At 35.2% G+C, this 72089-nt stretch overlaps 1 protein-coding gene and 1 non-coding gene across 2 annotated transcripts; both read left to right on the top strand.

The window, feature by feature from the left end:
• Positions 1–42405: 42405 nt before the first annotated feature.
• On the top strand, positions 42406–42512 carry LOC145626073 (small nucleolar RNA R71). The gene has a single exon (XR_014110942.1). It is a non-coding gene; the product is annotated as a small nucleolar RNA R71 (small nucleolar RNA).
• A 5816-nt stretch (positions 42513–48328) lies between these two features.
• On the top strand, positions 48329–56437 carry LOC145613651 (dnaJ protein P58IPK homolog). Its single transcript, XM_081668742.1, has 9 exons — positions 48329–48604; positions 49694–49859; positions 51308–51509; positions 51639–51799; positions 51885–51978; positions 52134–52346; positions 52488–52565; positions 53183–53401; positions 55711–56437. The coding sequence occupies exons 1-9, from the start codon at positions 48469–48471 to the stop codon at positions 55897–55899; spliced, it is 1458 nt and encodes a 485-aa protein (XP_081524868.1). The 5' UTR covers positions 48329–48468; the 3' UTR covers positions 55900–56437.
• The last annotated feature ends 15652 nt before the right edge of the window (positions 56438–72089 follow it).

The following is a 72089-nucleotide window of genomic DNA, read 5'->3' as shown; positions in this document are numbered from 1 at the left end:
AGCAACAGCAGCAGAAATATTACCATCCCAATGCTGGCCAGAAAAACCAACCACAACAATCCTCCTCATCTTCCGACCCCTCTTTGGTAGAAATTAGAGCGATGCTAGTTAATATGCAGAAGCATATGGAGAGTAGAGATGCGCAAATTGATTCAATTCTAGCACATAATAAAATTGTAGATAATCAAATTGCGCAATTTTCCGCTACTCTACAAGCCGGCCAACAGGGAGCTCTGCCGGCACAGCCGACCAGGCCTACGGATCAAGCCTATGCAATTACTCTAAGGAGTGGTTCAAACTATTAAGGGCCCCCTATGCCCAGACTTGATGAACCTGTTTTATTAAATAATGCTAATCTTGATTCCGTTAAACTAGAGAATGTAGTTAATAGCCCCGTAGGGCTAAAGCATAGTACTAATATATCTAATTCTACATTGCAGGGTACGACTCCAGAGAAGGTGGCCACTCCAGATAAGAACAATAATGCTCCAAAGCCAATTATCAAACTTCCATTCCCCAATCGTCAATTGAAGACAAACTTGGATAAGCAGTTTGGTAAGTTCTCGGAGATGGTAAAAGATTTGAAGGTAACAGTTCCCTTCACTGAATTAATCACACAAATTCCTTCATATGTAAAATTTATGAAAGAAATATTGACAAGGAAAAGGTCTATTAGTGAGGTAGAGACAGTAGGTTTCACTGCAGAGTGTAGTGACGTACTTCAGAATAAATCTTCACCTAAATTAAAAGATCTGGGTAATTTTTCTATCCCTTGTCATATAGGCAATCTAATGATTGATAATGCATTGTGTGATTTGGGTGCTAGCGTTAGTGTTATGCCATTATCTGTGTGTTCCAAGTTGAAAATGGGTAAATTAAAATCTACTAATATTACTCTACAAATGGCCGATCGTTCTTTCAAATACCCTTAGGTGTTTTAGAGGATGTCCCCGTTAGAGTAGGTAAATTTTATATACTTGTTGATTTTGTTGTTCTTGATATGGCTGAGGATATGCAAACCCCGATTATTTTGGGTAGACCATTCCTCAACACTGCAGGAGCAATTATAGATGTAAGAAGTGGTAAATTAACACTATCAGTAGGGGACGATAAAATTGTTTTTAATCTTAATAATACCCCTAAAAGCCCCATGACAGAGGAGAAGTGCTTTAGTGTTAATGTGGTTCATAATTATTCTAACAAGCCCCAAGCTCTTGAAAAAGATCCCTTGGAGGCGGTATCTTGTGTTGCATCCCTTTCAGATGAGATAGACAAGTGGCAGAAGGAAGTTGATGCAATAGAAAGAGCCCTCTACACTTTTGGTTTTGGTTTTGAGGACGAAAAGGTGGAATCAATCAAGCAAGTTGTGCAATTTGAGCCTACGATAAGTTTTCCGCCAGATCGAGTTACAAGTGTTAAATGCAATGACAATTTGAAGCAACCCTCGATCAAAGAAGGATCTTTAGTGCGTAGCATTGAAGACCTCCCAATCCAAGTTAAGGAGGATCCAACAGACAAAGTGAATTGGCGTCCCAAAGGGCATGTCAGGAAGCCGCGTCGCAGCCAAAACACCGCTAGAACGGGTGAGGAACCGCCCGATCAAGCGTTAGGCCAAGGGTCCTAGTTGTTGTACTTGGTAAGAAGATCGTGCGGGACCTAGATAAACCAGCACTTTGCGGGAGGCAACCCGTATTTTTAATGCTTTTTAGACTAGTTTTTCTTTCTTTTTCTTATAAGAGGAGAGATGAGGGAATTTAATGAGTTTTATGAGTGTTTATACAGGTTTGAAGGAAAAGAGTTAGCCAAAATTTGAAGTAAATAAGAAAATAAGAAATTCGTCAATTAGTCTCGGGCCCGACCGGGCGAAGCTCAACCGACCGGGCGCGAGAGCTGTGTAAAAAATCGAGTGTATTTCGCCCGATCGGGCGAATGTCGCCCGCGAGAATTGACGTTTACGAACATCTTCGATCGCCCGATCGGGCGAATGCCGCCCGACCGGGCGCGAGAAGAGAAGAAAATTCTTTCATCAGATCGCCCGATCGGGCAAAGGGCGCCCGACCGGGCACGAGAGATATATGAAATCGGTTCGTTTAGATCGCCCGATCGGGCGATTGCTGCCCGACCGGGCGCGAGAGTATAGCGGAATTAAAAAATCAGATCGCTCGATCGGGCGCGACGCACCGACCCCCTTCTTCTTCTTCCCTTTTTTGGTATTTTCTCAATTCAATCTCTCTCCTCCATAACTTTCTCTCTCTACAACTCAAATTTCCTCTAACTTCTCTCTAAGTTTTCTCCTTCATTCCTCAACCAAATTCAAAACTTTTTACATATTATTAATCCTCTCTTCATCCTCTACATTTCTATATAAAAATTTTCGAATTTCTTTCAAATTAATTTTCATACCCATTTCTACCATGGCTTCAAAGAGGGCTCGATCTATTTTCGGTAGGAGTTCTAGCTCGAGGGAGGATTATGACCCGGATTTGCAACTCCCGTACTGGCCAACGATCCGCATTGCTAACCAAGAGCAAAAGGAGCGGCTAGAACACCTAGTCGGGCGCAAGGTAATTCCATCACGGTAGTTACACCGCCCTACTTTAGAATCCTATGGTTTGTATGATTTTGTGAAACGATTTTTGAATGACATAGGCATGAAAAAATTTGTTGATATGCACTATCCTACATACCGTGAATTGACTTGTGAATTCTTGTCTTCTTTAAAAGTTGTAAATAGTAGAAATGGGCCAAATTTAATTTTTAGGTTGAACAATAGAAATATTAGTTTAACATTTGTGGAATTTTGTAAATTGTTTGAATTGAATTCTGAATTACCATTCCAATGGCATGCCGATTACAAAATGGGTGACATCTATCATGCTCTGACTGGTTTGCCTACTCCCGACCCCCAACATGCTAGTACCAAACCTATTCATCACCCTGTCCCAAAAATCTGGCAAAGATTTGCGGGTTTGTGTTTTTTAGGCAGGAACGAGCCCCATAACGCCCAAACTAACGAGCTAGCTGTTATAGGTCACTATGTGTCTGGGTTTGGGAAATTAAACATAGGTAGGTACATTATTCACCATCTGAGTAGACATGCCACATCCAGTACCCAATCTTGCACCCCCATTCGTATAGGAGGCCTTATCACTAGAATAGCAGTGAAAAAGGCCGGTTTTGTTGAGGATGGACCCCACTAACTGACCAACTGTGGACCAGACACCTATATGACTGCTAGGTATTTTGAGGAGTTGGGGTGGGTACGACCGGATACTGAGTAGACACCCCACTGGTGTATTAGGATTGGGACCGAGCATCCCTTGCCCATCTTTCCCCTACCTAGTCCTGACTTGACCGCCTTTCCCCTAGGGCAGCCATCCTACACGTATGACCTTTTAGTTGCCAACGCTAGGGGGCAAGCACCACCAGTTCCACCACCCCACCCTCAGCTTCAGCCCGAGGTGGCGTTTTCTCCACCTCGCATGTCTCACTTCGTCCCTCATGTTGACTCTGACCTAGTTTGGGATCTTCAGAGTATAGGTCAGGCCTTATGACGTATCGAGCATTCCCACACTGACCTTAGGAGGATGGTAGGCTCTATAGACCAGAGGTTAGGGTACCTGGAGAGGAACTAGGGTAGAGCTCTCTACCCTATGTACGATGATTATGCTCGTCGGGGCAACATTCCCGATGATGCTATTTACCCTAACTGGTTCCAGCCTCCACCCCAGGGATACGATAGGCATCCCACTGCCCATGGTATTTACACTGACTATTCTTCTTTCCATGGGTACGGCCAGGACATTCCTTTCGGGGGACCGACGGGGGGGACTTTTCATGCTGATTATTTTGGTGGTAGCTCTTCTGGTGCAGGTGGTGCAGGTGGCAGTGGAGGTGCAGGGTTCGGCACTATGGATAAAAATGATCAGGACTAGCTATGCTGGGCTAGTTCCCGAGCCAATGAGGACATTGTCTGATTCTGGCTTGGGGGAGATTTTGGATTTGGTATCTTTCTTTTTCTCTTTTCTTTTATTTTTGGTGTGTTTTCTTAGGTCAGTTGATCATGATTTGATGTTTGATTGCCTTGAAACCTTAACATGCGTCAATTTTGTCCAACTACTTGTGAATATAGTGCTTAACTAGTTGATTTGGTTAGGAATGTGTGATAGTTCCTGGTATGTCAATGAATTTGAGTATTGATTTGCAACTATAAGTAATGTTTATATGATTCATTATTATGCACATTGAGGAGGACTAAGGCGTTCATTCTTTTTGGTGGCCTCCAGATGACTTTAGATACATTTGTTCCCTTCTTGCTACCCATGTTGTTGCCTTGACTTTTTGTTGTTAATTAGACACATTACAAGCCTATTTTTCCCTATTGGTCACTTGTCCCAAGCTTGGCTTGGGGGAGCTATTAGTGAGTGAGGTGAGGGAGTTTGTAGTGTGCTTATTATTTGCACAATTTGGGTGGGTTTTTGAGAAGTCGTTTTATTTTTTATCATGTTAATTTTCGATGAGTTTGAGAGTTATATTTTCTTGAAAAAATAAAGCATGAAGTTATGAAAAAAAAAAAGAGAAGTTCAAGAAAAAAAAAGTGAAAAAAAAAAAGTGAACTTCAAAAGAAAAAAAAGAACAAAGAGAAAAAAATGTTCAATGTTCAAATGTTCTAGTTGGAGGTTGATAAAAAGAAAAAAAAATAAGAGCTTTAATGAAAAATTCAAGTTTGGAAATAAAGTTTGTTTATTCACTCCACTTCTTCGTTATTATATCTTATGAGTGATATTGTAAGAGTTGGGATTATTTATATTGATTGGAGTATACTTGGAGGATTTCTGTTAGAGTTGGTTATGTAGGAGATGTTGATCATTATTTATTTTGATCATGGGTTTTACTAAGATTTGCTCCCTTTAAGCATAGCTTTTCTCTCACTTGTTCCCAAATGATTCCTACCCTTTACCCTAGCCTTACATTACAAGCTTTAAAGACCTTCCGACCTTTGTGCATAGAGTTGTATGAATGTGAAAGTGTTGTTTATCAATGCAAGTTATGATTTGACATATTCCGAGTCGACTAGTAGGTTGAGCGTTCATTGTTTTATACACACGAGAGTGTGAGTTGGGAGGGCATTGTTCACATAAAGGGGTTGGTTGGAGAGCGATCGAGTACATCTTTTACTCGCCACATAAATGAGAGTTGAGTGTGTGAGCACTAGTCTTGAATTCTATATGCTCTTGTGGTTTGCTCTATTTGACTATTGTTAGGGAGGAAAGGTAATTGGATGGATTTTATTGGTTGATTTCGAAGCATGTTTATTTGATCTACCTAGAATTGTTTATGCTTGATTTTTACTTTTTTGGGGTGAAGCATATTTGTTGATTCATTGATGAGATCTTTGCTTAGGGACAAGCAAAGGTTTGGCTTGAGGGAGTTTGATGTGTCTATTTTAGTGCCACTTTTATTACTAATTGGTGTTTTCTAGTGTTTTCGTAGATTTGGTTGACTTTTGCACGGATTTGCACTTTTAGAGCATTTTCCCAAGATATTATGGAGCAATTACGAGCACTAGAGAAGCACGACCAGTTTTTATAGCCCAGGGCCGGTTAGAGTCATCGAACTGGTGATTAAGGGCTCGGTATATGTGATACCGGGGCATTAGGACCGAGTATTCAAGACCCGAAGAGGAAACCTATATAGGCCCGAAGAATTGGATCCCAATCGTAGTCCAGATAGTGGCCCAAGAGAGCCGCCCGGCCAAAAAGGCTGGCGCCCGAAGGCGCGCCCGGCCGCGCGAGAGAAGCCAAGGTAGGCGCCTAGTGACGCGCCTGGCCGGGAGCGAGATTTGTACCTGAAGAGCAAAAAGGCGCGCCCGATCGGGCGCGTGTTATTGTTAGGAGACGTTTAGCGTCGTTTAAGTTTGTTTTAGTTTAGGATTCGTACGGAGTATAAATACTTCTTCGTAAAACGATTTTAGCATCTTCTTACTCCTTTCTTTACTCTCTTTATTATTTTCTTATATTTTCTCTCTCTACTTAGCTTTAAGATTAGTTTCTTTCTCTTATACTTTTGTTCTTAATCCATTCTTTATTCCAGATTTATTTTGGTAACAATTTCTCTTCTCTTAATCTTAGTTGTTTACTTTATTCTTTTCATCATGTCTTATTTTATTGCTTTGATTAGTTTAGTTTTTATTATGTGTGAGTAGTTTTATTTCTAGGGTTTATGGGGATCCATAAATTATATGAAGGGGTAATTTATTGTTATTGATTGTCAATGCTTAATTAATTTCCTATTGATTATAATGCTCTGTGGCTAGATTAGGCCTGATCTTTTATGCATGAGTTTGACAATATTGATTCGAGATTCGACAGATGAGAATTGATGTTTAGGTCTAGTTTCAATAGGCAGGTTAATTTATAAATGGTTAAGTCGAGATTCGAAAGATGAGATTTAATACCGATAAATTAATTGTGTGATTATAATACGTAGCGAAAGCCGTTTATAATCTGATTGATGTATGCATTGATGATTGATTATTATGTTTTACCCTGGAATATTATTTATTGGTGAACCTATGCCCTAGATCCTTTTATATATTATTTTCTCCTTATCCTTAATCTTCGTAGTTTAGTTTCATATTCAAATTCACATATTGGTTACTTTATAATTTAGATTACTTTAGTTGATTAGGAATAGAAAGACTCGTTTCTCTGTGGATTCGACCCTACTTCCCTATCTACATTAGTTAGAGGATTTAGGAAATTACTTTTGATTTAGGGATACGACTTTACCCTGTCACATACTAAAAGTTACCAAGAACAAATCCTTGAGTCCTTGAGAAGAACTAAAGGAATGTTTCTAGTTTATGGTATAAAGAATGAACAAGTTGTCAAAAGATTATATGGATGCAAGTTTTCCAAATAGGCAAGATGACTTTAGATGTTGATCTAGATACATTTTATGTCTTAATGGAGAATCATGGTAAACTTGAAGAGTTCAAAGCAGAATGTTGTCGCATACTCAATGTCAGAATATGTGTATTTAGCTACAGTAAGAGTAGCTAAGGAGGAAGTTTGGATCAAGTTGTCCTGTGATAAAAAGGACACCTTATGGGATATCATCTCACTTATGAGATCAATGACAAGCGGGAAGTCGTGATCTGCAAAGTTTTATTATGAGTGGGAAATCACTAAACCCCTTCCATAGACTAAGATATGAAAGTCTTATTAAAGACTTGGATTGAAGCAAGTTATGTAATTTAAGTTGTGTATGTTTTTAGAAAACATATTACATAAGGAATGCATATATTTGCAGAATTATGTTTAAAATAGAATTTTCATTTCTCTTATTTAATTATGGTTTTGGAAATTAGATAAAATGTCCAAAATAATTATGAATTGATGGGCTCATCAGGTTGATGACCTGGTGAATGAAACCCCACAGGTGAACAAAATTCATATATTATTTAAGTTCCTAGTTTGAAATCATTAAAGTGGATATAAATGATTTCAATAAATTAACTAGCATGTAAGATTGATTGCATAGCTTAGCTTCATGGGATATGGGGGCATAGTGATGCTCGGTCAATCACTTGGATATGCATGAATGATGCATGATCGAACTATTGTCCTACTTTGAAGTTCAAGTATAAAGATCCCAGATAAGTTAGTGGATTCCTTTGACATGAGTGGAACATTGATTTCATTCAATGGTTGTTATGACTTTGGTACACTCAAACGTCTACCCGTAACTAGAGATTATAAAGGTTGTTTCCTGGTTATTTCAAAAGTTGATTGGAAGCCTTGTTGCCACAAGATTGGATTGAGTCTACCTATTAAATTAGGTAATGTGTTATGGCCGCTTGAAGATGGAGAATTAAGAAAATATGTGTCAGTGTTCAAATGCATTACTCAGTAATCATTTAGTTTTGTAATTCTAACTCAGATTTCAAGAAACGATTTGTAGATTAATATGATCTCGACATGTGATGCAATCGTATTATCAAATCAACACATATTTACTTAAGGAATTTGAATATTACACACTTGTCTCAGACAAGTGGGAGATTGAAGGATTTATGTCTTTGTCGTGTGCAATTACTAGATATATGAATGGATCAGATTATGGAGATAATTAAGTTGGGACATTTGGGTCATCGTTTTATCATAGCTAGAGGTACTAACGATCTTTGGACTAGTAAAATAGGCCAAACCCCAATTGAACGGATCCTATAAGGTCACACAAAAGGCCTAGATCGAGAACGAGAGGACGAGACCCATGATGGGCCTCATCCTCTATAGTGGCCGGCCATATGGAGTAAGGTAAGAGGGTTTTAGGCTTCCTAACCCCTAGTATAATTATAATATATATGATTTTAAATAGACTAAGTGCCTAGGGTTTGCAGGCCAGGATACATGCAATTAAATGATTAGTGTGATCAAACCCTAATTAGCAAATACGAGACCAAGCCCTCTCAAACTCTCCTCTCTCTCACGGCTCTCTCCTCCTCCCTTGCAGCAGTGTGGTAGTTCGTGGTGGTTGGTTAGTGTAATCCCCCGTATTTTAAAAATATTTTATAAATGCAATTTTATTTTATTTATAATATTTATTTGTTATTTTCCGGAATTTAATTTCAAAAGTTTCAAATTATTAATCTGGGTCGAAAATTATTTGAACAAATTATTTTATGCACCTTTATTCTACAATTTATGTCCAATCAAACAAGTCTAACCCATTTGTTTACTTAATTGAACCATTATTTTTATGAGACCCAATCTTCCTTTTTACCCTACAATAATTCTATCCTATAAATACCCCATGAATCTCCAAAAATTTCCCACACAAAAAGGTTAGTCTTATTTTCATCCTCCTTTGTTTCATTATTTTGCTTAATGTTAATTTAATTGTTTTGGGTTTTGATTTTAGTATAAAGATTATATTTTTAGTATCAAATTATATTTTAATGGTATAAAGATTATAAATTTTAGATTATATTTATGTTATAAATTTTCATATTTTATGAATTATAAACCTAGGGTTTCAATTTATTTAAAATCATGATTTTAGGGTTTTATGAATAATTGATTTAGGGCTCTTATTGTAATGATGTTTTGAAATTTTGGTGATTATAACTAATGATTATTTTAACTTAATTCCATATTATTTTGAACACTTAAATTCGGGTTTTAATTTTTAGATTTCCGTTCGTTAATATTAATCCTGTTTTAATCCCGATCAGGTTCTGAACTCATCCAATTTTGATGAAAAAGTAGTGTTTTTCATGTGGAAACAACGTTTTAAGAAATATTCACTACCTTAAGTAGTGAGCACCACCCTCTCGTGGCCAAATTCAGCCACTAAATATGATTTTCGGGCACTTTTTTATTTTAACAAAGTTTTTTTATACTTAAAATATTATCCTTGAGTTTGATTGATAAAATTAATTATTTTTAAAGTTAATTAAGCATAAATATATGTTTTTATTGAAGTTTTAACTGCTGGAAATAGTTTCTAAGTACTACTTTTGATGTTTTATAAAGAGGGTTTAATCACCCATTAAAAAGAGAGATTATTAGGGGTTTTATATTAATTTCAGATTTTTATTAAACTTTAAACTTGCTGCAATTTCATGTATAAGAGTATATTTTAAGGTTTTTATGAAGGAAACTTAAAGAACTATATATAAGCTTTTGATTTCAATTAAAGAGAAGGTTTTAAAGTGTTGTTTAATTGGATTTTGAAAGTTTTAAAGTAAGTTAGTATTGCTGTAAATTTGATTGATTGGATATTGATTGAGATGGTATTGTTTGGTTTAGGAGAGGACTTTATTGAAGGTGATTTCTAGTTAGTAAGTGGCATACCAATTCGTTTGCTCAAGGTACGTACAAGTTACGAAACCTTGCTTGTAGGTGCATGTTTAAGGACGGATTGAGAACTTAGTATCATGTATAGGATTGACTGGATTATATTGTCTGGTTATACATTGTGAATTTCAAATGATTTTCACTAGTTTATAATGCAAGTATTATTAGTGCTCTAATTATGCAAGGTGCGCCTAAAGGCAAAGGTATGTGATTAGTGTAAAGATTAATTTATTACTCATTCATGATTATGCAAACAGGATGAGTAAAGGAAGAATTCAAGTCTTATAAGACGAGGTTAAGGTTTTGGGGTGCCTTATGCACTCAAGGTGTTTATACACCGAGGAAGTAAAGGAATAAATAATAATTGTTGTTTGTCACTAATAAATCAAGAATTGAATTTGAGAATTTGCCTTGTCTGATTGAATTGTGTTTAGAATGTTTGTATTGAAATGTATATGAGTCATCACCAAGTCTAAACCTGTAAATCACGTAAAGTGCAAGATGGATAAGCAATAAAACTCTGGATTGGTGCACATCTGGAGTAATGACAATCAGGGGTTGGGGTACATGGGGTATTAGCCGTGTACTTTTATCGAGGCCGTCTGATCTACGAGTCTCCTATTTCAAATATTATTTTTCTAAAACTAGGAGTTAGGTGAGATCTCATACTAAATACGGTCACGGAGTCGCACCCGTGGTCGTTGGATGTTTATTGATGTTTTCGAAAAGAGGCATGGGGTTTTTCTTTATTGATGTTCCAAATGGGACATGGGTTGGACAACCTTGTCTATTGCTAAATCCAATGAAATAAATAAATGAGTCAGTCAATATCAATTAGTGAGGTCTTAATAAATTTGATAATCGATTCATGAATTGAGTCTGTATTTAATGATGCTTGTGCTTAATTATTAGTAGCATGTTAGGTATTTTCTTAATTTATTTCGCAGCTTGTATGTACTCAGCTTTGCTGACTGCGTGCTTTTGTGTGTGTCTTTCTTTAGTCATGGCCTTCGCCTTTCAATGACCCTGTGACGATCCAATTTTTACACTTGTAATATTGGGGAGCAGATTAACCACATGTTCTTACATACGCAGCATTCGCATCAGGGTTGTGGGATTTTGAGTAGAGAGTTGGTTATTATTCGCAGTTTATTTCTTTTCATAAGTTTGAATTTATTTAAACTCTAGTTTTATTTATTTACTACTTTTTGTGGGGTTTTGAATAAGGGCCTTAATGGTTCCAAGTTGTATCACTTAATTTGATTTTGGTTATTGGTTTTAAAACTTATTTATAACTGATTTAGTTTTTCCGCTGCTAATTTCAGATATAGCCTTAACGTTTGAACACGTGGCGGTAGCACGCCAATAATTCTCTTTGATTTTGTTCAGGGTTTTTAAAGGTTTTTAAGAGAGAATTATTAGGGTGTTACAGTTAGTCCATTATCGCGGTTTTCCTCAATCACTCAATCAATCTAGTATTGGACAACGACTCGTTTGAAGCTCGTGGACTAAGTAGAGGAGTAATGCTTGGGCCTCTATTCTCTCCCTGATTTGCCAGTCAAATTTCTACGTGGAATTCACGCTTCAAAGGTATAATTATGTGTCTTGTGTGTTATGCATGCGATCTTGGGATTAGGTGCTTGATTCAATATGATTCATAATTTTTCAGCTTAATAGTACCTATAAACTCCTAGAGTTAAGGTCCATTTGTACACTAGTGGAACAATGGCCATCCATAACGGCCTATTTGTAACGGGCAAATAAATTCCCGTTAAAATCACATCATTTTTAATGGGCAAAGCAAATGTCCGTTACGAAAAACCAATGACTTGAGAAGGAAAAGAAGTATTCGTAACGGGCAATTATATGCTCGTTACAAAAAGCTCATTGTTCGTAACGGGCACTTTTTTGCCTGTTACAAATAAAGACTTATTCGTAACTGACAGCTTATGCCCGTTACAATTAGAAAAGTCAATTGAATTTTGACCTGTTATTTGTAGCCAACAAAAGTGACCGTTACGAATAAGCCTTCAAATTAAACCCTAACTTTTCGTTTCCCCTTTCTCACTCTCCCTCTCTCCTCAAACTCCCTCCTTTACCTTCACCTTTCGTTCTCACTTTTTCACTCCCAAACTCCCTCCTTCTTCGTCGAACTCCATTGAAGCTCCGCCGGATCGAAAATCCCTCACAATTCCCTTTCTTCTCCCTCGGCTACTGGAGCACTTCTCGGCTACCAGTCCTCCTCAATTCTTGCCTTCTCCCTCGCAATTCCCTTTTTCTCCCTTGCAACTCCCTTCTTCTCTGTCGACTCCAGTGGTGTTCCCTTGACGCCGGTTGTCATCCCCTTTCTTCTCTCTCGCAATTCCCTTCTTCTCCCTCGGCTGCTAGAGCATCTTCTCGCCTAATTCCGGCCACCAGTTCTCCACCTGCAGTCACCCTTACATTGCGGTATGCAGGGGCGGATCTATTAAGGTGCACAGTGAGTCACGTAACTCACCAGCACAAAAAAAAAAAAAAAAAAAAAGAAAAAGAAAAGAAAAGAAAAAGAAAAAAAATTATAAGAGACCGCCTATTAGAGTTAGGCGGTCTCTTTGTTTCTTCTATTTGAGATGACCACTGTCATATTTTTTAAATATCAAAGAGACCGCCTAGTAAAATATCAGATAAGTGGTCTCTTTGTTGCTGCTTTTACCACCACGTCATTAGAGACCTCTTTTCTAGATAACAGGTCTCTTTTTGTCAGCCAGAATATTTTTTTGCGCTGCTTTCATATTTCATTAAAGAGACCTGTTATATTTAATAACTGGTCTCTTAAGTAATCTCACTTTTTTTAATTAATTCTTGTTTCTAAGTAAAAAAAATCATAAAGTTAGTTTAATGTAATAGTTTTATAGTATGTATTTCTATGTCCTATTTTTTGATTGAAATCATTTTGGTGAAATATAAATTTTTTTATATAATTTCTAGATTGAAATATATAAGTGATCAATTATTGATGGTGACTCATAAGTTCGAAAATCCTAGATCCGCCACTGGCGGTATGCTAATCAATTTTTAAGTTTCAACTTTCACTCTACAACATAAATTTCTGCTTTATAATTTGACCTAGAGCACATTTGAATTAGTTTGATTTCTTTGAGTATTTTGTGTTATCTGTAATTTTAATTAGTTCACTAGTTCAGTACTTTTTTTTTTTTTTTGTAGTTCAGTACATAGGGTATGCTAGTAATGCTATTTTTATATGTTTGTCGATTGGTAATTATTTTGGAAGCTGTGAATTTTTCATTGCAATTGCAGAATTATCATGAAATGGGGTTTGTAATTGTTGTTTTCAGCACAACAAAGATAATTTGATCTTAAATTTTTGTAAAGCTTCATCATATTTCGACATTTGTTAGTGAATTTGATTTTGAGTGGTTCCAATCTGGTAACGATGATGGTAAATTGATGGGATTATTCAATTGGACACTCTTTTCATTTTTATATTAATCTATATTAGTACAAATATTATTTGCCAACAAGGGTATACTAGTAGTATTAGTAGTCACTTACAATAACAAACCGAATCTGAAGCTTGTTGTGCTAGAATTTTCACCCTAAATTCCTATGACCTATAGGTAGCCAGGTTGCAGGTTGCAGATTAGCAACGTACAGGTCGAAGGTAGCTGCCAAGTTAAGACCAAGCAACGAAGAATATTCCTAGGAATCTTCGAGTGGGAAAATGTACAAAATGCTATCCAAAGAAATCAAAACCACTACTTGCAGTCAAGCCGTTGAGAAAGACCAATTCAAACGTGGGAGTACCAGACCTGGAGATGTGGAGAGAAAGTAGGAACAGCTTGGGGTGTTAGCTCCGGATTCCTAGGGATTGAGGGAAAGAGCCGTTGAAGATCTTTTGAATGCTTTTCTAGTACAAATAGGCAAGCCTAATCATTGTACAAGGCATCAAAAAAATACATTACCCTTACCGCTAAGCGTCATCATAGAAAGCACCTACTATTACTACTCGTACGATAATCTATAATCCTTATTATAACCTATTTCACATAAACACCTAGTGGATTGGTGGACTCATAGCCGCCCGCAGTTTTTACCCTTATTCTTGGGGTTTTCTGCGTCATCATTCCTTGTGTCTTCTCCTCTCTTCCCTCTTTTTCTCTTCTATTAATTTTGATTTTTTGTAAGAACTCAGGAATATATGATGAATTTGAAATTTTTTAGGGGTATATCGTAAAAAAACAAAAAAAAAAAAAAAACTTAGGATATATGGTGAAAAACCCGTTTCTTTTTAAAAGGGGAAAAAATTTTGAGATATAGATGAAGGAGATGCAATTTTAATTGTTCCCATAGGTGAAGAATTACATTATCATCATTGAAACTGAGGTGTTTGAGTTTTTCCGTATATTAAAGTTTGAAAAAGTGAGTTTATATTTAGCAACACTCGATAGATAGACTACGGACCAATTGGGGCTAAAAAGTGATTGTTGCTTCATAAGGGGTTTGGAGAAAAAAAATAAAAATACCGATGTAGGGAATATTTAAAGCATTAATCCCCTAACTTGAATCCCACTGTGATCATACACTAAAGTACGGTGGCGTCCAAAGGGAAAGAAGATAGAGAAAAAGAGTCGCCAACAAGTTTTTTAGGAACTTGTAAACCGTTCACGAGGTGAAGGTTACACCCCTTAACGATCCAAGAGATCGTCAACTCCATAAGGTCTTGAACCAAATAGGGTTCGGGGATGAAGGTACAAATCCAACCTAAAAGAGATTGAACCTGCCCTAAATAATAGGCCTCTACTTTATTCTGATCGTATTCATGTGCGCTTTTTGACTAACATACAATCAACAGGATTAACCCTAAACCTGTTTATCTATGTTGGTTGAATATAATGCACAAATAAATCTATTATTGGCGTCACTTGAATTATAATCATATTAACCCTAAACAAGATTATTAATTATCTTATTAAGCGTGATTACAAGTATCAATTCCCTTTAAACATGCATAAAAAGGTGTGATCAAGCAATAACAATAAATAATAATATCAAGCAACATAATAATAATATTAAATAATAATAATAATCATGTTAAAGCATAATAATAGCAAGATCCTAGGAATGATACTAACAAGATTAATAACAAACCCTAGCATGTCACTAAACAATAAAAATCAAAGCTTTAGCTCTAGCATGATACTAACATGAATATTAGGAAAGACAATAAAAGGCATCACAGAAATCATAATTGACATTATATTCTTTACCCTAAACATGATACTAGGAACTTATTGTTGTCACCCTAAACATCAAATTAAGAAAAACATCCTAACATGATACTAGGAATCATAATAACAACCTAAGCATGATTTCTATATCATAATATCAATAAATCAATTAAAGCACTTACTTGGATGCCTCGTACCTCTTTCTAATAACAAAATACACACGTTAGTAACTTCAAGGAAAATAATAAACAATAATTAAATTAAATAATTGAAAAAGAGATTTGGGTCCAAACCCTCAGAAATTAAACCTTTCACGTCTAGGGCGAAGGCAACTTCGAACAATGCTAGGTGCTTCTAAATCTAATGAATGCGGAATTTTTATATTTGTGAAAAAGCTAGTTTAGAAAAGAGAGAGAGAGTAATCAAGAGAATCTTGATGAGAGTTGGTGAGAAGAATTGGTGAATGAAAACGGAGTTTTTAGAACGCTATTTATAGAGAAAATCAACCAAAAAGATAAAAAATCAAAACAGAGTTATGACGCGTAAAACCAAGATTAGCGTCAAACGCTCACATTAGCGCCAGACGCTAACGCTAGCGCCAGGCGCCAAGTTTAGCGTCAGGCGCTAATGCTGGCGTTTGGCTCTGACTAAGAAATTGACGCGTTTTCTTAAAATCAAATAGAAATTGACCGTACGGGAGGATAAAATCGTATTTTCCTCAAAAAATTCTTTTATTCTGATTAAAACTCTAAAAGTCAACAAAAGTCAATTTATCAATGCTAATTAGATTAGGAATGAAAAGAACCTTCTAGAAGAATCTAGAAGACTAAAACCATTCCTATTTGCATTAGGAATGATAAATCTATATTAGGCCCTCCTCTAGATCATTGGGCCGCATATAAGGCTCAAACCGGGCCCAGTTTGGTAAATTGGTCATAACTTCCTCAATATTCATCGAAATTGGGCTTATAACATATCGTCGGAAAGGTCTTTTCAAGCCCTATCCAACTACACTATTATTGGACCCGTATCATGTACCAACCAAACTGGATTGGATGTTTTCTTAAAATAGGTTTTTTCAAAAACAGAGAGAAGAGAAAAGAAATTAAAACTATCCGCAACACTAAACTTTCCACACTTTCACTTCATTCGATTATGATTCGACGTGAAAGGTACTCATCACCGGGTTTGGTTTTAGGGAGACACAAATAGGTGTCTACAACCGCCGATTGGCATCTCTTAGTATATGAAATACAGTCGGGAGCCAAAAAAAGTTGAGCAAAAGTTTGATTTGAGTTTAAGCTTTCCGAGAGACCGAGAAGGGAGCGCGAGTATGGTCACCATCATTTGTCGGTGATGAAAAATAGTTTTGAGGGTGTATCCATGGATATGATAAAAATGTAGTAGCGGAAGCAGGGGAAAAAATGGATCAATAGCTCATGCTACCATGATAAAGTTATGAGAAAGAGAATGTTGGAAAGCTTGAATTATACTGATAAGTATAAGAGTACATATAGTGCATGAGTAAGCAATAAAATATACAGAGTAATTAGGTACATTTTGGTATAAAAAGAAAAAAAAAAGTAATGGATGAGTTCCCTCTAGGATTTGGAGGGTTTTACTTGTTCCCTCAAGGGTTTCTTCCTTGCATTGAGAGGGTGTTTCTAGCTTCCATTGTTATAATATTTTTTTGTGTGTTTTTGTAGGTTTTCCTTCACTCTTCTCCCTTTATTTCTTTATCTTTCATCTAATTTCTACTAGTGTCAATTGTGAATATTTGTCGTGGATTCCACCAGTGATAAGCCGTAAAAAAATTTTAGTTGCTTTTAATAAATGGATTCCATCTTTAAGATGGTGGTTACTATGTTAGCTAGGCTTAATTTAATTTTTTTATTTGTTCATTTGTCGTGGATTGAAGATTTAGGGTTTCATTTTGGAAGTATCTAGAAGATACCATATAAGTATTTTCACTGAAAAAACTATTTATCAGTGAATCTCAAGCCGAATTAGTTCTAACTCATAAATTGTATTGCTTTAGATGAATTTTTTTTTCTATTGTATTTTTATTACGGAGAATGTTAATCGAATATGCGATCTAACTAATTAGTTCTAAGTTGAATTGTACTTAAGTTGAAATTTTAGATTTTCTAAGAATTGTTTGTAACTATCATTTTATTACATTTTATTACGGTGTTATGAAATTTTTTTCTTCTTATAATTTTTTTTAACAAGACTTTTTTTTTATTTATTTATTAAATTCAACTTAGAACTGCTAGTACCATTGGAGGTTCTATATGCTATTACCATTATGATTTCCCTCCATAGAATAATTTTTCACAAAATTATTTTCCAATTATTTTTTTATTCCAATGCAAATAAGAGAATAATTTACAATTTCGTATTATTCTAGAAAATTTGCTCAGGTCAATAAAATTACACATTCATCAAAGTGTATCACTTAATTTTTTTCTCTTAGCCGTTCAAAAAAAAAATCCCTTAGTTCTAGATCTATGTCGACGTGGCAGCTTCTTAGGGGCCAAACTTTTTTTTTCATAAAAGGTAATGAGGGATTCCAAAGGGAGGTTAGTTAGGTATATGCTCATACATAACAAGTGGTCCCCCTTTTTTTTGTTTTTTTTTACCCTACTGGGACCCGTTATAGTACTACTGATATTATTAATAATATGACTTTCACTGTATATTTTACCACTGATGATATTAATAGTACTATTAAAGAGAACACTATATAACAACGTTTTATAATTAAGAGTAATAATCACTTGTTTTTTAATTAAAGACTTTTAACGGTACTAATTATCACAACTCTACTACATATATATCTAAACGAATTAGCTTTTAGTTTAATAGCCCACCATGCTTCGTAATAATAATTATTTAACTAGAGAGTTTTGACCAATACATGAACTTAGTCGACAATGGAACCTCCGGCGTTCTGAGCTTCCGGATTTACCAAGGTAGCTAACCCCAACCTTGTCTTCCTTAGATCAGGCTCAACACAAATCTAATTCGTTTCCTACCTTAGACCGTAATCTCTAATTAAACAATCCTTAGTGTGTTTATGATGGAACTTTAAACAGAAAGATAACTCATTTGATATATAAGGTTCAAGGGGATAACGTTCCCTTCTTGAACGAAACTTTTATTTAATTTGAAAAGATTACAACACTCATATATTACAACTTACACACAAACTGAAAGCTTAAACAGACATAAGCTGAACTAGAGTTTCCTCTACTTTAAGAGAGATGGAGAACCAATCTTTCTCTTAATGTGAGTATTTTTCTTTAGAGGACTCTCTAAATCTTTCAGAGTAATTCTCTAGCTAACTCTTCCAACTCTGCCTTCACTTCTTGGCCTAAGTCCTTATATATAGGGAAGCAAAGTTACATAGGATCCTTATCCTGACTCATCAAGCAATTCTACACCATTGCTTTTTACAAAGATACAGAAACAATTAATAAAACGTGGCTACAGTGAATATTCCTTGCATTATTGCTGGTGTGGGTTTAAGCATTCATAATTTCATCCATCATCATTTCTTGTAGGCTCCTCTCACTATCTTTGTTGTCTACACACATAGGATTCTCTTTTTCTATGCCAAATTTTACAACACATTTGGCTGCATATTCTTCATCCCAACTCATGAATGCTTCAAACAGATACTCATGGCCTTCAAATGACAGGAACTCCCCACTGTCAATATCTTCTAAATATTTGTAGATTGACTCGTTGTTGTTTACGCCATCTATTAAATATTCTTTCATCTTGTTAGGAGCCACAATTGTTGTGTTACCAACATGAAACATGACAGGAGGAATTTCTTTCCTTTTTATAAAATCGTTAAGATATTGTGAAATGTAGAAAAATTTCAGTGCTCTTGCCTGAGTTGGATTTCTAACAATCTTCTGACGAATTAGTATGGGATCTTTGCAACACCTCACTTCCCCAAACATTATCAAGTAATGCGGTGGACTAAATTTTCCTTCTTCAACTTCGATATAAGCACATTGTACCTTTACTCCTAGCTGAAATTCGTCTTTTTTGTCATCACAATATTTTCGAACCTTGTTGAATGCGTACTGCTGGAACTTTGTAAGTCTGGGAAAGAAAGTGTCATTAGGAGTAGGGAATTCATAGAAATCATGTACCATTCCATAATCCCAAGCCTTGTAATGTATACTAATGAATGGAGCATTTTGATTAAGAGGAAATGGGTAGATTCGCAATGATGCAACTTTAGAGTTTTTGGGAAACTCTATTCTTTCTCCCCATAGATCTCGAAGATCAAAGAATATACTAGACCTTGTAACCACCAACTCGTACCATGTTCTAAAATCATTATCTCTTATTTTGTTTAATATTATATTTCGTACATCAGGAATGAGCTGAAACAACATAATTGTTACTTCGAACATCAATAACCTTTGGACTGCCCTATAGCAACCCTTAATTAAACCATCTCGAGAACGTTGTTTCCCTGATATGATCAAGCCTTGCAATAAGGCCCAACTAGAGGATGAAACCCGCTCCATTGCCTTTTTGGTCTCATCAATGAGAGTTTTCCTCTCTACATGCATCTTTTGAAGTTGGTATGCAAGAGGTTTTTGTGTAGTCTTGAGCTTCTTGGACGACATTAGCTAATTCTCTGGTCAAGTTGTCTGCCAAAGAATTCTTTGTTCCCTGTATATGTTCAACAATAAAAGAGAATTGGTTAACCCATTATTGCCAACGCAGGAGTCTCCCTTGCACTTGCCTATTAGACAAATTATTTTTAATAAAACCGAGTATGCCTTTGCAATCTGTTCTTATTAAGAAATTTTTAGGGGCTAAGAAGATTAAGAACTTCTCGATCCCTCTAATAACTGCAAGGATTTCCTTTTGCATTATAGGATAGTTTAACTCAGCTTTGTTAAAACTTCCACTGCTGTATCCGCAAAGTCTTTCTCCTTCTTTTATTTTTAACACAACACTCCAGTGCTCATTACTAGAATCTATTTCAAGGATTAAATCATCTTCACTAGTAGGTAGTGTTAGTACAGAAAGATCTTTACACATAGCTTTTAAATCTTGAACAATTTTGGAATCACTTTCCTTCCAGTTCCAAGTTATTTCTTTTTTGCGTTTTTGTTTTAATGGCTTTCTTAATAAAGCAAGATTTTCTATAAAGTCGGAAGCATAGGTTAAACATCCTAGAAACCTTTCTAGCTGTTTTCTATCTTCAATTTTATCGGGAAATTTTTCAATCTTTTCTAGAATATGTTTTTGCAGTATTATTTGTCCTACTTTAATTTCTAATCCTAGAAAATCAATTTCTTGTTTAGCATAAACACATTTATCTTTTCCAAGGATTATACCATGCTCTGCACATTTTGAGTTACTGCTTTAAGGTCATCCTTATGTTGTTCTAAATCTTTTGAGAATATTAAAATATCATCTATATAGACCAAACAACAATGATTAAGTTCTCTAAAAATATTATTCATTCTTCTCTGAAATATATGTGGAGCATTTTTTAATCCAAAAGGCATTACTAGCCATTCATAATGCCCTTGAGGGGCACTAAATGTAGTTAATGGAATGCTTTCTTCTTCCATTTTAATTTTCTAGTAGCCACTCTTACAATCCATTTTAGAAAACCATGTCGCTCCTTGTATTCTATTAAATAACACAGTTTTATTAGGAATGTAATAGCCATCAAAAACAGTATTATCATTTAGCTGTTTATAATTAATGACCATTCTAGCTTTACCTCTTTTTTCTTCTGCATGATTTCTTACCATGAATGCTGGACTATTATGAGGACTTTTGCTATTCCTAATTAGCTTTTTATTAAGCAATTCTTTTATTTGTTCATCAAACTCCTGATTATCTTGGTAGGTGTAAACCATTTGTCTTACTCTAATAATCTTATTAGGATTTGTTAGAGTTATCTTAGCAAATGCTTTATCCTTTTCCCAATGTTCTAAAAGATTTTTTTAATATAATTTTTCGTATAATTTTTCTTGTTTCTTATTTATCTGATCTATTAATGATGAATCACACTCAGAAATTCTAAGTGCAACGTCTCGTTGTGTAGGAGTAACCCTATCACCACGATGGCTGCGCGTAAATTCCATAGTCTGATGAGTATCCTTTGTGATTTTCTATATAAGAACAGAATGACCATTAATAGTGAAGATTATTTGATCAATAGTTTGAGTGCATGGAGAGTATAACCTTTGAAAATTATTTCCTATTATCATATCATGACTAGGCTAATCAGTTACCCATAAATAGGAATGACACATTGAACTCCTCCAATTTCTATTGTCAAAACTTCAATTATTTCGGTATGCATCATGACACTATTATTAGCAATTCTAACTTGCATAGGATATTTAGCCTTTTTCCACAAGAATTTTGGAAATAATGACCTCTTTCCAAAACATGTAGAACAATCACTATCAATACATGCGCATAATTTTTATTTATTATAATCCTCAATGCATATATCAATTGGAATATAGATGCTATTAGGATTAGTACTGGATATTTCATTACAAGCTTCCATTTGCATATTAACTTCATCCTCATATACTGGTTCACTCACAGTTTTGGTTTTATACCCAATTACCTTTCTTTTATCAATAGGATTATTTGGATCTTCATTTAACTCGAAATTAGAATATGATCCCATATCAATGTTATGCCTTGCTGGTTGTTTCAAGGCTTTTTTACTTTCATATTTTTCATTTAGTTTCATTAGTAGGACTAATATTTCTTCTTCATCCTCTTCTGGCTTTTCATCAACTTGTTTTTTCATTCTTATTATTGTTTAATTTTGTCTACTTAAACTTGGTGTTCTAAGACTCAGATTTCTCTGTATTTTAGGTTTTGTATTCATTCCAATATGAAGCAATCCTGATTCATCAATTAACATCTTACTTGATCTATTACTAACTGCAGGGTTCATAAAGAATTCCTCCCAAGTTTTTTTCAATTTCCATTTCATTAGGATTTACTTTTATAGGTGTAATTTTTTTCTTAGGACCTCCTCCTTGCTCATATTTCTGAGCATCGACTATTTGTTTCTTAAAAGATGAGTCTATAGAGTTTACCAACTTATAAACCACCTTCCATCTTAATTGTATGGGTCGTGTTCCTTTATGCATTTTCACTCCTTCTGTTAATAGCTTGATAGCTAAAAACTTTGACGCAAAGGAATCCTCTAAGCTCACATAATATCTAGGTTCACATATATAGCTTATCGTTCCTTGACTTAAGTTACATGTGACACCACTAATTATTTGATCATAAAACTCTTTATGTCTAATATCACAAATAAAACTCAAGCATTTAACATCTTTGCCAAAATCTTGCAAAGGAGTTATGTATACTTGTACTGCACCAATACAAATATAGCTATAATTTCCTTTTTCTTTATGTTTTTTTTAATACTTTTCCAGTTTATGATATTAATTTCGGATGCCTTTTGTTCACAATCTTCGATTACTATGCTTCCTTCCATTTCTTCGCATACATGTCTAGTTCTAGTTTTAAAGAAAGAAGTTTTAAATATTTTATCCTTAGTAATCTGGGAAAAATTCCAACTTTCTTTGTTTACTTGATCTAGGTCATTATCTTCAAATGAATACTCAGCTCTTTTTAGTTGACCTATAGTCATTTTGCTTTTATCTTCCTCATTGTCATCTGATTCTGAATTTTCTAATTCTCCTTCCATCATATTATTTATTTCTTCATAATTTTCATCTTCAAACTCATCACTAACTTTAGATTCTTCATTATACTCATTTTCCTCTTCTATGATTTCTACTATTCCTTTATTATTACTTAAAGCCAATTCTAAAGCCTCGTCTTCTGGTATTTCTATGTAATCCCAACTTCCTAAGGCTTCCATTAGTTTATGATTAGCTCTCTTACATTCATTAGCATAATGTCCTAGCTCTCCACAAGACCAACACTTGCATGTTTTCTTTTTCTCAGGACAATATGTTGCCTTTCTGAAAAATCTACTTGGTTTTCTATATTTATGTTTATAATACTTCTTCTTATAAGTTTCTCCTCTTGATCAATCCATTTATTTTTCTTATAGTTTCTCCTTTTATTATAGTTTTTACTTTCACATCCATAGTTATTTGGGAAATCCCAACAAGTGAGAAATTATCTTTTCATTTGTTGAGTTCCTGCAACTTCTCTACAATTCTTTTCAATCCACTTTCTTAGGAAAGCAATTCTATTACCTAGGGCGTCCCTAGCTAAGAATCTCTCTCTCCATTCCTGATATTTTTCACTAATTTCTTCATTAAGAGGACTTGGTAATTTATCATAGAACATTCCAAGATTTGTTTCATTTTCGCCAATTTTATAATAATATGTTTCAAATTCCATAATATAGTTCTCGACATATTTCATATTACAAATGGACAAATTACTTATCTTTCTTTGATATTCCATTCGTTTCTCATTAGGATCGGCTCTAGGACCAATAAATTCTAACTCAATGTATTGACATAACTGCCTGAACATTCTAGTAGGTGATTCACTAGCTTTTAATGCAGTTTTGACTTCTTCATCTATTCCATCGTACCAGTCTTCTACACAACCATAGAGACTATGTTCTATATAATTTAAGAAATTTTCTGAACTCCATTCAGTATTTAAATTAAGTACACTACTCATAATCTTCTTCCACTGATCTAAAACATCTTGTCTATCCCCTACGCCATCTAATTTAAGCTTATAACCCGTTTGACTTATAGGTTCAAGAGTCACTTCTTCTTGTTTAGGTATATGGTTAGGCATAACCTTGACACTAAACTGGGTAGTCTTCCCTGGTATGTATCTTGGTCGTGTGCAACTTCCTTCTCCTTGGTACCTAGGTCTTTGGATAACATTGTTTACATTAATATTTTCATTAATAATTTCTTCACCAACATCATTATTATCCATAACTCTTTTACCTAGTTTGTTTTCAATCTTTTGTTGAACAATTTCTATGGGTAGAAATTCTTGATCATTCAACTTTATTAATCCCATTTGTTGATATAAGTATTCTTCTACAGTAACATAATTATTTTCCTCTATTTCATTATTCGAAGCAATCCCTTTTTTAGAAATTAAGTTCATGATTTCGTTAAGCTTATTAGGGTCTTCTTCTTTGTCGAATAGGATTTGTAATTCATCAAGCGTGTTTTCTCCTGAAGATGAGGGCTCATGTTTAGTTTCTTTATTCTTTTCTTGGTTACTAGTAGGTCTTTTAGGGAGTATTACAGTAAACTTTTTATTTTTATCTAGATTTTAAAAAGGATATTTATATTTATATGGGACAATTTTTTCTTTATTTGGTGATACTTCTTTTCCAAATTGATGCCTAACTTTGTTGGTTAGAGCTAGTTGAACTTGTTTAACCTGTTCGTTTAGGTCGCTTACTTTTTTATTAATATCGGTTGTGCTTATTGCTATCTTATTTTCGATATTAATATAACAAGCATGTATGTTATCAACTTCCGATCTTAATTCGCCAATTTGATCTACTATATAATTAAGGACTGGGCCAAAATTACTAGTATTTTCATGAATATGATAATAATGCTTAAAATCAGGTTTCTTACACTCAGTAAAGGGCCTAGTATTCTCCAATTTTACTTAATTATTAACAACTTAATTTAGCTTTTAACTGTATGACTCTGATACAAAATCGTCACAGCTACTAGATTATTAAGAGAATTTATAAAGATAAGAGAATTTATAAAGTAAAATAGCTTTGAAGTAAATTAGCTTTGAAGACTATTTACTTAAAGTCTACCACCGAACACTGAATTTATATCACTGGATAGGAATTTTCTATTACTATAACTATTAAGAATACCACTGCAGATTGAAGTTTTTATATTATTTTATTACTGAGAAATAACTTAATATTACTAGCTAACTAATAGAAAATTTTACCCTACACCCTAGTGTAGGGTGTTCTGCCTACACCCCCCATGAATCTACATTATTTTGTAGGTAGTTAGGGTGCTAGGGGGTGTTCTACCTACACTCCCTCTTAAAATTAACAACCTGATTTTTCCTTTTTTTCTTCCGTTGTTAGTTTTCATTTTTTTCTTCATTTTTTTTATTCTTTTCTTTACTTATCATTTATTTATCATACGTACTTCTGTTAGTGATATAATAATAGATTAATGTTCATTTTTAAAGTGACAAATGATCATTTGTGTATACAGTTTTGTTTTTGATAATATTATATTTTACAATTTTAAAATTTGATCATGTGCAGTTTTGTTATTTAATATTTTATGTATTGATGATTGATCATTTTTAAACTTGTTTAAGTTCACTTACAATAATTGTAGATTATAAATTTATGCAGTAGAAATGATATGGTTTATGAAGAAGCAACTAATTAAGCCTGAAATTTACGGCAAAGAATTTAAATCTCAAGGAGAAGCTTATGAAATATATAGCGAATAATCTTTTAAGAAATATAATTGACAATTGTTTTAAAATGGTAATGCTCAATCACAACTTTAAGTTATTATGAACATTTAGTTTTTTGTTAATGAACAAATTTCTTTTTTGGTATGACCATTGTATATATAGTAGGCACTAGCTAGATCACTAGATATATATATTTTTGAAGGATTTGGTTATAGTATGTAGTGCTCAACGAAAAAGAAAAAGGATTGTTTCCTTCATTCTTATAAAATCAAAGCTAAGTGAATTTGTATATCATCAAATATGCATGATAATTATAGATATACTATCTACATGTTTTATTTATGAACATCTTGTTTTTCTAATATGATCATTATATATATACTATCTAGATGTTTGCTTTTAAAGGATGTGATTTATATTAATACTCAATCAGGGAAAAGAAAAGGTTTATTTCCTTCTTAATAAAATCAAAATAACATTGTATATCACCAAAGATTCAAAGATTAGATATTAAAATATATAATACAATTCCACACGTATAATCAAACAAAATAAATTAAACTTGCTTCTCAATTCAAATTCGAAGAATTCAAGCACGTATTGTTGTTTCATATTGCTTAGCAACTCCACGCCTTCTTGATTTTCTTAGTTATGTCGCCTTTCTTTTTTCCTTGCTATTGTGTGGTTTAACGAGCTCACTATATCAATAGTTCATTGTTTAACTAATAGACAAAAACATATAAGTTATTGTATTAGGTTTGAGCAAGAATAAGTATTAGAATAAACCAATTTTCATATGAATATGAACATGCATGAGTATAACGTACAATTGACATGATTGATATGGAAATTAACATCTATCAATATAAATGAACATATATATTAATATATAAATGAATTGAACATATATTAGTGTGGAAATGACCATCTAGTGATATGGAAATGAACAACTATTAATACATAAAAGAACATATTTACATAATTCAACATAGAAATGAACAACTAGTAATACATAAATGAACATATTTACGTGATTCAACATGGAAATGAACAACTATTAATACATAATTAACATATTTACGTAATTCAACATGGAAATGAACATCTATTAATATATAATTGAACATTTATTAGTGTGAAAATGACCATGAAAGGTAATGATCAAAGAACATGAAATATATACATGAATAAACTCTTAAAGCTATTAATATTTGATTTATCATACATCTACATAAGAAATGACATATATTGAAATTCAAAATTGAAATGAACATGAAATATCTGAAGAAAATGATTAAAATATGAATTTTATTAAAATTCTAAAAATCATATATTAATATGTGAAATTGTGAATGACCATATACTTTTATGTAAAAATCATGTATTAATATCATAATGAACATCTATCAAAATGAAAATGAACATTTCAAAGCGAAATAGCTGCTTTAAACTAAATTAAATCCTTATAATACGAGGAAATAACTCAATGAATTAGAAAGTAGAGCCATTATATTCTTTATCAATTTTTTAAAGTAGCAACCAATTTAATTATCTGAAACTCTGAGTACACATTATATGTAATTTTATTTATTCAATACAAAACTAATCTAACTATATACACAACTCTAATCTAGAAGGCTATCACTAATATAACACACGAATCCCTTGTTTGCTTATTTCGTACGGACTACAGAGTACTAAAATCCTCAACCAAATTATGCACACTTACATTCAATTTGTAAATATGTACTGTCAAGTATGTATGAACACACAAATATTAATCATTGAATAATATTGCAAAATTTTAATGCAAAAACAGGAGATTAAAAAGACATCTAATAACATTGAATAATCAATACAATCCAAATTAAAATTGAATTATGAAGGCGGTGTATTTCGCAACGAAATTGTTTTCTATCGTCATCACCGAAATCTTCTTCGTCGTTTCGTCAGTGTTTAAAATTGAGAAACTAACAAATTAATTTTAGAAAAAGGATTTGAGATTTGTAGAGTGACGGAAGAGAAGATGTAGGTGAAAAAAGAAAAATGGCACTGTATTAAAACTCTAGTAGCAAATTTTTTTTTTTAATAAAATAATAGAGTGGGTTAATGGGATGAGGAACTGGGTCTGGGGAAGCAATCTAAACGTGTCGTTTAGATGGGGTGTAGGTACCCCTACCTACACTAGAGTGTAGGGCTCACTAACTAATAACTAATATGTGTAACTATACAAATTTTTCCCTAGACTCTAGTGTATGCAGCTTCCCCTACACCCCCCTCTGTATTACGTCATTTCATCATCTAGTGACATCTTTTGCTGGTTTTTTTTCCTCTTTCTTTACTTTCTAATCAAGAAAGTATGTAAATATTTTTACATAACCAAATTGCTTCATTTTCTCTCTCCTCTTTTCACCAATTTCATTTTCTCTCTCTTTGTTTTCACTGATTTCATCTTCTTTCTCCATTGTTTTTTTCCCCTCTCTCTTCTTCCATGGAGATTTCGAGCTCAATTCCATGGAGTCAATTTTATAGATTTATTTTCTCCATTTTCTTATAGTTGTATTTTTATTTTGATTTTTTTATCTAGTTTAAATTTATGGTTTGATTGCAATTTCTTCTATTCAATTGATTTATGTATTTGTGTTTTTTTTTTATTTGATTGCAATTATTTTGGTTTTATTGATTTGAATTTAGTTAGTTGTATTTTTCCTATTCAATTACATTTGTTATCGCTATTGTTATTGGCAATGTAGGTTGTTACTTTTGTATTATTTGTTGTTTTTGTTTTTTAAAATGATTGTTAGTAGGTTCAATTTGGTAAAATTGAGTATTATTGATTTTTGCAGCAGTCCTGTATTCGTGATTTACGAAAATTGAATAGGAAAAATTATTGGAAAACTTTTATACACCGTGATTGAACATGTACTAGTTTATAAATGAACAATATTTTTTAATGATTGTAAATAAACATTTAATTATTTATAATTGAACATCTAATCATGGAGTATTAAAATTCATCTATTATGGTTAACGTATCATTTACAAATTTATTAGTGATCAATAAAAACAAACAACCTTCAAGTATTACAAATTTATTATGAACAAATAACTCTATATCTAAAAACTAATAACATACAAGTATTAAGATATGTTATAGACTATTCATTAATATGCAAATGAACATATATCAACATGAATATGTACTATTTTAATGTTCATTTACATATGCGTAAACGTTTACTATTACATTCTAGAATACGAAGTATATTTTATATATAAAAAAAAATAACATGTTCATGACATAATAGGTGTTTTAGTATCAAAATGAACATTTAAGTATATGTATATTTTTATTTAAAATAAATACATTTAATTGTTAAAAATAAAATGATAATGAATCATAATGAAGATGTGCATTTATCAATATAAAAATGAACAATTTTTACATAATAAATTTTTGTTTGAACAACTAGTAGCTTTATAATTACATGCATCTGTTCCTTCAAAAAAAATAAAAAAAAAAAAAAAAATTTACATGCATCTGATGCATGTTTTATAGGATAGACACTATTTTATTGGTATTGCTGAATAATTTAATTGACTGTCTTTTAGTCTTCTTTATAATAATAATAACACTTGCATTGAAGTGAAAATGAACATATATACATTAATATGTGAATAACCATTTTTATAAATATTGTACTTTGTAATAAATATATATCTATATGAAAATAGATGTTTATAAATATGAACATATAATTATTTAAAAGTGAACATATGTGTCTTACAAAATGAATAACTTTATGTATGACAATGAATAAATATTAAAAATTAATTGTACATTTTTCTATATATAATAAAATATATTAAAACTTAAACAAACATCTAATAAATTAACATCTTATATCATTATTATTGCAATGTAAATCTATCTATTAAAATGAAATGATTAGAATGAAAATGGATATCTATTAATATGAAAATAAATATTATAATATTCAATACAACTCCGCACATATTATCCAACACAATAAACGTTTCGATCCGAATTTGAAAAATCCAAGCCCATGTTATTGGTTCATGTTGCTTGACGAATTCATGCCTTATTGATCTCCTTATTTTTGTTGTAATGTCTTCCCTTTTTCCTTGCTATTGTGTGATCTAACTCACTATATCTACGATTCTTTGTTTAACTAATAGGAAAAAAAAAATTAATGTATTAGATTTGAGCAATATCAGAATAAGTGTTAAATTGAACCAATATTTATATGAATATGAAAATGAGTGAATATAACAATTGACATGATTGATATGGAAATGAAAATCTATTAGTATATAAATGAATATATATTAGTATGGAAATGACCATTTATCGATATAAAAATGAACAACTATTAACACATAAATGAACATATTTACGTATTCAATATGAAAATGAACAACTATTTCTTTATAAATGAGCATATATTAGTTTGAAAATGATCATGCATGAAAGATAACAATTGATGAACATGAAATATATACGCGAATGAACTCTTGAAGCTATATATCAATATGTGATTGACCATATATTCATATGAGAAAATGCATATATTGAAATATTCAAAATTGAAATGTTCATGAAACATTTGAAGTAGATAACAAAAGAATATGAACATTTATCAAATTTCTAATAATCGTATGTTAATATATGAAATTGTGAATGACCAAATACTATTGTGTGATTGAACATTTACCAAAATAAAAAATGAACATTCGTCAAATAATTTTCCACTTCAGACTATGAAAAAAATGAACATTATTACACGAATGACTATGAATTATTAAATAAATGAGCATTTATATTAATTATCTATTAATATGTAAATGATAGTTTTTTTTTAAAAAAAAAAATATAGAAAAAACATATGAATAATAGTATACAAATGTATAGATGAGCATTTATCAAAATAAAAATGAACATTTATCAAAAGTAAAAATTCACAACGAATTAATTTTATTAATACTTAAATTTTTCCAGAACATATGTTTTCCTTCTTTGGAACTGTTTTCTTCACTGTACAAAAAAAAAAAAATATCATCAACTGACTAGTTTTTGAACAAAAATTCCTAAAAATATAGCAAATACTTACATTGATGCATTTTTCATTGTTGATGTTTCGATTTTTGTTTTGAAATACAATAACAACAAAAATTTAGTAAAACCTAGGGTTCATACTTGTTTTTGAACCAAATATGAACAAAATATCTTATTTTTTTCGAATTTCGACCTTGTTTTGTTGAATTTTGTAATGATTGAACAATTTTTATTGATAATTTGTCACTAATTCGTAGAAATTTTCTATTAGAAAAAGTATATCAATGGGTTTGGAGAGAAAATACAAAATGGGTGTAGAGAGAGAAAATGGAGAAAAATGGGTAAGGAGAGAGAAAATGAAATGATGTTTTTTTTTTCTTTAAAAAAAATTAATGAGGGGGTAAAAAGTGTGGTTATTGTGCAGTTACTACACAATTGCAGAAAGTGGGGTTATTGGGATTGTTTAGGTGTTGTTTAGGAAGGGGGTGTAGGAATAGATAGCTACACTAGAGTCTAGGGGTATATAATTAGTGTAACTAAGGCTTAAAAATATATCACTGTGGCTTGTAGTGATATTAGTTTGATTCGCAGTTGGACACGTTATATATTTTCTCATACATAACCGTTATGCATTACTACTTCTTCGAGCTTGTCTAAATGGAGTGTTGAGATGCATTAGCAAATGCATGTTTAGGGGTAAGCTAGTAAATTCTCATGATTGAGTGGAAATCCACATCACCTTCCGTTATGTTTTTTGTCAGCCCGTTTTTATAGTATATCGTATTTTGTAAATGTATTTGGTATAGTACTCCTTATTTTGTATTTGCTTGAGGGTATTTTTTCTCTCTCTTCCATTTACCCCTCCTTCGATCTGTCTTCTCACTCTCTCTCCCCGCTGAAATTCAGACCCTTATTTTCTCCTCCTAACCAATTTTGAATTTGAATTTCGAACCCTTCTTCTCTGTATTCCTTATTCCTCCATCTCTATCATTCGTGATTTGCGTTAGGGGTTTGTTGAAGAATTCTTTCCGGGATTGCTGCGGGGCGAACTGAAGGGTTTTACGCATCAGTCGTGGAACAATTTGAGATAGGAAAACCTTCAGCTACAGCACCTACTGAGATAGGAAAACCTATGACTGACATAGGAGTACTACGATGGGACAATACATAAAAAATAAAAAGAGAGTATGATGAAAAGACAAAATGGAAGATACACCAATTTCCAACACATACAACCGCATTAAGAGTTAACAATTGTACGAATTGAAACGGATGGATCCACCAAAGTATCATAGGGTACGACTAAAACATTCTAGGGTACCACTGTAATTAAGTTTTGTTCAACTCCCATTAAAGCATAGTTTAGTTCTACTGATGTGTTGCAAGATACCAATTACAATGACAAGGATATCACTACATGAAATGTACCACTACTGAAGATAGTAGATGGCAATCCCTTCAGTAAGGGTACCATTCATATACTCTAGGGTACCACCGGGCCTATTCATTTAACCAAATCCATTGAACGAAAGCTTTTTGCATTACTCGTGAATATAGCATGGAATATGAGGATGCTTTGATGATTGTTAAAATATAGTGACAGGGTAAAGTTGTATCCCCTAATAAAAAATAATTACCTAAATCACTAACTACAATAGATAGGGAAGTAGGGTCGAACTCCACAGGGAAACAAGTCTTTTTAATTCTAATTAATTGTTATAATCTAAATTATCTAAGTAACCAATATTTTAAATATGAATTCTATACTACGAAGGATGAGTTTAGGGAGAAAAGAATCAATAATAAGGAAACCTAGGGTCACAGGTTCACCAATAATTAATATTCCGGGATAGAACGAAGCAATTAATAATTAACAATGCATCAATAACATGATTAACAGGCTCTCGCAATTTATTAACCAACATGGATCTAACAGGCTCTCGCAATTTATTAGACCTAAGTTCCTATTAAAAATAGCCTTTAATATTAAATCAACATCTGCTCGATTCATCAATTCAATATTGCTAAACATTCACAATCAAATTACATCTGCTCGATTCATAATCTAATTGCAAAGAATTAAAACAATTCAATAGGAAATTATCATGCAATTTCAACAATCAATAATAACAAACTATCCCTTCATATTAATTATGGATCCCCATAAACCCTAGAATTAAACTACTCACTAATCATCATAACTAATCCAATCAAATAAACAATTAAAAACATAAACAAGAAAATAATTAAAATAGCTGAAATTAAAGAGGGAAGAAATTGTACTAAAACAAATCTGGAATTAATGAAGGAATTAAGAACAAGAGTTTAGAGAGAATTCTAGAGAGAGAAAAATACTAAGTAGAGAGAGAAAGTCTAAGAAAAAAGAAGTAATTAATTATCCGTACAAAACGAATATATATCTCTCCTAAAACACGAATTAAACAAAGCTTAGTCAGGTTCTAACAAAACACGCGCCCGGTCGAACGAAGGGGGCGCCCGATCGGGCCCGCCTTTTTTCCTATGCCCAGACTATTTTGCCGCGCCCGATCGAGCCTACGCTCACCCGATCGGGCGCGGCTCTCCTTGGCAGCTAGCATGCGCGCAGCTCGCCCGATCGGGCGTAAGCTTGCCCGATCGGGCCCGGCTTCATCTTCAAGGTTTGGACTTCGATTTGGGCTAGATTTCTCGGCCCAATCCATATTTCCTCTCGGGTCTCGAATACGTGGTCCAATTACCTCGTGATCCGACTAACCGAGCCCTTAAACACATATTAGTAATAAAAGTGGCCCTAAAGGGCCAAAAACACTACTAATTATGACCAAGGGACGGGGGTAAAATACTATATAAAATAGATATATCAAACTCCCCCAAGCCAAACCTTTGCTTGTCCCTAAGCAAAGAGCTCATCAATGAACATATAAAACATACTTCACCCCAATCAACAAATCAAAAGCCAACGATTCAAGGTAAAATTAAACAAACATGCTTCAACGTCAATCAATCTTATTCATCTAATCACCCTTCCTCCCCAACAATTGTCAAGTAGAGCAAACCACAAGAGCATATAGAATTCAAGACTAGTGCTCACACACTCGACTCTCATTTATGTGGCGAGTAAAGAATGTACTCGATCGCTCTCCACCCAACCCCTTTAATGTGAACAATGCCCTCCCAACTCACACTCTCGTGTGTATAAAAACATTGAACGCTCAATCTACTAGTCGACTCGAAATATGTCAAGTCATAACTTGCATTGAAAAACAACACTTTCACATTTACATAACTTCTATGCACAAGGTCGGAAGGTCTTTAAAGCTTGTAATGTAAGGTTAGGGTAAGGGTAGGATAAATTTGGGATTATGTGAGAGAAAAGCTATGCATTAAGGGAGCCAAATCCTAATAAACCCATGATCAAAAATAATGATCATACACATCTCCAACATAACCAACTCCATCATCAACCAAATATACTCCAAACAATAAAACAATCCCAACACTCACAAATTCACTCATAAAAAAAATATGATAATGTAGAACAAGAGTGAATAACAAACTTTGAACTCATAACTTGAAATATTTACATTGAAACTCAACTTTTTTCTCTTTTCTTTTGATTAACCTTCACTTAGAACATTTGAACATCAAACATTTTTCCTCTTTTTTTTTTCTTAGAAGTTCACTTTCTTTTTTTTTTTCATATTTCTCATTTTTTTTCTTGAACTTCTTTTTTTTCATCACACTTTTATTTTTTTCAAATATATACAACTTTCAAACTCATAAAAACAAAAATATGATCAAGAACAAATTACTTCTCAAAACCCACCCAAATTGTGCAAATAAAGTGCACACCACAAACTCCCTCACCTCACTCACTAATAGCTCCCCCAAGCCAAGCTTGGGACTAGTAACCAATGGGGCAATTAAGGCTTGTAATGTGGCTATAAACAATAAAAGGGCACAAGCAACAACATGGGTGACAAGAAGGGAACAAATGTATCTAAATATCTCTGAAGGCTACCTAAGGAATGAACGCCTTCGTCCTCCTCATGTGCATATTATAAAGTCATGAAACACTACTCATAGTTGCAAATCAATACTCAAATTCATTGACATACCAGGAATTATGGAACTATTACACATTTCCTAACCAAATCAACTAGTCAAGCACTATATTCACAAGTAGTTGGACAAAATTGACGCAAGTTAAGGAATCCAAACGATTAGACTTCAAATCATGACCAACAAATCCACAATATTCATCATCAAATACCAAGAATCAAAACAATTTTCTCAAGTATGGGGCACAGGGAAACATGATTTACAATTCATTGGAACGTATTTTTTATTTTTATTTTTTTCAATTTTTTTGTATTTTTCATATATAAGAAAGCAATAAAAAACTACACTAGGAAAGCAAATAAAAACTACACTAGAAAGCAAATAAAGGGGGAGAAGGAAGAGAATTTCCAAGGTGAAAGAACACCCCCCCAAGCCAAATCAAGCAATGCCCTCATTGACTTGGGAGAGTAGCCTACTCCTCATCCTCATCCATCCTAGAGTACCCCCCACCGTGGCTAGAGCCGGCCCCTCCATGGCTAGAGCCACCACCACCATACCCCGAACCACCGGCATAGTAGTTAGGGTCTGCATTCCCACCCATACCCCCATATCCGTGGACCGAAGAGTAGTCCACATAAGTACCATAAGCACCGGGGTGAGAATACCCGCCTTGGGGGTATTGGAACCAATCGGGAGGAAGGGAATCGGGAGGAATAGCCCCCCGACGGGCGTAATCATCATACATAGGGTAAAGGCCCCTCCCTAGGTTCCTCTCAATAAGACCTACCCGGCCATCTAGGGTGCTTAACCTAGAATCTAGGTTTTGCATCATGCCCTCAACCCTCCCTTGCCCCGTCTCAATGCGGTCTAGTTGGCTCCTAAAAGCCGAAAAGTCATATGGGGCATTTGGGTCGACATTGTAATCGACCGAGGAAGTAGGCATTGTAGGCATGCCGTAGGTGAAAGGTGGGGGTGGTGTGTAGTGGGGTGAATGGTGAATGGGGGATTGGTGAGGTTGTGGTGAGGGGTGAGGTGGTCGAACCTCACCTTGACCATCTAACTCGAAAGTGTAGGAGGGCTTCCCCCTCTCAAATTTGGTCAAGGCGGGGTTGGGTAAGGTAAAGGCTTGGTCCCTCCTACCCGATTGTTGGTGGACAATCCACCAAGTATCACTCCCCACCGGTTGTACCCAATTCAAACTCCCAAAATAAGGTAGGTCCATTAGGTTCGATCCCACAACTTTTCTATGGCCATCGGGGTTCCAACCTAAATGCTTCCTAGCTATATGGGTCACTAACCCCCCAAAGTAAATAGGCGCTCTAGACCTACTAGCTTCGGCCGCATTGGCCGCCCTTTGAAAATGGTTGGCTATCCTATGGGGTATATTTAATTTTTCAGCATTAGGAATTATATAGGAAGCCAACAATTCCAATTCATCCCTCCGAACATTTGCCGGTTCATGCCTCCCAAAAATAGTGAGGCCGGCAAATCTTTGCCAAAGTTTGGGGACGGGATGTTGAATCCACGTCCCTTTGGCATGTTGGAGGTTCACCAAATCCTCCCCTGTTAACCTCTTGTAGACCACGGCGGTGTGGTCTTGAGAGGGTTCAATAGGCTTGTCCGATTTCAAGTCAAACAATTTACCAAATTCTTTTAAAGTTAATCTCACATTATTGTTTAACAATCGAAATTGGACATGAGTGATAAGTGCATTCATTTTGATAACATTAAAACTTGATATAAATTCTAATGTTAAATAATCATAAGTATCGTGGCACATTTGAAAAAACCCACTCATGCCTATGCCCTTAAACAATTTTTCTACATATTTGTCAAGACCTAACCTAGCTAAAGTAGGATGATGTATGAAACGGGTAGAAATTACCTGACGATCGATGAGGTTGATCATCCGAACCCGTTGCTCCTCCGAAGTGATTACAACTTCCTCCTATCCCGGAATTTGAAGGTCCGGGTTGATTGTTGGTTGTGGTGCACTAGAGCTCTCACCCCTTTGATTTCTTGAACGCTTGGAGGCCATTAGCTTTGAAAATAGTAGAAAATTTGAGGTTTCTCTCTCTTAGGGTTTGAGAAAAGTTGAGAGAAAATTGGGGAAAATTAGTATAGAGTGTAGAGGAAGGTGAGGGGAGATGAAATACGTAAAAAAATTTTATTTTGGATGGAGGAATTGGAGGAGATCTTAGATTGAAGTGAAAGTTTAAAGTTTGAAAATGGAGGTTTTAAAGAGAGAAAGTGAATGAAGAAGAAGAAATAAGGAGGAAATGAGGAAAGAAAGAAGAGAAAAGAAAATAAAGGGGGGTCGGCCTGATGGCGCGCCCGATCGGGCAAGCCTCGCCCGATCGGGCGAAGGTGCGATTCTCCAAAACTCAAGTTGCGCGCCCGATCGGGCGAGCGCCGCCCGATCGGGCACGAACGCGAACGATTTTTCACCCTTTTTCTCGCCCGATCGGGCGAGCTTCGCCCGACATTTCTTTTTCTTTTACTCGATTTTCCAAAAATTTTGCCCGATCGGGCGAAAATAACCCCTGAATCCACTGAGCTTGCGCGCCCGATTTTTAGCTCACTTACGCGCCCGATCGGGCAAAATTAGCCCTGAATTCTGGCTCACTTGCGCGCCCGATCGGGCAAGCCTCGCCCGATCGGGCCCGAGAGAGCCTTTTTCCTCCGATTCCGTTTCTTCTTCAAAATTTCTCTAAGTCTGTATACCCTGTCAAATTCATACCTGTACAACAACACTTAAAACCGGTGAAATATCACTCTCCTCGCCTCTCTAAAAAAAACAAAAAATAAAAATAAAATAAGGAAAAATAAGGAAAAGGAAAACTAGCCTATAAAGCATGAAATACGGGTTGCCTCCCGCAAAGCTAGCGCTGGTTTATCTAGGTCCCGCACGACCTTCTCACCGCCTTGAAACTCATGTTGGAAGTGGAGTTAGGAGAGTCTCCTCCACATCTCTAATGGTAGCACCTTCATGATACACTTTCAACCTTTGGCCATTCACCTTGAATTCTTCACCTTTGTCATTCACCAACTCTACTGAACCAAATTTGTTTACCTTTGTGACAGTGAAGGGACCGGACCACCTAGACTTCAACTTTCCTGGGAAAATCTTCAATCTAGAATTAAAGAGAAGAACCTTATCGCCCGGTGCAAACTCTCTTGGTAGGATCCTCTTGTCGTGCCACTTCTTGGTCTTCTCCTTGTAGATCCGCGCACTATCATATGCCGACAATCTAAACTCATCCAACTCATTGAGTTGAAGGAGTCTCTTCTTACCCGCGGCCTTAGAATCCATGTTAAGCTCTTTGATCGCCCAAAAAGCTTTGTACTCCAATTCTACGGGAAGATGACATGCCTTACCATAAACCAATCTATAAGGTGAAGTACCGATCGGTGTTTTAAATGCAGTCCGGTATGCCCAAAGTTTGTCATCAAGCTTCATGCTCCAATCTTTTCTTGACTTGGCTACTACCTTTTCTAGGATCGCCTTGATTTCCCTATTAGAGACCTCAACTTGACCACTAGTTTGAGGGTGGTAACTAAGCCCTGTTCTGTGATATACGCCATACTTCTTGAGGAGGTTATCCAATTGTCTTTCATGGAAGTGGGTACCCCCATCACTAATAATAGCTCGTGGAACACCAAACTTGGGAAATATGATCTTCTTGAAGAGCTTAATGACTACCTTGGAATCATTCGTTGGTGAAGCTATGGCTTCAACCCACTTGGACACATAATCGACAGCTACAAGTATATAACAATTCCCATTGGAATATGGGAACGGCCCATATAATCGATACCCCAAACATCGAATATTTCAACTTCTAGAATCCCAGTTTGGGGCATCTCATGCCTTCGCGAAATGTTGCCAGTCCTCTAGCAAGAGTCACAAGCCTGCACAAAAGTGTTAGCATCTTTAAACATATTAGGCCAAAAGAAGCCTGACTCATTAATCTTGGCCACCGTTTTAGTGGGGCCATGATGTCCACCATAGGGTGAAGTATGACAACTGGTAAGGACGCCGTGATCCTCCCATTCGGGAACACACCTGCGAAATAATCCATCTGCACACTCACGAAACAAAAAAGGGTCATCCCAAAAATAATGTTTAACATCATAAAGGAATTTCTTTTTCTGTTGGTAGGACAAGTCAGGAGGTAGAGTACCACCCACTAGATAATTAGCAAAATCGGTGTACCAAGGGTGATGCTCTACAACTGCATACAGGTTATCATCAGGGAAAGAATCATCTATAGGTAAAGAATCCTTACCCTCATCATACCTGATACGTGACAAGTGGTCTACCACTACGTTCTCTGCTCCCTTTTTATCTTTTATTTCAATGTTGAAATCTTGGAGCAAGAGAACCCAACGGAGTAACCTTGGCTTTGATTCCGCCTTGGCTATCAAGTATTTCAATGCTGCATGATCAGTAAAAACAATAACTTTAGAACCAACTAGATATGATCTAAATTTTTCTAAAGCATAAATAACAGCAAGAAACTCCTTTTCTGTGCTGGCATAGTTGACTTGGGCTTCATCTAAGGTTTTGCTAGCATAATAAATAGCATGCAAAACCTTATCCTTCCTCTGTCCGAGCACGGCTCCTAGTGCAAAGTCACTTGCATCACACATGATCTCAAAAGGGAGGTTCCAATCGGGAGCACATATGATGGGTGCCGATATCAAAGCCTGCTTAATCCTGTGAAAAGCCTCAAGACACTCGTCAGTAAAAATAAATGGGGCATCCTTGAGCAAAAGTTGTGTCAGTGGTTTAGCAATTTTAGAAAAATCTTTGATAAAGCGGCGATAAAACCCCGCATGACCCAAGAAGCTTCTAACTCCCTTAACATTGACTGGGGGAGGTAATTGCTCAATCACTGATATTTTAGCTTTGTCTACTTGTATGCCCTTATCAGATATAATATGACTAAGGACTACTCCCTGTGTCACCATAAAGTGACATTTCTCCCAGTTGAGTACTAAGTTGCACTCCTCACAACTTTTCAAAATTTTAGCGAGATTAATTAAGCATGAATCGAATGAGGAACCATATACGCTAAAATCATCCATAAAGACCTCCATAATAGACTCTATGAAATCAGAAAAAATGCTCATCATGCAACCTTGAAAGGTAGCAGGTGCATTACATAAACCAAAGGGCATTCTACGATATGCAAAAGTGCCATAAGGGCATGTAAAGGTGGTCTTTTCCTGATCTTCAGGGTGAATCGAAATTTGGAAAAATCCCGAATACCCGTCCAAATAGCAAAAGAATTTGTGATTAGCTAACCTCTCAAGCATTTGATCAATAAAGGGGAGAGGGAAGTGATCCTTTTTAGTGGCGATATTTAGTCTACGATAGTCTATGCACATACGCCACCCTGTTACAGTCCTGGTGGGAATTAATTCATTTTTATCATTAGTTATCACAGTCATCCCACCTTTCTTCGGTACTACCTGCACAAGACTTACCCACTTGGAGTCAGAAATATGATAGGTGATACCTGCATCAAGTAATTTCATCACCTCTTTCTTGACTACTTCCTGCATGTTTGGATTTAATCTTCGTTGGGGTTGAATGCAGGGCTTATAATTTTCCTCTAGATGAATCCTGTGCATGCAAAAATCAGGGCTAATACCCTTGAGATCATCAATACTGTACCCTATAGCCTTCTTATGGGTTTTGAGGACCCCTAGAAGTTGGGAAGATTGTAGGTCAGTGAGTGCAGTACTGATGATCACGGGGTGTAGTTCCTGCTCATCTAGAAAAACATATTTTAAATGAGAAGGGAGAGGTTTTAGCTCAGGTTTCTTGACCTCTGCAGGTTTTGATTCCTGAACTAAATTTACTACCTTCATTGTCTCCTTGGGGCTTAACTCTTCTAAGGAAAGAGCTTTTTCAATACTTTGGACCTCATTACCCCAAATGCTTGCATTATCGCTAGATAAATTCCCGCAGAGAACTTCCTCCAAGGGATCCTTCGCAAGAACCTGTGGCAAGCTATCAACACAAATATTGTCCATTATATCAATTGTATCAATATAACAACAATTTTCCTCCAACATAGGCCCTTTCAAAACCTTCCCTAAATTAAAAGTAACATTATCGTCACCTACAGAAAGGGTCAGTTTACCATTTTTCACATCAATAATAGCTCCTGCAGTGTGGAGGAAAGGCCTACCTAATATAATGGGTATTTGTGTGTCCTCTGCCATATCTAAAACAACAAAATCGACAGGAATAAAAAATTTACCAACTCTGACAGGTACGTCCTCTAAAATACCTAAAGGGTATTTTACCGAACGATCTGCCATTTGCAAAGTTATATTAGTAATTTTTAATTCCCCCATATTTAATTTAGCACATATAGATGATGGCATGACACTGACACTAGCACCCAGATCACATAAAGCTTTATCAATAAAAACATTCCCAATGTGACAAGGGATAGAAAAACTACCGGGATCCTTTAATTTAGGAGGTGATTTATTTTGCAAATAAGCGCTACACTCCTCTGTGAAAGCTACAATTTCTACTTCATTAAAGGCCCTTTTCCTAGTCAGAATGTCTTTCATGAATTTAGCATAAGCAGGTACTTGAGTGATTAAATCAGTGAAGGGGACTGTTACCTGCAGGTTTTTCACAACCTCTAAAAACTTACCGAATTGTTTATCAAGCTTACTCTTCAGTTGTCTATTAGGGAATGGAAGCTTGATAACTGGGCTCTGCACAACTCCTCCCTTATCCTGCAATTTACCCTGCACAGAAACATTAGTAGGGTTAGTATCTTTTTGTAGCCCTGCAGGGCTAGCAGGATTACCGTTTGGTATAGAGGAATCTAAATTAGAAACTGGTCCATCTTCCTGTGGCATAGGAGGTCCATCATAATATGAACCACTCCTTAGAGTGATTGCATTAGCATGATCTGTAGGATGGATAGGTTGTGATGGTAGAGCCCCCTGCTGACGGGATTGTAGGGTAGATGAAAGTTGTGCAATTTTATTGTCCATGATTTTATTATGAGCTAGAATAGAATCAATTTGCGCATCCCTACTCTCCATGTGCTTTTGCATATTAGCTAGCATTGCTCTAATTTCTGTCATGGCAGGGTCGGAAGATGATGAGGGTGATACTTGGCTTTTCTGGCCGGCATTAGGATGATAATATTTTTGCTGTGGTGGGGGTTGCTGTTGTGGTTGTTGTGGAGGTGGAGGGTTTTGTACATTGGTACTCTGGTATGAAAGATAAGGATGGTTTTTATAACCGGCATTGTAGGAATTGGAATAGGGGTTATTTTGCCTATAGGTTTGGAAGGCATTAACTTGTTCCATAGAGCTCCTACAATCTTGCTCCCAATGACCTACAATTCCACAATTTTCACAGAAAGCTTCGTGGTTAGCAACAGCAGAAACATTAGCTACAGAGTTAGGAGCAGCAGTAAGATTATCTAATTTTTGGCAAATAGATGTTAATTGAGCTTGCAAAAAGGATACGGAATCGACATTATGTTTTCCCTTATTTGCAAACCCCCTCGGATTCCCATATTGGGAATTGTGTATTGCCATGTCTTCGATAACCTGTCCTGCATCATCCACATATAAATTCATAAACCTCCCACTAGCTGCCGAATCTAGTACTGATCTAGAAGAATTTCCAAGTCCATTATAGAATGCTTGGATCAATTGCCATTGTGCTAGATTGTGGTGGGGGCACTCTCTCTGTAGATCCTTGAACCTCTCCCAAGCCTCATATAATGATTCGTCGGCCTCTTGAGCGAAGTTCTGAATAGCACTTCTTAGCATCGTTGTTCTCTCTGCAGGATAATATTTATTATAGAAATTCAAAGCGAGAGTTTCCCAGTCAGTAATACCAAGTGCAATTCTATTCAAACCATTAAACCATAATTTTGCTTTGCCACATAATGAAAAGGGAAAAAGAATCTCCCTGATTTGGTCCTGCGTAACCCCGGCTTATCTAATGGTGTTACAATATTGGCAGAAATCTGCGATGTGAAGATTAGGATCTTCACCCTTAGCTCCGCTGAACTGCTTCCTCTCTATCATAGTGATAAATTGGGGCTTGATCTCAAATTGAACTCCATCTAGGGCCGGAGTAGGAGTAAGGTGCGGGAAGTCTGCGAGCTTCGGTTGCGAATAATCACTGAGTTTCTTCTGGGCCGTCATCTCTGATTCTAAATCTGAAGGAATATCTGTATCACTAGAATCAGGGGGAGAATCTCTTCGATCGTTATCCTCCTCAGAACCCGCCAGAATTTGTCTATAGAGTCTCCTTTGCCTATGAAAGGAACGCTCGATCTCATGATCAAAAGGGATATCACCTGATCTAGAACACCTGGGCATAAACAAAGAACTAGAGACAAATATGAGATTTGCCTCAAAGAACTAATGTTCTCTGAGGCAAAAAGGGGGGATAATCTAGACTACAAAAATATAATTAGAAAATAAAAAAATAAAACCGTTTCCCCGGCAACGGCGCCAAATTTTGACAGGGTAAAGTCGTATCCCCTAATCAAAAATAATTACCTAAATCACTAACTACAATAGATAGGGAAGTAGGGTCGAACTCCACAGGGAAACAAGTCTTTTTAATTCTAATTAATTGTTATAATCTAAATTATCTAAGTAACCAATATTTTAAATATGAATTCTATACTACGAAGGATGAGTTTAGGGAGAAAAGAATCAATAATAAGGAAACCTAGGGTCACAGGTTCACCAATAATTAATATTCCGGGATAGAACGAAGCAATTAATAATTAACAATGCATCAATAACATGATTAACAGGCTCTCGCAATTTATTAACCAACATGGATCTAACAGGCTCTCGCAATTTATTAGACCTAAGTTCCTATTAAAAATAGCCTTTAATATTAAATCAACATCTGCTCGATTCATCAATTCAATATTGCTAAACATTCACAATCAAATTACATCTGCTCGATTCATAATCTAATTGCAAAGAATTAAAACAATTCAATAGGAAATTATCATGCAATATCAACAATCAATAATAACAAACTATCCCTTCATATTAATTATGGATCCACATAAACCCTAGAATTAAACTACTCACTAATCATCATAACTAATCCAATCAAATAAACAATTAAAAACATAAACAAGAAAATAATTAAAATAGCTGAAATTAAAGAGGGAAGAAATTGTACCAAAACAAATCTGGAATTAATGAAGGAATTAAGAACAAGAGTTTAGAGAGAATTCTAGAGAGAGAAAAATACTAAGTAGAGAGAGAAAGTCTAAGAGAAAAGAAGTAATTAATTATCCGTACAAAACGAATATATATCTCTCCTAAAACACGAATTAAACAAAGCTTAGTCAGGTTCTAACAAAACACGCGCCCGATCGGGCGAAGGGGGCGCCCGATCGGGCCCGCCTTTTTTCCTATGCCCAGACTATTTTGCCGCGCCCGATCGAGCCTACGCTCACCCGATCGGGCGCGGCTCTCCTTGGCAGCTAGCATGCGCGCAGCTCGCCCGATCGGGCGTAAGCTTGCCCGATCGGGCCCGGCTTCATCTTCAAGGTTTGGACTTCGATTTGGGCTAGATTTCTCGGCCCAATCCATATTTCCTCTCGGGTCTCGAATACGTGGTCCAATTACCTCGTGATCCAACTAACTGAGCCCTTAATCACCGGCTCGATGGCTCTAGCTGGCCTTGGGCTTCAAAAACGGTCGTGTTCCTCCAATGCTCGTAGTCGCTTCATAAAAATCCCGGGAAAATGCTCCAAAGGTGCAATTCCCTGCAAAACTTAACCAAAACTACGAAAACACTAGAAAACACATATTAGTAATAAAAGTGGCCCTAAAGGGCCAAAAACACTACTAATTATGACCAAGGGACGGGGGTAAAATACTATATAAAATAGACATATCATATAGCAATAACAATTTACACTACCATCTCCAATGGTGGCAAAGAACTATGTTTTGAAATACAATAATGTGTTGTTTTTTGTCAATTGAGAATCAATGTTGAGTTTGTAAAGATTGTAAACTTAACCATTTTAATTTGGAGTTGGTAGGTTTAGATAACAACATATTGGTAAATTGTATTAAATTTGAGCTCATTTATTTGATCACAAGCGAAAACCGAATGGAACCCCTAAGTATATTTAATATCAATTGGAATAGTAGTAGTGAGTTTATTCTTCTTGTGATAAGACAAGGAAAATATTTTGAAACATGTAAATGTGTAATTGTCAAATATTCATTGGTCTTAAGCATGGTATATAACCTCTTTAGTATATTGTTTTATTTTTGTGTTGAAGGAAATTAATTATAACCTCAATGTTATGCTTATAACCTCAATGTCATGCTTACAATCTCAATGTAATGCTTACAGTTACAGTCAACTAACATCAGTGATATCTTACTTTTTGTCAGTAAGAACAGTCCTAAGTAAAATACTGGGTGGATTGTTCCACCAACCTATAAAAGGGTACCACTAAACTATCCTAGGGTACCACTAACGACACTAGGGTACCACTGTACATAAGTTTTTTTTTTTATATAATATAACTGATATATTGATTACTTCGATTGATATGTTGAAAGATATCATGGACAATGAGTAAAATAACATTAGATGGAATGTACCACTTCAGTATGGCAATCCCTTCATAGGGTACCATTCTTATACCCTAGGGTACCGCTAGATATATTTATGCATTTAACCAAAGCCCTTTACCAAACCCTTTTTGCATTATTCATGTTTGTAGCATGGAATGTATTAATTCGAATATAATAATGTTTTGTTAGTTATAGCAATTAACGCAACTTTTTTGTATGCAACAGTCAATCCAAAATTAAATTTTGTACCGGCACAAAAACCAAAATTCAATCCAATAAGCCAAAACCGACTTGTTTAAACCAAAATTCATATTAATCACATCTTTATTTAAACCAATGTTACAAATAAGTATTTCGATATCGAATATTATTTGACGACAAAAAACAAGTACAGATTGGATTGGGGTTCAATTACATCATTAGCGAAAACCCTTTGTATTGTTAATCTTCATTTGGGTACGTGGTGTGTTTATCTTATTCTAGATCAGCGGTGTGTTTAACTTATTTTGGATTAGTCTTTGATACTCTAGGGCAAATATAGGTTTGAAAGATGTTATCCATCAAATAAACTTTGGTCTTTAAATTAAAGTAACAACTTCTTCGTATCAATTATTTACAAAAAAGGGGTGTACACACAACTGACGTACAACTAGAACTACAATAACAACCACTGGTAAAGTACAACAACCACTGGTTATATAAAACGTACCTTTGACTCAAACAATTTGGAATCTGTTCGTGTCAATGATTTCTAACTTTGTTACAGAGGATCAAATTGAATCATTGTGGAATATGAACCGTCCTAAGTAAAATAATGGGCCCGACTTGTCATTTCTAGTACATAGCAATTCGAAGCGGGAATGTTAACACACACACAACCCAAAATGGATCACTTGCGTACTCAGTTGTACCTGTCACTGTTGCAGTGGTACAGAAACTTAAACAGTAGAACCATTTAGTAGAACCAAAAGTTCATTTCAGAGTTAAACAATCCCACTTAAATGATGTAAGAGTTAGCTAGCCTAATTTCACAATATCTAAGTAAGTTTTCGATTTCACAAGGTCAGAATGTTTTTTCCTAACATTAGCTTACACCAGAACAAATGCTTCATCAATTTAGCCAACAACATTGGTGGCCACAGGAGTATTTTTACAAAAAAATTAGTTTTCCATCAAATGGGATCAAAAATTTTTGGGGACTTTGCATACAAGCATAGTCCAAATGTCCAACGTACGAGATACCAAAACATCATAGTCTATGAAGGAGTCACTTTTTCCTTCTACTAGGTCCTCTGTGATGAATGTGGCGGAGGAGTCACAGGAGGTTGCGGACGAGGAAGTATGGGAATGTAGCCACGTTGTGATGATGCAGTTGACAGTTGCGATGTAGGGGCTGCCAACCTCCTATAGGAATCTGACCATGAGGAAATTGATGATACGGAACGTAATAACCTTGACGATGAGAAATTTGGGAACCATAGTACTGCTGACCTCTACCTTCAACGGTTGTAAAGTACCCAATTGATCCATCCCCATCCAACATTTGAATCCCACCAACACAGTGAGGAATGTATGGAACCATATGTTGCATATTTTGCGGAGGAACACCCTATTAGTTGTAAAAGGAAATTAGGTAAAATAAAGACAATATACAAACCAAGTAAGACCCCTACTGCATTAATCCATATAATATAAACTGAAATTTACATACATAATTAACCATACATACATAATCCAAAATAGCTCCTCACTCACTCCCCTGTTACTCTTATTTTTTTTATTAAAGCCTAAAAAGAAAGTCCCTTAATTTATTCCTCTTATTTTAATTATGTTGTTATAATTTAGGTTTTCATAAATTTTCAGTAAACCCTAAGCTACGAATTAATGTGTTAACAATTACCTCCTTTAGCAATGCGTCTAAAGCAAACTCCAATTCATCTTCGTCGCCTCTATCGTGCTCCACTTGGTCTTCAATGGTAGCGTTGTTGTCGACATCGTCACCAAAAATGCGGCCGCTACCACCACCGAAGAGCTCATCACAGTCCTCCGTACGGTCTGTTAAGATCGGATCCTCCATCCCTAGCATCTTCCTTGCCATTTTCAATCATGAAGTCTTGCCCGCCCTCTCTGAACTTACCTCCTCAAGAAACAAAAAATGGAGTAAAAATGGTAAACCATGAAAATTGGGTTGACTGTCAAAAGTAAAAAAGAAAATGAGGACATTGGAGTCAAACAACTAATTCAAGGGTCAAAAATAACAAAAAGTAAAAAGAAATTTAGTATTACAATGTTGTATTATACCATATACCCGTATACAAGCTTTTCCTTTTTTTTTTTTAGGCTACATCACTTTACACTGACAATTGGATCCTACTCCGTTTTCCCCATACCCACGTTCTGTTGAAGATGCATTTGCTAATGCATCTCAAGACTTCATTTCTACTTCCACCTACTTCTTCAAAGGTAATACCAAGAAATTGAGGAAGTACTAATGTAGGTTTGATATGTATGTGCAAATACATATCAAACATTAAAATATTGAAAAGTATTGTAAAGCACATGGGGGTGGGAGAAAAGAAGGAGAGAGATGGGCACGTGGGACCAGTTTTAAATGTACCACTGAAAGCTTATGTAATATCATTGACTATGTAGTGATACTAAATCTACACGTAGTTAGTACCACTGAATGAATATACAGTACCATTGAATGAATATATAGTAACACTGAATGTTCAATGATACTATTTGATCATCTAGTGATACTATTAATAACCCAGTGGTACACTTAAATTCAGCACATGGGGGTGAGAGAAAGGAGGAGAGAGATGTGTAAATTTCATGCGAAATGTCTCTTATGCCCCTTGATATGTATGTCCAGGTACCTATCAAACCTCCCTTTGGAAGACCTCCCAAGAAATTGCGTAAAAATATCCAGGTGGCAATCACCCATAGGTTACATTAACGTGGACTGCCACCAAGGACTTTCGAATCCTCCCCCGCCTTTCTTTTCTTCCTCCCTGACAACCCAAAATTACCAGGAAATCTCAATTCAATTCTAATTCTAATCAAACTTTACAAATCCATCACAAATCTTTGATTCACAAACTATAAATCTGCAGAAATTTGCTCGAATATTCAATCTTTTTGAATGATTAATCTTCATCGTATTCTCCCTTTCTCCATTGATATGGTTGCTTGGAGAGGGTTCATCTTCACCATTTTTATCCTCAACTTTGTTCTTGCTTGTCACCTTCTTCTTCTTCAACCTCTTGTTTCTGCTTCAGGTAAATTTCCCTTTTTTTTTTTTTATTATTTAAAAGGATTTTTGTTGAATTTGTGTTCTTCACTTGATTGAGTGTGGTAGCGGTGCTTAATTTTAGGGTTCATAATCCAATTTTTTCGTTAATTTTTTGTGTGCTTTTGTCCGCAATATGTCAAATTTATTTATTAAATGTCACGATTATTAACTGCCGAAATAAAAAAAAAAGTTTCTTTTTGGAAATACATTGGACTTGATTAGCAAGTATTTGTGGTTATGAGTTCGGCATTGCAATGGGTTGTGGTCGACATTGTGTTGGTTTGATTGATCTTCGTTTATCGTTATTCGTTATGGCTTTCTCGGGTTTTCTGTGATCAAAAGAACGAATTTTGCTGTGATATATTGTGCTGCTTAAACATTGTGTATATATAATTAAGATGTACTTGTATTTTGCAATATATATTACAAGAATGTTGTTTAATAACGCTTTTTACATAGTAATAAGGTTACTTTTGGTTGCTCTTAGGGTGAGTTTTAAGAGCTGGTGAGATGAATTTTGCTATGCTATTTTTATGATGACTTATAAGTTATACTTCATAGTTCATACATAATTATGGGGTGGCTTAATTTTCTGTATCGTCATTTTATCATAGGACTTCACGAATGAAAGTGTATACAGATCCTATCGGGTTTGGAGTATTTGTTCATAGAATTGTATCTACCACTTTGCACCTCTTGTTCTTTGATTTTACACAATCATCGAGCACTGCCTTAGCGAAGTTGTATTGTCAAACCTAATTAGAGGTTATGCTTTTGAGGATAGTTTCATACTCTAACTTTGGTATCTCGTTGGTAAATTTAAACTCAGAGCCTAACACACCTCAGAGAGTAACATATTTTGTTGCCATATGTAATACTAGTATTTTCAATTTAAGAATTTCTAAATCCTTCAATTAAAAGTTAAAAAAGCAGTGTTAAAATTATGAAGAAAATTTACTAATTGTAGCCCGTATACGATCTGTTTTGACTTGTCAGTGTTTGAAGTCAATAGTGGTTTTTGTTTTTTCCTATTGCTACGTACAATGTACCTGATGCTCATATCCCTGCTATGCAGATGGAACTCCTGTGAAAGCAAATGATTTACTGCAAAAGGCTGAACAAAGTATAAAAGTGAAACATTATAGTGAGGCACTTGAAGATCTTAATGCTGCTATTGAGGCAGATCCAACACTCTCGGAGGCATATTCACGACGGGCAAATATCCTTCGTCAGCTGTGCAGGTTTGTTATATTTTTTTTCTCTGAAAATTTTCTAAATTCAGTTTTTATTATTTTGCTGAACAAACAACTAGTCTTGTGGTTTGTGATTCATTCGGCGGTCTTACGGACCAGTACTTGAAGTTTGTTGTGTTTATGCATATCTTTCACAATGATTATGTATATAATTGGATATGAATTTGTGATCTGTGATAAAATTGAGGCATGAGATTAAAATTATCACTACAATCTGTTACAAAAGCATAAAAAGTAATCTTTTGCAATGGCATAAATACAGATTGCGTAACCTCCGTGAACCGTTTGAACTAGTGACTGTAGTAAAGCATATATACTTACTGTTAAATGTTAATGAGTCAAGTTTCATGAAGCTCCAAAAAATGTTGGCAGACTAATATTTTTGTGAAGTGGCAAAGCCATCAAGCCATGTACCTTATAATCTATATGTTACGTTGTGGCTAACAATTCTACATCAAAGTCAAATTTCTCATACTTTTTTCTTTTAAGATAACAGATATATTTTGGAAGATAATTTTTTATGGCCTAAATTTCATGAATTGGAATCTTGTGATTAGGATAGGAAATAGTGTAATCGAATAGACCAACCAAAAACCGGGTTAAGAGGTTCTTAGCTGTAAATAAAATGAATCAAAACTGAACAGTACAGTTATGATCAAACATATCAAAAACAGCCATCTGAAATGCAAGCGACCAGGCTTGAACTATATCGGGTTCTCATACATGTTTTAAAGTAAACTTTAACTTAACATCTTTAATCACACAAGTTGAATAATTATAAGGAGTAGTAATACATGTTAGCTGTATATTCTAACAACATACCTTTGGAGCTCTAAATATGACAGAAAGACAACAGAGTTTAGGATAATCATAAGAAATGTTTTGCATACGTAAAATGCTTTCTTTAAGGGAATTAGTAAACTGTGTGTTAATCCACTAAAAATAAAACTAAATTCTGTGAAGAACTCTATTCGTAGCAGAGTAGGAATCTCCTAGTTGTTGCCTTGCTGCTCAAGTCTTGTATCTTGGTTTTAAAAAGCGCGCCTCGGGCGCGCCTCACTCCCAGGCTCTGGGAAATGGGCTTTGCCAAAAGTGCCAAACATCCCCTTTCCACCTGCCGACAGGTTACCTGTTACAGTATCATCTTTACATTTTTAGCCACCATAAATGAGGATTATCCAATTTTCCACGTATTTATCTTTTTATTATTAAGGTATTTTTTGGCAAGTAGATGAAAACCTTTACAGTAATCATGAGAGAAGAAAACTATGAAGATACTTGAACTCATGAGTTCTATTCTTGATGCATTATTTTGTTATTTTCTACCTGATGCATTATTTTGTTTCCCTTCCAATCTTATCAGTATGAGATTTTTGTTAAATAAAGATACTTGAACTCATGAGTTCTATTCTTGATGAGTCATCTGTCAAATGTAGGTATGAAGAATCAGAGGTCAATTATAATAAGTATCTAGAACTCAAGTCTGGAAATGCAGCTGCTGAAAAGGAGCTTTCTCAGTTGCATCAAGCTCGAAGTGCTCTGGAAACAGCTTCTGGTCTGTATGATTCAGGAGATCTTAAGAAAGCATTGGAGTATGTTGACAAAGTTGTGCTTGTTTTCTCTCCTGCATGCTCAAAGGTGTTAATTTTTTTCTTTTCTTTTATTTTTCATTTATTTTTGTAAATCTATATATCATCCACCAAGTCTATCAAGATTTTCAAATATTTGGGGAACTTGTTTAATAAAGCTACCTTAATTATGTGGCAGGCTAAACTTCTGAAGGTAAAATTGTTGTTGGCATCACAAGATTATTCAGGTGCTATCGCTGAGACTGGTTATATTCTCAAAGAAGATGAGAACAACCTTGACGCTTTGTTGGTTAGAGGTCGTGCCTATTACTATTTAGCAGATCATGATGTGGCCATGAGGTTTGGACAAAAATTTATGATTACATGTGTAATGTCTTATATTAAGTTTAAAATTCGTAATTTGTCTTTCCTTTTGTTTTCTTAGACATTACCAAAAAGGACTTCGCCTAGATCCAGAGCACAGCGAACTGAAGAAAGCATATTTTGGATTGAAAAAGTTGCAGAAGAAGACAGAAAGTGTATGCGGCTAAAACAATGTCCATGCATGATTTTTTTTTTTTAAATTATCATTTTTTTGGTGGTGGGAGTCAGGGAGGTTTTGCATCATTTGACACTCATGTTATTTTCCTTTTCAGTTTAACTGATTTGATGTTTGACCAATTGCTTCTCACAGGCAGAAACAAATGTAGAGAAAGGTAAATTGCGTCTTGCAGTGGAGGACTATAAAGCAGCTCTTGCTCTAGACCCAGTTCATATTGCACATAATGTGCATCTTCATCTTGGTTTGTGTAAGGTATTGGTGAAACTGGGTAGAGGTAAAGATGCTGTGAATAGCTGCACGGAAGTCTTAAACATTGATGAAGAGCTTGTTGAGGCTTTGGTACAGGTTAGCATTCACTTGCAGTTACTAAATTTTACTTGTAAGCTTAATAAATTATGGGATGATAGCAACCTAACCAGATTGATTAAATGAGATCTGATCAGTGAATTCATAATTTCTCTGATAATGTTGATGTGACTTATTCAGAGGGGTGAAGCAAAACTTTTGGTGGAAGATTGGGAAGGGGCAGTGGAAGATCTTAAAAATGCAGCTCAAAAATCCCAGGTTGGCTGTCTTGGATAACTTTTATAGTTTTGCGGTGTCTATTAGTATCTATTACATATGTTTGCTGCACATATTTTTGACAATAGAATTGGTGAATTGTTGATCCTTATTGCTTTGGTTTTTACAGCATCTGATTCGTTGATATTCCATTCCTTTTTCTTTTCAATTTGCTCTTTTAATCTCTTTCCCTCAGCTCTTTGAGCTTGAATTTAGATTAGGTGTTGGGTTTGGACAGTACATTTTTCTTTTACTGAGATGATGTTTTAGAACTTTTTTGCTGCATGATTTTAATATCTGAAATGTTAGCAGTAGAAGGAATTCTTGAATAAACTGAGCTTACTGTATCAACAAATCTAATCATTTATTTAATTAAAGTGTTTGTAATATTAAGTTGCAGTTACAGCCTTACTGATTTATGACTGGGTAGAGTCTGTGATTGAATTTTTGGTGATGTAGCAGTATATATATGAATACGATCTGTATTGATCTAATATCTTTGCTATGAATGCTATCTGCTGAAGTTCTGAGGCATGGTTTAGTTAGAATATAACTTGTGTTAACTCTATCAACTAGTTTCATGTCTTTATATATTGAACTATTTTGTGCCCAATGTACAGGACAGGAGCATCAGAGAAGCACTAGTGAGAGCTGAGAATGCCCTAAAGTTGAGCAAACGAAAAGACTGGTACAAAATTTTGGGTGTCTCTAAAACTGCATCTGTTGCAGAGATTAAACGTGCCTATAAGAAACTTGCTTTACAGTGGCATCCAGATAAGAATTCTGAAAATAGAGAAGAAGCTGAGAACAAATTTCGAGAAATTGCGGCTGCATACGAGGTTTGACTTTGTGCAATATTTCTTTGATCTCTTGATGATTCTGATTTACTTTTTTTTTTTTTTTTTAATCAGCCTCTTAGACAACAATAAATTTTCCATCAATATATGCTCCTCATTGCGAGTTAGATTTATGAGTTGGCTAAGGGTTCATCCATTAGTACTATTTCTAATAGCACATATCCAATATTATATTCATAGTAATCTATTTCAATGCGGTTTTTAGTGGCTAAGCCCACTTGTTAAGCTACTGCTGTGAGCTTGATGATCATTTAGCAAACTTATTTCTTTAGCTATTGTGACAAGCTTGATTGGTGCCACCTTCTCTGCCATGGCTGTGAATATGCCCAATACATGTGTGCTTATGCACATGTTGCCGATAACTCTAATGCCTCTAAGATTCAAACAATAAATTGAAATAACTGTGCGGGTTAGTAGTTGGATACAATACAGAACTTTATTTACCTTTTCATTTTGAGTCAGAGCCCTCAGAGGGGCAATGTTTTATTTAACCATATTTTCGTTTCCTTCGGTGGGTTCGTATTTATTTCCTTCCCACTGCCCTAATCAAGGGAGCCGATTTAACACTCATAAGCAACAACATATCTTACCAAGTGTAAAATTTGATAGTATACTGCAAAAGAAGCTTTTGATTTTTTATAATGGGATTACTAACATGTTTATATAATACATTCCCTTTGTTAGTGTTTGTATGTATGTGTTTGTTTAACTTGTTACAGTATTTTCTTATTTTTGTTTGTGTGTATGTGTTTGTTTAATTTGTTACAGTAGTTTATTATTTTTGTTTGTGTGTATGTGTTTGTTTACAATGGGATATCAATATTACCAATTTCTTACTGAGTGTTTTTACTTGCTTTCAAAGTTGACCTTGAGGTTATCACCAAACTTAGTTCTCCGAAGAGTGTAGCAATTTTTTTAATTTTTAAGCTTTGAAGTTTACCTGTGGTGCTACTTGCATCGTTACATGCCTTCCCCTGTATAGACAGCAGTTCATTAGTTATAGTTCAAGGTGTAGTTTGTTGATACGCTCAATGTGATTCATGTACGACTTAGCTTGGGACCTTCTCAATTCTGTTTTCTAAGTTACTTGAGTCTTTTAAGTGTTTATTCCATTTAGAGAATCCAATGTACACTGTCAATCCATTCAAGTGTTAACTGTTAAAATACAAGGATAGTATCCAGGCATCCTTATTTGTTTAAAGTGATATAGGCTTGTGTGATGAGGTGCATTAATCGTGTCTTTTGACATATTTGTCTTTTTTTATTTTTAAATTATCTGTGGTATCTGATTATTCCCTGTGTATATTAGAGATATGCCTCATCCCACTTTTATAATACTTGCATTGATACCCTTTGTTGACCGCTCATTACCATGTTTTGTAATTGCAAAAAAAAATGTGATGTCATTTTATAATTAAAGGTAGTATAGATTAGGTAGAAAAGCTTCTAACAGTTAGTGACAATGTTAGCTTTTTATGCTTATCACAAGCTTTTTAGGCTGACCGTTCTCTTCAATTTCTTGAATGTGAAAATTTATTAAGCTCATTGGTTTGGTTGAATGAGTTACACATTGATGTATTGATCTGAATGATGTATTTCCACATTGCTTGCTTTTTGTCATTGTCTTCTTGATATTTACAGATTTCTAATTAGTTTCATTGTGACTGTTGCTTGATTATTATGTATCAAAGTCTAGAAGCTGTCTAGTAAATGGGCCCTTGAGAATTGTATTGGTGAGGCTGTGAGCTATAGTGTACAAAGTCTTCAAACTGCTATGAGGTACTCCGTATTATAGTGTGCAATAATGCCAATAAGTAGTGGCATAACAACTTTAAAGTTTAGATTATCAGTCATTTAAAAACCTTGCTTTTGGTAGCTAGTAAAAAATTGCGGTGATAGGAATGAATTATAAGTGTAATGTAGTATGGAAAACAACTTATAATCTCCATGACATTTTTAAAATAATTTTTCCATTACCATCCATTAGAACTTTAGAGGTGGTATTAGTAGAAAACTTGAAAATTTGTGAAGATAAATAGATAATTCAAGGGGTCATCTTAAGTGTTCATGGGAATGGACATTGATTTTCTAACCAAATTTACACACAAATTTATTACCAGTACCATTGTTTATATTTATAACCAGTTACCAAACAGGCTTTCAGCTTCAGTAATTTTTTTCCCCTCCTCCGGTCATATGCTGCTTCTTATGATTTTGACACGTCAATTGAGCTGTTTCATGATGTGTGTTACTTGTCTGTAGAACCTCAATTGTGGTATTTGCTCTTGCAGGTTCTAGGGGATGAAGAAAAACGTGTAAGATATGACAGAGGAGAGGATGAAGAAGGCATGGGAATGGGCGGCGGTGGTTATGGATTTGGTGGATTTGATCCTTTTGGTGGTGGTGGTGGAGGACAGCAGTATACATTTCATTTCGAAGGAGGCTTTCCTGGTGGTGACTTTGGAGGATTTCATTTCTAAGGTGCTATGCTGTTGCCTGTGGATCTTTTCTGCATTATTGAAGTCAGAATTAAGCTCAACAGTGCAACCTGATTATTTTTTTTCACTAACACCTGATTGGTATCTATCAAATCCTCAGCCTCCACTGAATCATTATTGGTCGAAAAGAAGCTTCATCCAAAACTTGATCAATCCCTTTTCCCAAGAATAGGCCTTTTCCTTACTGCATATCAGTGTTATGTAATCTAATTGTAATCTATCTTTTTTGGGTCAACATAGTGATGAGAAAATAAAATTGGGGAGATGCATATGCTTTAGTCTTTAGATGAGGTTTGAGGGTAACAAATGTATTGCCTTAGGTTCCTGTTTGGTGACGTAATGAAGGTTGACACCGGCATTATACTTCTATTGTTATGTGAGATGTGAAATAGAATCAAATTTTGTTTTGGTAGCTTACCATTCATCTGCTCAGCTGCTATAACCTTTGCTTTTTTTAGTTCTATGAATCTATGATTCCCTATCAAGAGAGCTTGGTGGCGCACTATGATATTTGGTTTAATATGACAAAGGTAAACATGTTGGGAGAGATCATCTGTTGCTAAATTAGTTTAAGACCCCTTAATAAGTGTTACTCGTCTGTTAGTTGTCCGAATCATTCTGGTTGCTGTCTGTTTATTTTATTAGAACGGTAAACTTTATACTAATTTTACCGTGTTATATACTAATTACTTCAATGAAGTAACTTTATAAATATGCTAATAGGGTTAAGCAATTGTGGTACCACTTGAACAAATACTTCTCACCATGTGTATAAGGCAGGAAGGTAATCATTCATAAGATTATGCTGTAAATTTAAAACACTCCAGGCAAATATATCAAGACTTTCCTTATATTCTTTCTTTAGAAAAGGTAGAATTTGGTGATGATAAAAGTATTTGCAATTATTTTTTTTTTTTTAAAAAAAAAAGAAAATTTTTAAAAAAGTTTGTAAACTTTATTTATTTATTTATTTTTATGGCTCTTTGGAAGTTGGTAAGGGTAAAGGATGACTTGATCCCCACACTCAATGGGGATCCTAAGGTATAATCCTTACAAATTGGGCCAAAATTTACTTGGTTGTTTGTAAAGATATGTTCCTTCAAACTTTCGCTTGTTTGTATCGCTACATAATAACACATACTTTGGCAATAAGACTGTTATGCACCCTGGTCCATCTAGGATAGCTGGACCACAGGCGATTGTTCAAATTTTATTACCAAATGTTCAAAAGTATGGACGTGGTGCAGTGTTCGGATTTTTGTACAAAATGTTCAAAATTTGTAATTGTCCAGATTTTTTATAAAATGTTTAATAGTATAGACATACATTGAGATTGTTCAGATATTTTTACTAAATGTTCAAAATTTGCGAGGTTCAGATTTTTTTACTTAATGTTCAAATTTTGCAATTGTCCAGATTTTTTTTACTAAATGTTCAAAAGTAGTCATTGCGATTGTTCAAATATTTTTACTAAATGTTCAAAATTTACGATATTCGGATTTTTTTTACTAAATGTTCAAAATTTGCAATTGTTCAGATCTTTTTACTGAATGTTCAAAAGTATAGGCGTGGTACATTGCGATTGTTCAGATATTTTCACTAAATGTTCAAAATTTTTGATGTTCAGTTTTTTTTTTTTTTTTTTTTTTTTTTTTTTTTTTTTTTTTTTAATGTTCAAAATTTGTAATTGTTCAGATTTTGCTTACTAAATGCTCAAAAGTATCAGGTAATCGATCATAATAGATACGAATTGATTGATCGATTAACTTCAACAAATTCAATTGATATTAGAACAATGATTTCATCTACAAATTCATCTTAAAATCAAAAAAATACATAGAAATTAATGAGAACTGTAAAAACAATCAGGTAATCGATTACGAATTGAAATCAATCAAATTCGCTTTCACAAATTCAATTAATATTAAAACAATTAATTCATCCACAAATTCATCTCAAAATCAAAAAATAAATTAATATTGATCACAATGAGTACATAATAACAAACCTTGATTGATATCTTTGGGAATTTAAAATTGTTCCATCACGTTAAATGCAGAAATTTAATGGAGAAAAATCAAAGAACAGAGGAGAGAGAAAAAAAGAATTTGAAAAAAAAAAGAAAAGAATGAAGTAAATTCAAAAGAGAAATAAAAAGTGATTGGATTAAAAAAAAAGTAAAGATGGTGGGAAGAAGAAGAAGAGAATGAAGTTGTGTTTCATTTATATAAGGTTGTGTTTTATGTAGGGTTTTAGATACTCTGAGCGGAATTTCATGAATCTCATTCATACGCACCTAACCAGGATCTCATGCATATACAAATAAAGGATCACATAATAGTTTAGAATTAACCTTTGATGCGTGAATTCCCAAGCTTTCTTCTACCTTCTTGCGGAGATTAGAGCCCCAATTGTTGCTCCTCTAATATTGGTCCACAAGTGTAGATCGAACCTCCACCAATGCTAGTTGGACGGGAGAGATTAATCTCCTCTTCTATGGAGAGTTTCTAACCGGTTGTAGAGAGAGAGGAAGGGAAAAATATTACGTTGTTTTTTTTATGAAAGATGAACATCTGTTTATTTTTCCCCAAGCCCTTTATTATATATAATCATATTATCTAATTAGGGCAAGACCTATTCCTATCTTACTCCTTATGGCCAGTCATTCACTAAGCCCAACTTTTGGACTCGGTATTCTTGTTCGACCTAACACTGTAATGTGTGACCTTATAGGATCCATTTAGTTGGTATTGGTATAACCCAATGATCAATATTGGTCTCTAGCAAGACTTAAAGACGATCCAACTAAACGAACTTGTTATCTCCATAATACGATCCATATTATATTAGTAATTGAACGAGAGTCGATGACACATTTCCTTCAATCTCCCACTTGTCTGAGACAAGCGTGCAATCTTCAAATTCCTTAAGTATCTTAGTGTCCAATTTGATAGTATGATTACATCTGTATGTCATTCATACTAGTACACAAATCGTTTCTTGAAATCCGAGTTCGAATTGCTAACAAATGATTATCTAGTAACCCATTTGAGCACGACCATACATTTCCAATCCTTACTCTTCAAGAGGTCAAGACACCCATCCTATCTAACATAGGAGGACCTTTTCAATCTTGTGGCAACCAAAACTCCCACTTAACTTTTAGAATAACCCGAATTTTGCCTTTATAGCCCCCTTTTACGGCATGGCGTTTGACAACATCAAAGTTACACTAATCATTAAGATAAGTAGCGTTCCACTCATGTCTTAGGAATCCACTAATATAATTGCGAAGTTTTCAAACCTTCTAAATAGGTCAGTTCGATCATGTATCAACCATACAAATCTATATAATTGACTGAACATCTCTATGTTCCCATAGCCCATGAAACTGCGCTATCAATCAATCTTATATGCTAATCCTTTTCAATAAGTCGTTTATGTCCATTTTAACGACTTGGATTAGGAACTTAAATATTCCATGAATTCAGTTCCTTTATGGGGTTTCATTCATCAAATCACGCATTTGACAAACCCATTGAAATTCATAAAATATCTTGGACATTTTATTTAATACTAAACCATGATTAAATAAGTATGAAACTTTGTTTCACATTGATAAACATAGGGAGAACACAATTGATAGTTTTGCAACTGTGTCCAATACATAATCAAAGCCATCTAATATGTTCAATTTCTATTGAACCTAATATGAGATTCATATTTAGGCTTCTGAAATAGTTTAGTTAACAATTTTTGAGACATTCTCATCCATATGAACTTTGTGACTTTTTTTTTTTAATTTTTTATTTTTTTTATGATAGTTTTTCTCCATATACTTAGACGTTGCCTTTTGTTCTTCTCCAAGTACTTCAAGAAACTCTTAATTCTATAATTTCCAATATCACATATCAGAATTCGATTGAAAATTGCACACTTGCATCTAATGAGTATAATGCGTAGCCTTTATGACGAATCCTTTGCAAATGCACAAGGAATGTCACTCATTCACTAAATCTCATCAGTCTTTGCTTTGCACTGAGTCTTGATAAGCAATGTGCTATAGTGAAACCTCTGTTGGAGTTTTCATGCTTGAACCTAGAGAGAACCTCATCTATATAAGTTTCTCAATTAAGTTCAATCCTCTTTCAAGACCAATCTCAATAAATCTTGATTCCCAAGATGTACTCATTTAACCCTTCAAGGTCTTTCATACAATAACAATTCATTAGCCATTACTTGACCTATTCAAGTATGCGAACATCGTATCTTGTAAGAAGTATGTCATCTACATACAAAACCAAGAAGACTACATAGCTCCCACTAAACCTCTTGTCTGTACAAGCTTCTTCATTTATAAGACTATCAACCAATTTGATTAACTTAGTAAATCGAAGATTTTACTCCATGATGCTTACTTCAATCCACTAATGGACTTATGAAACTTACATGCATTTTTAGGACTTCCTGGTCCTTCAAAACGTTAATGTGTGTATCACATACACATTCTCTTTCATGAACAATTTCAAGAAAGTGTTTTGACCTCCATCAACCACATCACATAGAGTTGAAATCACTAGAAGAATCTGAATAGATATAAGCAATATTAGCAACGAAAGATTTCACCATAGTTATTTTGGGTATTTTTGTCCCTCGGGAGAGTTACAACACAAAGACTGGTCCGGTGCGGTCTGTACCTGCAAAACAAACTGAGACACCGGTTGGGTGGTGCTCCGCCTCCGACGAACAAGTTAGTAACTTGAAAGGAGAGAAAAAGGTGCGGAAATTTAGGTGGGTATCTGCTCGGACTCCAAGATCAGATGTCTCTATCACAGGGACAATTTGTAATAAATGGTAAAACGTGTCTTCCAAAAGAGGGGAATCTCCCTATTTATAGGGTGCTCGGGATTTGTGCCCTTGATTAGGTCACTGAACCCTAATCATTAGTGTGCTGCGCCGCATTGCGGCTTTCTTGGGATTTGGGCTTGAAGGCCGCCATTTCCTCCCCCGAGTTTCTGGAATGACACGTGTCAAGCAGGAATAGCTCCACTTTGGGCCATCCTGGGGATGACACGTGTCATCCTCTGATTGGACCACGTGGCGGGGTAAAATTACCCTAAACATTTGCCCCTCACAGATGTGACGTGGCACGCCGCGTGGCATCTGTGACACGCGTCACGCTCCGGTTGGTGGTAATTTTACCGCCAAAAAGTAACCGTTCAACTTCTGAGTAAATTACGGGGATGCCCCCGCATTTACCCTTTATATATAGCCGTTTACCCTCATAATTTCGCACGTTTACAAAAAATTTTCAAGAGAGAGAACTTTGAGAGAGCAAAAGTCATCCGTCTGAGTCAAGCGCAAGTAAGAAAACTCGTTCTCGTCAACCCAGCCGGACCCGTCTATCTTCAGATATCAAATCTAAAGGTACCGTCTCTGCTTCTCTCAGCTCTTTTTCATGTTTCACCGCTTGTATATATTTCTTGCAATAAATGGATGCATCACCAACACACACGGCACAACCTAGGTTAGAGTCCAGCCGGTCACCAGGGACGGCTGAGTATAGGACTGGGAGTGCCGTCTCGGGGTGTTGGGACAACCATTTTGCTTGGTTCCGACCATTTACGTGTCTGTGCAGGACACAATGGCTCGGACTATGCAGACGGCCCCTGTAGGCGTCGCTCGAAGTGTGCCTACGTTAAAAGCATGTGGTGAATATGCTTGGCACTCATAGGAAGTGGGAATTAACATATACGATTAGGGACAAGGAAAGTAGGGAGCCGCCAACAAGTTTTTATGGAACTTGTAAACCGTTAACGGATCATAAAAAGGCAACCACGAATAAAGGGACAACGATAGGCAACAACGATTGACCCGTGAAGGTTACACCCCATTCATAATCCATGAGATTACTAACTCCATATGGTTCGGAACCACGAAAGGAGGATCGGGGATGATGGTACGAAGTGAGTCATGGAGTCACATTCGCCCGTATTGGCCTCTACTCGATTCTTATAGTGAAAAGTGATTCCTGCGATCTCAAAGGCATACAAACAAAGATTCAATTTGCTCCAAAGTATTATTAAGCTAAATTGGTTGAATATTAATGCAACATGTAATTCTAAAATATTTGTGATCACTTAAATTAATTAACAAGATTAAAAGGAACCTGAACCGGTCGGTTGTCCAAATTATCTTATTAGGCGTGATTTTCAATTACATATTCCCTTTAAACATGCAATAATGTGGTGATCAATAAAAATAATAATAGAATAAACATTAATATTGGAAGTAATTCAACAATACTATCGTTAGTCAAATCAAATAATAATAATAACCCTAATCATGATACTAGCAATATAAAATAAAATAAGAGTAATTAATTTAATTAATTACTCACATTCAGCACGTTCCTTTAAATTGCTACATCATGAATAAACTATTAGTAACTTCAATAAAAAAAAATATAAAGTAGTAAATGAAAATTAAATTAAATAAAGATTAGATTTGATTTGGTCCAAACCCTCAGTCAATTATACCTTTCACGCCTTGGTTTAAGGACGGAACCTCGGGTCAAGTATGAACTCCTTGGAGTGCTTAAGGGAAGTATTTTGAGAGAATAGGATGTCTAGTGTTTAGGCTAAAGAGGGAGAAGAGAATTATTTGATGATCAAGCTTGTTGATGATTGAAAAAGGGGAGATATGACCTCTATTTATAAGGAAAAAAGAGGGGTCGAATCAAGAAAAGATAAGAATTCGAATCGGATAAAACTCTTGCGATAGACAGCAGTTTTTGCGGTTTTTGTTTTTATCATATCTTTTGATCCAGAAATCGGAATAAGATGAATAAGATATCGTTGGAAAGCTCTTGAAGTCTACTTTCTAACTCAATTAGAATCAGATTAAAATATTATGTAGAACAAAATATATGGCCGAAATAGTGAGACGGTGTCAGTTTTGGATAGAGTTTTTTTATTTAATTCATATCTTTTTCGTTATAGCTCGGAATTGATATTATAATATATCATTGGAAAGATAATTTCAAGAGCTATCCAAACATCTAATATTTGGATAAAACTTTTAGGCACAAAAATAATATCTGTCTATCTTTAAACATCTTTCAATTCAAATAGAATTAGGACTTTCAAAAAGAAAAGTTTTATTCGATTTCAAACTCTTTAATCTTATCTTTTCAAAAAGGAAAATTAAGATCTTTTAAAAACTTATAGAAGCTTCCAATTAATCCTAATTGATTTAGGAATGGGATTAAAGCTTTTGGACCCTCCACATGATCATTGGGTCGTAGGTAAGGTGGGCTTAGGTTCGGTTTGGGCTCGGCTTAATATTTTGGTCACAACTTATTCGTTATAACTCGGATTTGGGCTTATAATATATCGTTGGAAAGCTCTTTTCAAGCCCCATCCAACTATTAAATCATTGGACCTAGATTATGGACCAAAATAAACTGGATTAAACATTTTTATAAAAAGGACACGAAATGAATGATTTTAAAGGACACGAAATGAATTATTTTGGGTTTAAAGGCACGAAAAGTGGAAAATAAGTTATGGTTTGGGGAAATGGGCTAGAAGTTGGGTTGGTTTATGAAATGGAAATATGAATTTAAGCACTCCAAGATTAAATACTCAACCCGACCAATAATGGCGGTGAAAGGTTGTTCATCATCGGGTTTGGTTTTGGGGAGACATTTTTAGGTGTCTACAGAAGCCCCCACTTTGACTGAGTTTGTATAAACGTTAGTTTCGAAAACGATAGTCAAAGTAGTCGATAGGGACGGAGAATGATTTAAGACGTTCTGCGATCCTAAATCATTCTGTATACGCCGATACCTGCAGAAAAATGTTAGTTCTACAGATAAAAGAGTAAAGGGATAGAATGCGTATCTGACACCAGTGTATCGGTGACAAATGAGTTTGGTAGCTTCCTATGCTTGAAGGAATCCACTGGATGACGTATGTTGAAATGCTTTCCATGCTTGAGGAAAGCCGATAGATGAGTTTGGTAGTTTTCTAAGCCTGAAGAAACCTACCGGATAATACTTTCCATGCTTGAGGAGAGTCGACGTATGAATTTGGTGTCATTATATGCTTGAAGAAATCCACCGATGATGCTTTCCATGCTTGAGGAAAGCCGACTTGGCGGTTTTCTATACTTGAAGAAAAATCCACCGATAACGCTTTCCAAGCTTGAGGAAAGCCGACTTGGCGGTTTTCTATACTTGAAGAAAAATCCACCGATAACGCTTTCCAAGCCTGAGGAAGGCCGACTGATGGATATGGTGTCATTCTATGCTTGAAGAATTCCACCGATAATGCTTTCCATGCTTGAGGAAAGCCGATTTGGCAGTTTTCTATACTTGAAGAAAAATCCACCGGATAATACTTTCCATGCTTGAGGAAAGTCGAAAGATGATGAGATTGCAAGTCTCTGTGTATCGAGAACCTTGCGTCATGAAATGATGGTGGTCCGCTTGTCCCCGGACATGGGCTGTAGATGGTCCCCTTGTCCCCGGACGTGGGCTGTAGATGGTCCGCTTGTCCCCGGACGTGGGCTGTAGATGGTTCGTTTGTCCCCGGACGTGGGCTGTAGATAAGACCTGCAAAAATAAATTTGCCAATGGACTCGTATATACTGTGATTGACTTGACCAACTAACTTGACCAAGTTTGACTTGACATGACATGACATGTGTATGACTTGTGATTGTGTGTGTCTTGAGTGAGTATGTGCACTGACACAAGTAATTAAAAATGCAAAAGCAAAAGACTTGACCAAGTTTGACTTGACATGACATGACATGTGTATGACTTGTGATTGTGTGTGTATAGTTTGAGTGTGTGTGAGCAAAAATTTTCCATCATTTTTGTCATGAGACGAGTGGAGGGTACCGACTTTTTACCGAAAAAGAAAGACGTGAAAAATGAAATTTTATTTTCGAACTTCCCTCGATAAAAATTTTGAAAAAGTTTTTGAACTTCCCCAAAATAAAATAATGAAAAAGGGAAGAAGTTTTGAACTTCCTCCTTGAGCAAGACGAAATGAATCGTATGGATTGAATTACTTGTCCTGAAAAAAATGTATGCATGATGCATGTTCTTAGGCCAAGAGGCTAAGGACAATTACATCATGTGACACGATAGATGAATGAACTTAAGTCATGGAGCTAAGCATCACATATGGTGTAAAGAAACGATCTTGAACGTCTGATGTGTCTATTTTATATAGTATTTTACCCCCGTCCCTTGGTCATAATTAGTAGTGTTTTTGGCTCTTTAAAGCCACTTTTATTACTAATTGGTGTTTTCTAGTGTTTTCGTAGATTTGGTTGACTTTTGCAGGGATTTATGCTTTTGGAGTATTTTCCCGAGATATTTTGGAGCAATCATGAGCATTGGAGAAACACGACCAGATTTTATAGCCCAGGGCCGGTTAAATCCATCGAACCGGTGATTAAGGGCTCGGTATAGGTGATACCGGGGCATTTGGACCGAGTATTCAAGACCCAAAAAGGAAACCCAGATTGGCCCGAAGAATTGGAGCCCAATCGTAGTCCAAATAGTGGCCCAAGAGAGCCGCCCGGCCAAAAAGGCTGGCGCCCGGAGGCGCGCCCGGCCGGGCGGGAGAAGCAAAGGTCGGCGCCCGGCCAAAAAGGCTAGCGCCCGGAGGCGCGCCCGGCCGGGCGAGAGAAGCAAAGGCTGGCGCCCGAAGGCGCGCCCGATTGGGCGGTGCCTCGCCCGATCGGGCGCGTATATTTCTTAGGAGATGTTTAATGTAGTTTTAATTTGTTTTAATTTAGGATTTTGTACGGAGTATAAATACTCTTCCGTAATACGATTTTAGTATCATCTCTTCTTCTCTTTACTCTTTCTTTACTCTCTTAATTATTTTCTTAGAATCCTTTCTCTCAACTTTTGTTCTTAATTCTACTCTTAATTCCAGATTACTTTTTGGTAACAATTTCTTCCCCTTTAACTTCAGTTATTTTATTTGCTTCCTTGATTATGCTTTTATTTATTTATTTGATTAGTTTAGTTTTAATTATGTGTGAGTAGTTTTATTTCTAGGGTTTATGGGGATCCATAAATAATATGAAGGGGTAATTTATTGTTGTTGATTGTCAATGCTAGATTAATTTCCTATTGATTGATTTAATGCTCTGTGACTAGATTAGGCCTATCTTTTATGCATGAGTTTGACAATATTGATTCAAGAATCGAGAGATGAGAATTAATGTTTAGGTCTAGTTTCAATAGGCAAGTTAATTTATAAATGGTTAAGTCAAGATTCGAGAGATGAGATTTAATACCGGTAAATTAATTGTGTGATTGTAATACGTAGCGAGAACCCTTTACAATCTGGTTAATTGATGCATTGATGATTGACTATTATTGATTATTGGTGTTGCATGATAATTTCTTATTGGATTGTTTTAATGTTTTACAATTGCGGCTTGTAAAAGTATAGCAATATTAAATTGATGAATCGAGCAGATGTTAATTTGATATTAAAGGCTAATTTCAATAAGAACTTAGATCTAGTAAATTGCGAGAGCCTGTTAGATCTATGTTGATTAATAAATTGCGAGAGCCTGTTAATCATGTTATTTATGCAATGTCAATGATTGGTTACTATGTTTTACCCTGGAGTATTATTTATTGGTGAACCTATGCCCTATATCCTTTCATATATTGTTTTCTTCCTATTCTCAACCTTAGTAGTTTAGTTTCTTACTTAATTATAAATATTGGTTACTTCATAATCTAGATTAATTTAGTTAATTAGGAATAGAAAGACTTGTTTCCCTGTGGAGATCGACCCTACTTCCCTATCTGCTTTAGTTAGAGGACTTAGGAATTATTTTTGATTAGGGGATACGACTTTACCCTGTCAAAATTTGGCGCCGTTGCCGGGGAAACGGTTTTATTTTTATTTCTAGTTATTATTAGAGTCTAGATTATTTTTAATTTATTATTATTATTATTTTTTAATTTTTAATTTTTTTTTTTATGAGTTGAAAATATCCATGCTTATGTCACTACAAGAATTATATAATTTTTATACAGCACCTAACTACTGTAGTTGTCAACGTCTTTGTCATGAAAATCCTGAATGCCCTTATAGTGAGTTTTTTGTGCGTGCTCCGGATGATTTTAGAGTCTTTCCGTATACATATGATCATATTCGGAAACGATTAGTTGCTAATGAAAGTTATTGGAAGGCTCTTGATGAAAAAGTCTATGGACACTATAATAATATGAATGTTATTGAGGATGAAGAACCATCGGTTATAGAATTTGTGGTTGAAAAATCATTGGTTGACGAATCAGTGATTGAAAAATCATTAGTTGTAGAAACGGTGGTTGATAATTCCTTTGTTGATGATGAGGTTATTTGTGAGGGTAAAATTTTAAAGTCATTATTGGATGATAAAGACAATGACTACCTCCATGTTCGTTATATTAATTCTAAATTTTTAGCGGAGGAAGTAGAAGGTTGTGGTGTATTTTCATCTCCCTCTTTTGATTTTTCTTTCTACCTTGAGTTCTCTTTATGTGCTCCTAAATTTTTCTTTGTAGGGATAAATAATGTGCTTGCTATTAAGTCCTATATAGGGCTTAATGAAATGTTTGCAGGAGCGTTTGATAAGTTACTCAAGGCATTGAATTCTTCCGATTGAGAGAAGGAGTATGGTCGAGCGGGACCTTGATAAACTAGCGCTTTGCGGGAGGCAACCCGTATTTTGTTGCTTTTTATTTATTTATTTATTTATTTGTTTGTGTGTTTTCTTTTTGTTTTGTTTTAGAGAGGTAGAGGAGAGTATATCTTATATTTGTGGGAGTGTGATTTTGTGCACAGATACTAGAAAAGTTGAGAAAAGATCGAAGGGCTAAAGGAATCTCGGGCCAATTAGCAGCAGCAAGCTGCCCCGTCAAATCAGTAGCACGGGCCCGATCGGGCAGAGCTCGCCCGATCGGGCGCGCGTACGCGTCAGCAAACTACGTCAACTTCGACAGGCCATAACTTTTGCGTTTCTTATCCAATTTTTGCGTGTGACCTGTCGTTGAAAAGCTCTTCAAGTCTAGTTTCCAATGCAATTAGAATCACCGTATTATCATTTATAAATCAAAAGTTATGATCCGAATAGTGCACCTGACTCAAATTTGAACTTTTTCCCACTAACACTTTGTTTCTTTCTTGCCCAATTTTGTTCCAAAGAGATGCATTGCAATCCTCGAGGCTTTGGTGACATTGATGTGGTGATGATGAAGAGTAGTCACCTTGACTACTAGCTTCCCTTTAAGACAATGAGGACATTGTCTGATTTAGCTTGGGGGGAGGTTCTCGTGTTCGTATGGTACATCTTTCACTCTCTCTCTTCTCTTTTTATTTTTATTTTTCTTAGTATAGATTTTATTACTTTCTTAGGTTAGTTTTGTTCCAATGAATTGTAAATCATGCTTCCCTGTGCCCCTTACTTGAGAAAAATTGTTTTGATTCCTTGTATTTGATGATAAGCATTGTGGATTAGTTGATCATGATTTGATGTTTGATTGTCTTGAAACCTTAACATGCGTCAATTTTGTCCAACTATTTGTGAATATAGTGCTTGACTAGTTGATTTGGTAAGGAATGTGTGATAGTTCCATAATTCCTGGTATGTCAATGAATTTGAGTATTGGTTTGCTACTATTAGTAATATTTATATGATTCATTATTATGCACATTGTGGAGGACGAAGGCATTTGTTCTTTTAGGTAGCCTCCAGATATTGTAGATACATTTGTTCCCTTCTTGCTACCCATGTTGTTGCCTTGACTTTTTATTGTTTATTAGCCACATTACAAGCCTATTTTGCCCCATTGGTTACTAGTCCCAAGCTTGGCTTGGGGGAGCTATTAGTGAGTGAGGTGGGGGAGTTTGTAGTGTACTTATTATTTGCACAATTTGGGTGGGATTTTGAGAAGTTGTTTTGTTGTTGATCATGTTTATTTTTGATGAGTTTGAGAGTTATATTTTCTTGAAAAAATAAAGCATGATGTTATGAAAAAAATAGAAGTTCAAAGAAAAAAAAATGTGAAAAAAATAAGTGAACTTCAAAAAAAAAAAAAAAGTGTTCAAATGTTCTAGTTTGAGGTTGATCAAAAGAAAAATGATAGAGCTTCAATGAAAAAATTCAAGTTTGGAAAATAATGTTTGTTTATTCACTCTATTACTCCATTATTATATCTTATGAGTGAAATTGTAAGAGTTGGGTTTATTTATTATGATTGGAGTTTATTTGGTTGATGTTAGAGTTGGTTATGTAGGAGATGTATGATCATCATTTATTTTGATCATGGGTTTTATTAGGATATGGCTCCTTTAAGCATAGCTTTACTCTCACTTGTTCCCAAATGATTCCTACCCTTTACCCTAGCCTTACATTACAAGCTTTAAAGACCTTCTGACCTTTGTGCATAGAATTGTATGAATGTGAAAGTGTTGTTTATCAATGCAAGTTATGATTTGGCATATTTCGAGTCGACTAGTAGGATTGGGCGTTCATTGTTTTATACACATGAGAGTGTGAGTTGGGAGGGCATTGTTCACATAAAGGGGTTGGATGGAGAGCGATTGAGTACATCTTTTACTCGCCACAAAAATGAGAGTCGAGTGTGTGAGCACTAGTCTTGAATTCTATATGCTCTTGTGGTTTGCTCTATTTGACAATTGTTAGGGAAGAAAGGTAATTGGATGGATTTGATTGGTTGACTTTGAAGCATGTTTATTTGATTTACCCTGGATCGTTTGTGCTTGATTTTTACTTTTTGGGGTGAAGCGTATTTATTGATTCATTGATGAGATCTTTGCTTAGGGACAAGCAAAGGTTTGGCTTGGGGTAGTTTGATGTGTCTATTTTATATAGTATTTTACCCCCGTCCCTTGGTCATAATTAGTAGTGTTTTTGGCTCTTTAGAGCCACTTTTATTACTAATTGGTGTTTTCTAGTGTTTTCGTAGATTTGGTTGACTTTTGCAGGGATTTATGCTTTTGGAGTATTTTCCCGAGATATTTTGGAGCAATCACGAGCATTGGAGAAACACGACCAGATTTTATAGCCCAGGGCCGGTTAGAGCCATCGAACCGGTGATTAAGGGCTCGGTATAGGTGATACCGGGGCATTTGGACCGAGTATTCAAGACCCAAAAAGGAAACCCAGATTGACCCGAAGAATTGGAGCCCAATCGTAGTCCAAATAGTGGCCCAAGAGAGCCGCCCGGCCAAAAAGGCTGGCGCCCGGAGGCGCGCCCGGCCGGGCGGGAGAAGCAAAGGTTGGCGCCCGGCCAAAAAGGCTAGCGCCCGGAGGCGCGCCCGGCCGGGCGAGAGAAGCAAAGGCTGGCGCCCGAAGGCGCGATCGATTGGGCGGTGCCTCGCCCGATCGGGCGCGTATATTTCTTAGGAGATGTTTAACGTAGTTTTAATTTGTTTTAATTTAGGATTTTGTACGGAGTATAAATACTCCTTCGTAATACGATTTTAGTATCATCTCTTCTTCTCTTTACTCTTTCTTTACTCTCTTAATTATTTTCTTAGAATCCTTTCTCTCAACTTTTGTTCTTAATTCTACTCTTAATTCCAGATTACTTTTTGGTAACAATTTCTTCCCCTTTAACTTCAGTTATTTTATTTGCTTCCTTGATTATGCTTTTATTTATTTATTTGATTAGTTTAGTTTTAATTATGTGTGAGTAGTTTTATTTCTAGGGTTTATGGGGATCCATAAATAATATGAAGGGGTAATTTATTGTTGTTGATTGTCAATGCTAGATTAATTTCCTATTGATTGATTTAATGCTCTGTGACTAGATTAGGCCTATCTTTTATGCATGAGTTTGACAATATTGATTCAAGAATCGAGAGATGAGAATTAATGTTTAGGTCTAGTTTCAATATGCAAGTTAATTTATAAATGGTTAAGTCAAGATTCGAGAGATGAGATTTAATACCGGTAAATTAATTGTGTGATTGTAATACGTAGCGAGAGCCTTTTACAATCTGGTTAATTGATGCATTGATGATTGACTATTATTGATTATTGGTATTGCATGATAATTTCTTATTGGATTGTTTTAATGTTTTACAATTGCGGCTTGTAAAAGTATAGCAATATTAAATTGATGAATCGAGCAGATGTTAATTTGATATTAAAGGCTAATTTCAATAAGAACTTAGATCTAGTAAATTGCGAGAGCCTGTTAGATCTATGTTGATTAATAAATTGCGAGAGCCTGTTAATCATGTTATTTATGCAATGTCAATGATTGGTTACTATGTTTTACCCTGGAGTATTATTTATTGGCGAACCTATGCCCTAGATCCTTTCATATATTGTTTTCTTCCTATTCTCAACCTTAGTAGTTTAGTTTCTTACTTAATTATAAATATTGGTTACTTCATAATCTAGATTAATTTAGTTAATTAGGAATAGAAAGACTTGTTTCCCTGTGGAGATCGACCCTACTTCCCTATCTGCTTTAGTTAGAGGACTTAGGAATTATTTTTGATTAGGGGATACGACTTTACCCTGTCAACGTCACTTAGGTCTGGAAGCTAAGCACGTATACAAATGAAGTGATTATTTCATAATGAACGTTGCTTAAGTCAAGGAGCTAAGCACGATATGCTTTGCATGATTAAAAATTATCGATATATAAATGTTTCTCAGCACATTATGCGATGCATGAAACAATGAATATTGCTCAGGTCAGGAAGCTAAGTAAGTATACAACGTTTCTTCTAATGAATGTTGTCTTGAAAATGATGAAGCATGCACGATAGGGAAACAAGATTTCATGGTAAAAGGTTCCTAAGGGAAAGTTGATATGGCTATGAAAGTGATACTAGGTGAGGTTGCAATGGCTATGGTGAGGGAAATAGATGTGAGAAGAGTCGAGATGGTGACTCTTTAGGATAGGTAGGCTAAACGATGTGGGTTCAAGCCCCCAAGTCTAGCTCTAGATGGATAGGGTCATAGGATTAAGCATTGGATATTCTTTGACTCGATCATGCATATGAATGTGGCCGCACCTCGATGTGAGGTTGTCTACGTATCCGTTAGGAATCAGGCCAAACGTAGCTCTAACCGAACTTTGCACAAGTGTGTGTACACCT

Source organism: Chenopodium album, chromosome 3 (assembly GCF_948465745.1).
Source record: "Chenopodium album chromosome 3, dcCheAlbu1.1, whole genome shotgun sequence".
In the NCBI taxonomy this organism is placed as follows: Eukaryota; Viridiplantae; Streptophyta; class Magnoliopsida; order Caryophyllales; family Amaranthaceae; genus Chenopodium; species Chenopodium album.
This window is presented reverse-complemented; position numbering and strand designations above follow the sequence as displayed.

Bases quoted from the DNA above. Each gene is read 5' to 3' on its own strand.
- LOC145613651 (XM_081668742.1), top strand. From the start codon at position 48,469: ATGATTAATCTTCATCGTATTCTCCCTTTCTCCATTGATATGGTTGCT. The intron at 48,605-49,693 runs GTAAATTTCCCT...CCTGCTATGCAG, and splicing joins ACCTCTTGTTTCTGCTTCAG to ATGGAACTCCTGTGAAAGCA. The intron at 49,860-51,307 runs GTTTGTTATATT...TGTCAAATGTAG, and splicing joins ATCCTTCGTCAGCTGTGCAG to GTATGAAGAATCAGAGGTCA.